General features: G+C 33.5%; 3 pseudogenes; all 3 read left to right on the top strand.

Annotated features, from left to right (window-relative positions):
- Window positions 1-23518: 23518 nt before the first annotated feature.
- LOC149558134 (G-type lectin S-receptor-like serine/threonine-protein kinase At2g19130 pseudogene) lies at window positions 23519-26166 on the top strand (annotated as a pseudogene).
- Window positions 26167-41092: 14926 nt separating this feature from the next.
- On the top strand, window positions 41093-43143 carry LOC149558133 (G-type lectin S-receptor-like serine/threonine-protein kinase At2g19130 pseudogene; annotated as a pseudogene).
- Window positions 43144-59998: 16855 nt separating this feature from the next.
- Window positions 59999-67359, top strand: LOC149558132 (G-type lectin S-receptor-like serine/threonine-protein kinase At2g19130 pseudogene; annotated as a pseudogene).
- The last annotated feature ends 4730 nt before the right edge of the window (window positions 67360-72089 follow it).

The raw sequence follows: 72089 nt of genomic DNA, 5'->3' as shown, positions 1-72089 counted from the left end.
CGAGAAGTCTGAAAAAACCTCCTCCTCTACTCGTATATGATACATTTGACACGTTAAAAATAAAAACATAGTCAAGGCGAGAGTGAGAACACTCACGATATTAATAGTTTATAACCTTGATTCGTCGTAATCATGTACATCCAATAGAAAAGAGTGCAGAAGAGTAAAATGGCTGCAATAAAAGACACGGAAATAGCTAGGACCACCCATGTCAACCAATTCCTTTTCTTCTGTCCAGAAAAACATACGCTTTATGGAATAATTTGATGAGTCTCGGTTGAGCTAATAAAAATAGCTGTGAAGCCAATGGGGACATCACGAGTCAAAAATGCCCACAAATCTATATCATATGACAAAAGAGGATTGTCGTCCTCTGGTTTTAGGCCATTTGAGATATTTGATAGAAAATCGAGCAGCTTATTTTGGTCGATATCATTATCTATCGAGGCATACCAGATTTGCCAGTTATTCATCATTGGATTACCTGCCACACTCTTGGCAGGAATAATGGCGTGGACATCAATTCCCACATGGGTATCTCAAATTGTATCCCAATGATTCTAATTTTATTTTAATTCACAATTCCAATTCTATTCCAATTCTAATTCTACTTATCAATTCTATTCTATTTCTTGAGGTGGAATTAACAAATTTTCATTTTAGATTAAAATGGAAATTCAAAGCTTCTATTTCAATTATAGTTTGATGCATGCAAACTGAGGATTAAAATTTTTAGAATTTGTTCCTACCAATTTCTGTTCAATTCTAACAAACAAACAGACACTTAAATTTCTTGTGTTGGTCAAAGCAATTTCATTTCTAGAAATAAAGTCATCCTCCTATAAATATAATAGATTTGGAGAGGACTAATTGAGTTCATTGAAGTCAATGAAAAAGATATCTACAACATGACCTAAAACATATAATGTCAAAAAATATATCACTCACAACAAATATATTGTCTTATTATGGATAAAGAATATGGTATGCAAAGAATGCAAGTAGCATAAGGTCCATTTCGATTAGTGGTGATTTGAAAGGGTTTGAGAGGGAAAACATCTCATGTCATTCCACGATCTTGGGCTTGATGAGCATGCTTGAGATGTCTTAAATGATAGCCCATGATAGTTCATAATGTGGATGAATTGTTCAGAATATTCTTTATGAAATTCCTCACGCACACATTATGATAAAATATATATAGGAGATGTAATTAGCACCTTATTTCCATTTCAATAATGATGATTTAAGAGGTACTAGGAGGCTAAATGGCGGGTATCATTCAATTTGCCTCTGCTTGATGGAGTAACATAAGCTTGAGGGGTCTTATAATATTTTTCCAAAGAACTCCATCAATAAAACTAGGTATATCATATGATTGAGCATGTCCCTAACCCTCATAGTAAAGAACTATTTATGGATTATGTTTTAATGATTAACTCACATAATTGGAGGCTCTCAAGTAGGATTTGTCATATTCCACAATTAGTGAATTATATTGTTAGCTTTATTCCATTTCCTTCTTTACTTGGAATTGTAAGTTTAATGGGAAAAACAAGGACATTGAAAAAATGGGACAATACACTCAATGTATATAAGACTTCTATAAATTATTCAAAAACTATAAGTCAACCCCAATATCATAATGCTATATTCTAATGTATTTATGTCACTAAGTATAGATTGGTGGTATTGGATAAAGGAATTATAAATATTTAAGGTTCTCAAAGTTTTCATGAGTTTAAATAATCAAATTATTGGATATTTTGGTATTTATGCGAACCTACCAAGAGATCTGCAATCAAGGAATAAGTTGAGATGGGAAATGTGGTTGAGGACATTAAGTTTATAAAATTCAAAGGAATAGGTGGATGAAATGATAGGATGAACCTATAGTTCTATGTTTATTAATTCTAACAATTTATATATAGGAATAAAATCATGTCTCTTGCTTTATTTGTAGAGAACAATAGTTATAGATTGGTCTTTGAGAACCATAATAATAGCAATTAAGGTTCTCCTCATTAAATGAAATGATAAGGTACATAAGGAGGAGGGGAAATTCAATTACTAAGAATCAGAAATGTATTTTCTGAAATGTAGGAAGAAGAACAAACATCTATGTTCATGGATTTTTATACTAGTGCACATAAAAATAGAATTAGTAGGATGCTTAAATATCTTCTATTTCTCTATATTATGTATAGAATAAAGATATATTAATGCAAATTAACTATTTTATTTTAACAAACAAGAAAACAATTTTCTATTACTCACGCTATCAACATGGATCATATTATTACCAATTAAGTTTACTATGTTATGATTAAATGATTATTCATTATCACATTTTGATACTAGTGCAAGTTATATTTGTACTAGAGTAGTTGTAACTACTTTTTGTGAACATTATTCTAAGTATAAGTGTCTATATAGCAAAAAGAAAATGCACCTTATTTGAACATATTTTAATTTATTAATAAATTAAAAAACCAGTTAACAATTTTTCTATCATTTCAAAATTAATAAATAAATATTAAAGTATTCCAATCAAATGCATATTTCTGGTTATTTAGCCAAGGGTAACTAGGTTAATACATTTTTGGTTTTCCCTATTTGGTTTCAAATATCCTTACTAATTGAATCCCATGTTCCCTTTTTAGTTCTTCGACTTCTTTATTCAAGCATTTGTTCTTATCTAGTAGATCTCCAAATGTTGTGTCATTTGAATTTACTATTTCAAATAGTCCTTCTATTTCAATATCTTCATAAGAAAACTATTTTTCTTGAATAGCCAATTCCTTTCTCCTTTTTAGAGATTTCTTCAATTCTTGTCTTGTTGTCTCAAGTTTTTGCAGTATGAGCTAGATCTCAATCAAATACTTGTCAATAACTTTGTTCAATTTAAAAGCCTCCATCTTCAAGATCTAAAATCCAAGTTGTTAAACTTCTCCAACAAAACTTAGCTATGATACCAATTGTTGGAAGTCTAAATTGGAAACCAAGATATTGAGGGGGTTGAGGTGAATTAGGATCTATAACACTTTATCTTTTTTAAAAATTCTATTACACATTCACTGTTAGAGTAATAGAGTTTTTTCGTATTAATTAAATCATATTGATTTAATTATTAAGTCAATTATTATCTCTAGTTTACTTAAACTAAACTTTGGGCATATAATAATTAATTCTTTTATTAATTATTAACATGCAACCTAGGTTAGTTACCTTTTAGGGTTTTGATCTCCTTTATAAGGATGATCTCTCTTTGTCATCTCTTCATTCACTTTTGATTATAGCAATTTCTCTTTTGCTCATCAAGAATATCTCATCTATGGGTCTAGGAATTCCAACCTCCATAGCTTTTGCTTCTCTCTTTCTATGATAGGTGTTTGCATGGAAGTGATTTCTGGGAGTTGTGGGGTTGATCTTTCATCAACTTCAACATGGTATCAGAGCTCTAGATCTTCATGCCCTTATTTTGTTTATGAGAGATTTTGTTTGGTTTTCAAATCTATATTTTTTTATTTTAGAGGGTTTCAAATTTTAGACATGTTTTGTATTGGATCTATGAGAATCATTTTTTTGGGTGCATTTTGAGCCCATATGGACCTCACTATTGAATTTATAGCACCCAAAAATCCCTATTTCCATTTAAAGTTTGTCCAATTTGGACAGAAATGGAATCTCTTGAGGTAGCAAATTAATTTTTTATCAAAAAATAAATCACAAAAAAAAAAGAAAAAAAAATCCTTTTTTGAAGTGTTTGGATTTATTTATGTTTTTCAAAAAGTTTTAAAGGCCCATGCAAAAAAATTAAAAAGACATGCAAAATAAAACTTAAAAAGAGAAACCTTTTTGGAAAAAGATGATAACCTCAACATAGTAGTGACAAGTCTGATGCATGTTAGTGCTGCCATCATCAAATCTTAGGAAAAATTTGATGGTCTTTCCACTATTGTTATGATTTGTTTTGTCCTTAAAACCTATTGATGGTTTTTTGCTCGTATCTTTGGGATACTAAAGTATTTTTTATCAAATCTTATATCATCAAAAAGGTCTTTCTGAGCCCATCATGATGGTCTAGGTTATTTGGACTTTTGATGCTATTTGGTTTCTCATTTATGTAGTCAAAACTAGAAGTTTTATTTTGTGCTCTGGGAGACATATCTGAGCATCTGATCTCTGATTTGGAAATTCTTTATATAGTTGGAAAGGTCTTTATGTAATGTTTCTATTGATGTTGGTTTTGTTTTTCTAGATTCTACTCCAAGCACATTCTATTCAATTTTTTACTTTTTTACATTCTGGTGGATATCTTGGTTGTTTTAGATCTGAGGATTGATTTCATTTCTTCAAATGATTTTTCATCTTTGTTGACATCCTTTTGTAGTATTTTGCAAACACATTGAGATAAAGTTCCACTTTATTGCATTTTAGAATCTTGCACATCTTTGTGTTTTTTTGTACTTGCACTCATTATAAAGTGCTTTAGAGGGCTTCATGTTGGCCATATTTTCCATCTTCCTTTGTCAAGTGAGTGATCTTTCCATGAAATTAGCCTCATGATGTGTCAATGACACATGCCATTATAGGTATTTGTACTTCATTTGCACTCTCGATGTTCTTAGTTCTTCTTTTTGTAGAAGATATTGCATTGAGTTTTAGTGTTCATGTCTTACCTCTTAGCATTATAGGGGGGTTAAGTTAATTTTATTTCTTTCTTGGTTTGATGGAGTGATTCATGTATTCAATATTTGGTCCTATGTACTAGGCAATTATAGTGGCTAAATACCTATACATTTCGGTGAGATGGATCATTGACCATATAGACATTCTTTCATTCCTATTTTTTGGACACCATGAAGATACCTTCCATCTTCAATTGATGGGCTCTTTAGACTTTGTCTTCCTTGCCTAGTCATGTTCTATATAGTAGAGGTTCTTCATATCAGTAATTTGGTAGTCTTTGTAGCTTCATGCTTTAATGGTGTTCTTCATGTTATCATCTTTTGTTCCTATCTTTTGGAACATTCCCTAGTTTGGAGGCTTCTTTAGTCCTTCACTAACTAGTTCTCTCACCATTATTTCTATCTTTTTTTGGAGTAGGATTTTTCCCATGTGGTTTTCTTTTCTCTTATGTTTTAAAATTTGGTTGTGCTTGGGTACCTCATCGAGCTTTGTTGTTAGGATCCAAATTTATTTTATGTAGTAGTTTCTAGGTTTTCAGCTACTCCCTAAGTTTATCTTAAGGGGGGTGTTAGAGTAATAAAGTTTTTCATATTAATTAAATCATATTGATTCAATTATTAAGTCACTTATTATCTCTAGTTTACTTAAGCTAACTTTGGGCATATAATAATTAATTCTTTTATTATTGATTATCATGCCACCTAGGTTAGTTACATGTTAGAGTTTTGATCTCCTTTATAAGGACAATCTCTCTTTTTAATTTATTCATTCACTTTTGATTATAGCAATTTCTATTTTTTCTCATAAAGGAATGTCTTATATATGGATTTGGGAATTCCAACTTCCATAGCTTTTGCTTCTCTCTTTTTGTGATAGGTGTTTGCATGCAGATGATTCTTGGCAACTGTGGGGCTGATCTTTCATCAAATTCAACCTTCACCACATTTACCATCTCACACCCAACTACTTGTGCATGGATAACTATAAGAATTTTTCTTAAGAAAAATTCACCCAAGATCAAGGAACTCAAGCACAAGCACAACAATAGACCAAAAGAGTATGATCAGAATGATGATATTATTCATTCAATATGGATTGAAAGTATACTAGGAGTGCCTGTATATAAAGGCCTCTAGAAAGCTTCTAGAATGCATAGAAGTCAACATGTCCACCAAATATGGGTTATCCTCCATTAAGCATGAGAGTAAGTGCGATGATGAGAGGATAAGCCTACAAAGGTGTAGCATGAAAAATTATGTTGTAGACAACATGGGCTAAAATGGTAGTGCAAATAACTATGTTGTCTACATGACAACTCAATTAATTATGCAAACTCCAGTGCTGTAGACACCATGTGCATAATTAGAGTTGCCTACTCTAGTGTTGTCAATATGACAACTCATAAGAGCATGCAAACTCCTAAGTGTCTCAGCAAATAAATAATAAAATAATGCATTAACGTAAGTAAACTTAAGTAAAGTGTAAATAGTAAATACTTATTTACACCAACACACCCCTTTAAGTGCAACTTAGGGGAATGCACTTAAGCTTATGAAAGGTAAGAATGAAATACATAATGGGTCTCGGCTACAAGCCATGTTAAGTACCCATGTACATAATGAAATGTAATCTCTCATAAAGTGAAGAAAGAGAGAAAACCTCATGGGAAAAACCCTTGCCCAAAAAGAGAGATGAAAAAATTAGATGCATGGATGGATGGAGTAATCAAGATCCCCCCTTTATGACATACATCAAGTATATACAATAGAAAAATGTGAGAAGAAAAAAATCTCAAAAGAGGAAAAGGTCCCCCCGTCAACAAAGAAGAAGAAGAGAGACAAGATAGTCTCCCCCCCAAATGAAGATTGACAATCAGTGATAGCTGCTCTGATGTAGAAGTTGATCTAGGAATGCTGAATACAGTTCCTCCCCTTTGGAAGAAACAATGGCAAAGGTACCAATGAGATGCTTCCAATGTGTGTAGAAAGAATCTCAATGATCAATGATGCCTCTAAAACCTACTCAACTATCCCTATCAAAGATGAATGTAGAACCTGTCCCAAAGAACATATTGTCTCCTCAAAAAATAAAGAGACCTCTTGCAACTGTTGTACATAAGGATCCATAATCATATCAACTTGTGAAGATTGATCATGTAGAGACTGGACTTGAGGGTCAGAGTGAGCCCTTGTAACAACTAAAGAAGGATCTTCTCCATCAAAGAGAAGATGTATATCATCAATGATGTCTCCCAAATCTGCTATGTATGACTCCACAAAAAAACATAAAATATCTGCTATGTAGTCATCCTTTGATGTTGGAGCTGGAAGACTAGGTGTACCCTACTATGTTGGACCTATCACTATGGCTATATATGCATGTGGAGTATTTTGATTCTGTGACATCTTACTACAACCATCAATAGAACCCTACATATATGAATCTATTGAAGTACTATCACTGGTGTCACTATCAATTTCCACAATGTATGAAGTGCAGAGAGGATCATAAGTTGGGTGAACTTTCCTCAAAGTGTACATCCTTCTCCACAAAGATCTCATGTGTCTTAGGATCCATAAGTTTGTATGCCTTAACACTATCTTCATATCTGATGAAAGTACAAGGCCTAGGTGGCTTGCATCCTCTAGAAGATACGTTTGCCCATGCAAGACAACTAAAGACTCTGAAGTGTATCACAACTAGTTTTCTACCACACCATGCTTCAAAAGGAGTCTTGCAATCTAAGGCATTATGAGGAGACCTATTAAGTATGTGATTGGCACTGGTAATTTCTTCAACTTCAAGTGTTGGATCTAGAGACTTGGCTTGTATCATGAAACTTGCCATCTAAGAGTTCGTATCCTCAATGCTGCAACATCTGTCTTATGTAGACTAAATACTAGTGGATTCTAAAGATCAATACCCTTAAGTTTGCAAAAGTATTTAAGTCTTTTGTTCACATATCTACTTTTATTGTCCATGCTTAGAACTTCTATGGCTTTCCTTGATTTCTGTTCAACATGAGCCTTGAAGGCTAGAAACTTATCCAACACTTCATTCTTGTGATGAAGAAAGTAGACCCAAGTATACCATGAAAAGTCATCAATGAAAGTAAGTATGTAGCAACCCTGGCTGACTAATGTCACTGGAAAAGGACCTACTAGTACTATGTGAGCCAATTAAAGAACAATTGGTGCTCTTGAAGACTTCCCTTTATATAACTTCTCCTCTAGATGCATATCCACTGAACCTATTGAACAGTCACCTTGGGAAAAGTTGATTGTAGGTAGACCTTTGACCATTTCGTTTGAGCAAAGTTGCTGAAGATATCAGAAGGCTAGGTGACCATACCGCTCATGCGATAATTTGATTTGAGAATTGGATTGATTCAACAAAGCTTGTGAAGGAGACTTGGGCACAAAGTGGGAGAAAGAATACAACCTTTTGTTATGATTAACTTTTCCCACTGCAAACAATGAATCATCTTTTAGACTGTGCACCTTTATTGGGTCAGGAAGGAACTCAACTTTATGACCATCTCCAAGGTGAGTGATTTGGTAAATTGAGAGGAGATTAGAACTTAGGTGAGGAACATAGAGAACAGATTTGAACTCTCCATTTTCCATTTCCATGTTTCCTTTCCCTTCAACTTCCAATTTTGTATCATCTCCTACAAAGATGTGTAGTACCTTTGACAACTTCAATGAAGAAAAATCTCCTTCTGAAGAACCCATATGATATGAGGCACATGAGTCAAGAATCCATTCCATTGAAGAACTTGAATTTGCCATGAGTGCTTGCACATTGCCCTTTGAATCAAAAGAAGACTCTTTCTCCTTATAAGCATTAGGAAGTGGAACATTGTGTTTCTTCATGATAGTCATAAACTCATCAATCTTTTTATGATAACACTCTTGTTCTTCATGATCCAACTTCATGCAATAGGCACACTTTTTATTGTCCTTATTATTTTCCCCCTTCTTATTTAAATTTGAGGAAGACTTGCCTTGTTGATTTGATGATGGTGTTGTCCTTTCTACATCCTTTGATTTGTTATTCTTCCACTTTTTATTCTTGCCTTTTCCTTTATTTGAAGATTGACCAGCTAAATTTTAAGAACCCTCATTATTGGCCACTAATGCCTTTGACTTGGGTCTATTGGGAATCCCATTGATTTCAACTTATTCTCTTCTTTGTCCAATAGTTCAACATAATGATCAAAAGAGACTTTCTGATAGCCAGACCCTAATGTAGTCTTTCAGGTGTTATAAGTAGAAATAAATGTGGAGTAGTTAGATGGCAAATTATTGTGTATGAGATAGATTAACCTGTCATCTTTAATAGGACTACCATAATCATCTAGTTTCATTCTTGATTCATTCACCTTTATGATAAAATCCTATATGGAATCAAATGCCTTAGGATCTAAGCAGACAAACTCATCTTCATTTTTGAAAACATCTTCCTCAGACACTTTACCATATAGGTTTTGGAGGGTATCCCAAGCTTCCTTAGATGTACAAGACTTATGAATTTGATAGACGATCTTGTCTTACACCCCCAAACAAATATCACCTAGGGCTTTCCTATGTGCTTGTACCCAAGCAGAGGTTTCACTACTAGATACTTGATTACTTGCTGGTTTAGGAAGGGTACCATCTACATATTGAGAAACTCCATTAAATATTAAATGAAACCACATTTTAATGGACCATGTAGCATAGTTATGTTATGTGGAGTTAATTTTGGAAACTTAAAATTTCCCATGATGTAGGAAATGAAAGAAAAACTACAGAAAAAGAGGAACACAACACCAAGAAAACCTGCCCTTTTCACTATATCAAGCAACCCCCCTACCCCCCACCCCGTGGACAAAAAAGAAAGAAAGAAGCTTTTGGAACTTTATATGTAGTGCATTTACAATGGCCACTTGCAAATTTTGGCCGTAGTGGACTTCTAATTTTTCCTTTTACAACCTCCTAATGGATTTTAAAACTAAAACATTACAATGTATCTTAGATATACAATAATTCTGAAGATATATCAAAGTATTACAATGCAAAAAAGGCCCTAATGCTGAAAGTAATAGTTTTTTCCACACAACCCTATAATATAATTGCAAATCTAGAAAGTAGACAAAAATAATGCACTTTAAAAAAAAATGGAACCTGTTTTTGTGTCCAGATGAGCCGAGTTGGAGCATTTGAAGTTGTAAAATGTAGGATTGGATAGATACATTCACCAAAAGACATAATTTTTGACAAATCCATGCACCAAAACTAGAAAAGAGCTACACCACTAAATTTTTTAGAGAATTTTAGCAAAAATAAAAAAAATTGGACCTAATTTGGAGTTCGGATGATTGAGATATGGCCTCCCAAAGTCAGACTGTCAAATCAAAAATCAATTTGGGGAGGGGTTGGATTAGCAAAAGACATGGTTAAGTTTAACGATCATACAACTGTTGAAGCAATTCAATTTTACCCCTAAATAATGGTTAAATGACTGTCAAATTTAGGGTCATCAACTAATGACATCAGCATGATGTCAGCACCATATAGAATTGTACCAAAAAAATTGACATGTGAGGGTATGACTATTAATTGGATGTCCATGTATGCGTTTATGTAAGGTGGTGACATCAACATCTATAGAGGTGGCAGTGTACTCGGCTTCTTGCATGTTAGTCGAGGTGGACCTCTAAAATTGCACCGCATGGCATAGAGCTGGCACACAGGGTGACTATTCAAATATCCACGTGGAAGGGGTGAGTGTGCAAGTTTTAGCCATGTGATAGCTTGCGGATTGTGCTATGTGTCATCTTGTTTTCTAGATCTTGTAACTCATGTGGTGAGTAGGAAGCCTATCTCCATTGGAAGTCAAAAGATAGTCACTGAGAATTGTGTTTCATGGTGCTGAAAAGTCTTTGGTTTAACCCCATATTTGTGGGTAGGTTGTAGCCTATGCATTTTAATAGCACCAAACCATAGTTTGATAACCAAACAACCACTGGTGGAGTTGGATGACCGGTTAGGAAGCCATGCTCGCCGAATTTGTAGAATATGCTACTAGTTGGATTATGCGCTGAAAAAATGGTGAATCGTCGGATGTGGATTGTGTGGTCTAGAATTTGTACAATCCAATGCCAGATTTAGATGATTGAAGCCCATCGATTAATGAATAAGGAATATTTTGTAGAGGTAAATACAAATATTTGTCCTTGCAGGGCCGGGGTGTGACTGCCCAATTTTGCAAAAAAAAAATTCTCTACAAGCTTGACTGGGCTAATTTTGTTTGAAAATACCCACAAATCAAAAAAATGAAGAGAATAAATTAAATTTAGATCTAAAAATAGATTTAATAGATCGATTAAATGACCATACCGAGTTGTAAATTAGTGCCTTCAAGTGCCAGTTTGTAAATATTTTTGCCTCACGATTGACTTTGGTCCAACATAGCCAAATTTAGAGCTGATTTTTACTGAATCGATATTTTGGATGCAATTGCAAGGTCTGATTTGGCTCTAGACACTCCTAACTTCTATAGATTCGTTGGATTCAGGTCGAGGTGCTAAAGTATTAACGGTCTCAAATAGCTATGTGTTAAGAATTTGTCTTAGGAAAAGTTCACCCAAGATCAAGGAACTCAAGCACAAGCACAATAGTAGACCAAAAGAGTATGATCAAAATGATGATATTATTCATTCAATATGGATTAAAAGTACACTAGGAGTGCTTGTATATAAAGGCCTCTTGAAATTTTCTAGAATGCATAGAAGTTGGCAACATGACAAGTCATACAACTAGGCACATGTCCACCAGATATGGGTTATCCTTCATTAAGCATGGGAGTAAATGCGATGATGAGAGGATAAGCCTGCAAAGGTGTAGCATGTAAAATTATGTTGCAGATGACATGTGCTAAAATGGGAGTGTGAATAACTATGTTGTCTACATGACAACTCAGTTAATTGTGCAAACGGCAGTGTTATAGACACCATGTGTTGAATTAGAGTTGCTTACTCCAGTGTTGTCAACATGAAAACTCATAAGAGTACTCAAACTCCTAAGTGTCTCACCAAATAAATAATTAAATAATGTAATATAATAAAATAATGCATTAACCTAAGTAAACTTAAGTAAAGTGTAAATAGTAAATACTTATTTACAGAAACAATAACTTATAAAATCAAACTATAATAGTATATAGGTCTAATATATCAATCACATGCATGAAAAGTAATCACATAACACAAAGATTTTAGTTACCTGGAAAAAATTTAAAGTGAAGGTAAAATTGGGGTGGGGATGACACCCACAAATCTTCACGATTGCAATAATAAAGTTAAACTATTAGGGTTACAATGTTTGACCATATCCAATGATCTACCTTGTGAGGGGTTTGCCTTGTTAACATCTTTTGAGACTGTTATATCTCAACCTGTTAGAGGATTTCACACTTAAAACAAAGTAAGGAATTTGTTAGGATATTTACAAAGATCTACTAAGACCACTTTGTTAAGAGATTTACCCTATCTCAATCTATTAAAACTATTTTAGTACCTGATCCTTGGTCTACTCTAATAAGCTAATTTTGGATCTCCTCTTCCCAATCTTGTCTGATCTCTGGTCTAATATAGCCCTTCTTCCCTTCACTACTTTGACTAGGTCGCTTCCTCTATTCTATAATAACAAAGATCTTAGGCTCTTCTACAATATTCACACATTCACACATAAATTGCATGAATAGATTGTTCACTCCTTTATATCATCATATATTTTTCCATACCATACAAAAGTATGTCAATTTCTACCCTATTTAAAGATTCCATAGAGATTTCTAGACGCTTCCTTATTTTGCCTCTCCATCTGATTAATTCATCACATAACATAGGGATCTGTGATCAATGTCATAAAATGTATAAAAATCTCTATAAAAAAATCTACAAGTATTAAATATCATGTTTGTGTCATCCTAAAATGGTTTACCTCAAATTTTGTATTATTTTTGACTTGAATGTAAATTCTACATTGCTTGACACTTACTATTTCTGGCACTCAACACTCATTGTATATGCTATTGACACTCAATCTTTACTATGCTTGGTACGTTCTATGTAACTTGCCTTCATTGTGCTTGAACTACTCAGTAAACATTAGAATCAAGTTATATTGAAATATATGGTGACCATATACTTGCTCAACTCCTATAGAGCTCAGTATATACAACTTTGTAAATAAGTTTATCTCATGACTCGGCCTATATAGAGTAGCTATGTCGCACTGATGACTATTTGACTCTACCCAGTATATGACTAAATGTTTGACACTAATAAACAACAAAAATTAGAGATATCAACACTACCTTAGTCCTCTGAACTCTAGTTTTTTTTATAGGACCCTTGTTTAATTAGATAATTTGAGATTTCTTGGCATCTCCACTCCCAAGGCAGTGTGGGAGAAGGTAAACCTAGAGAATATTAGGATTCCTAAATCTAATTGTGAAACTCCATTATTGGGCCCTATGATCTTTGTGTCTTCTAGATATTTTCCAAAGATCTCTCATGGAAAGGAAGGTTTAGAGATCTATCTACTAGATTATGTGGTAGCGATTATCTCCATTGGTCTGTCCTAATTATGCTTGGTATATCACTTTATATCTTTGAAACCTACTCTAGAGATGGTTAGGAAATGGTGTGCCACAAAATGCAAGCTCAAAGGTTTGGTTGGTTTCTCACTGATGTCAAGGGCTCTTTCTCTATTTAAAATTATGATAGATGAAGATATGAGCTCTATATTGGTAAGTTCTTGGAGTTATGGTAAACACTTCTTGGCCCTTGCTAAGTAGAAATTTAGATTTTACCCTATAGTAGGTTTTAATCATATGGCTCTAGTCTAGATAAGACTCTATGATCTTTCATTGGAATTTTGGGATGCAAAGATTTTTAGGTGGATAGGGGATTCTTTTGGCCACTATATCATATCTAAAAACATAACATTGAACAAATCTAGATTGGTTTTTGCTAGATTCTATATCAATGTTTCCATCAATAAGGCCCACCTTAATGTGGACGTCTTTGAATCTAAGTGGGGATCATGGACATTGTCCATTAAGTATGAGAAAACTTTTCTATAATGCTAGAAGTGTTCCCAATATAGATATTTTATTACTAATTGCACTCCTACAATTTAGAAGAAAGAAAAGGATAAAGAAAAAGTGTCCTTGGCTAGAGTAGGTGATCCAAGATGCTCATCTCAAGATAGTTTAAAAGATTCCCCTCCCAAAGGAACTTTCCATTCTCCTTAGGAGAATTTGGGGTTGGAAGGTTATCCTTTTGTGGAAAGTATTGTTGACCTCGTTTCATCACCTAAAAAATTGGAAGGTGGAAAGGTTAGCTTGTAAGAAGGGGAGATCCCCTCAAATGAAGAAGTGGGAAGGGATGAATTGATCTCTCCACATAAATCAAAAGAGTTAAACTAGAGTAGTCCCTTGGGGGTCTTCTTAGAGGATCAAAAGGTAGATTATTCTAAGTAATAGAGTCACATTATTATACAATTTCTATTGGAGATAATGGAGAGGGAAGGACATAATGTTATCACTACTATAGGGGTTGTATTAGAGATTAATGAAGGACCATATATGTAGGGAGTTAGAATATGTGACCCTCATCCTACAAGGAAAGAGTGTAATTCACTACACTGTGTTGACTATGTGTCTCCCATTGGATATTTTATGGTGCCTCTTTTGATCATTTTTGATGCACACTCATTTATTTCATCTCAAAAGTCTCAAATAGCAAAATTTTTGGTTGTGGCTTCACTTGTTCTTATGGAAGGTTGGCAAGTTGCCAAGAGTAAATCTCAGGGTGAGATGAAGGTTGATGTTGGGTTAAAATCTAAAGTTAGTAGATCTCCTATGAGAACAATGAGGACTAAAGAGACATCACATCAAATTTCTCAAAGGAGGAAACTCACCTTGGAAGATACTCAAAGATAGAGGAGATGAAATTTATTTCATAGAATGTGATGGAATTCAATAGCCCTAGCAAACATTTTTCCTTGAAGAAAAATATTTTGAAAAATAAGGTGGATATTACTCTCATTTAGGAGGTCACCAAGATGACTAGACTAAATTTTGAGAAAGTTGTGGACTATAATAGTCAGGGGTTCTTTCTCTTATAGTGATTCTACATGTGCCTCTAGGGGAATTGTAACTTTTTGGGATCCTAGTAAAGTTATTGGTAAGGAAATAATTTTAAACCCTAATTTCTTGATTGAAGTTTACTGATAATGATTGTAGTTGGATTTTTTTTAATTTTTATGCTCTCAACACTCGAGAAAGAAGGCTTCATCTATGGGAGGAAGATTCTAAGGTTATAAGGAATTCTTATTTGATATCCTTGCCATATTTGTATTTGGGGAAATGACTATTCTCTTGATTAAAGAGGAAGTTAGTACTCTACAATTTTCTATGTTAATGAATGGAAATCCTTGGAATTTTCTTATTACTAGTAGGGGATTATGGTAGGGAGACCCCCTAACCCCCTACCAGAGAAGTATCAAGAGGATCAAGCTAGCCTCTAGTCTCCCCCATTGATTTCTACAAAAAATTATTGATGACACCTTCCTTTATGGATTATCATCAATAAGAGAGGCTAGGACTTGGAAAGAGCTCCTAAACCAATATGTTGATGTCTCTAGTTAAGACATATATTACCACAAGAGAAAGTTATATTTTTTTAACAGAGAGACAAAATTTTAAAGAAAGATAACTAAGGAGTTTAATTACTAGGTGACATCCCTACCTGACACATATATTAGCCTTTTTATTACCATTAAGGAGGTTTTCCCTCAATGCTGTAACACTATTGTCGACCACATGTAGAGAAAAGTTGAAGGTTGGAAAGGAAAAGTTCTAAGCAATGTGGATAATTTATAGATTCTCTGAGTTTCTCTCCAAGGTACTCCTATTTATTTCCTTTCTTTGTTCAAAATATCCAGTAGATTTAGGGATGTCATAGAAAAAATTCAGTGAAACTTCTTGTGGACCTGTATCAAGGAGAAGTCATAGATGAGCCTAGTCAGTTGGGAAAAAGTCTGCAAACCCAAATCTAGGGGGTATTAAATTTAAGGAGAATTGGTGACCTCAATAGTTCTCTCATCACTAAAGTGGGATGAAGGATAATTCAAAATCCTTCTGGATGGTGCAAAATCATGATCTAGCCAAATACTTAATATAATTACTTCTCTCATGAGTTCTACAATAATGACCTTCCTGTCAAATCAAGGACTTAGATTAATGTGTCCAGAAGTCAAAAAAATTCTCAAGAAAGCAGTGAGATGGATTATAGGTGATGGAAACACTGTCATATTTTGGGAAGGCAATTCACTAGGAGATTACCCTCTTACTCAAATTCGCTTCTACCCAATAAAAAATATTTGTACTGCTCTATATATTTGGAGGCTTGAAAATTATTTGGATAATAATGGAAAATAGTGTAAGTTATCCATTAATGTCTAGGATTAGAATATCAATTTTTTTTTGGAGAAGCAATAAGGTATTATTGAGGGAATTTGTATCCCTTCCTTCCCTAGAGAGGACAATACCATTTGGGGTTTGAATTATTTCGATGAGTTCAAATTTAAATTGTCTATCCCACTTTTATTGGGCTATAGGTCAATCATGATGTTTGAGGACAATACCATTTGGGGTTTGAATTCTTTTAGTGAGTTTAAAGTTCAATTGGCCTATCTCACTTTTATTGGGCTATAGGTCAATGATGATGTTTGAAGAAATATATGGAATCCATGTACTCTTCCAAAAATTTATTTATTTTAGTGTTCAACTCTTCATGTTAATATACTTGCTATTAACAATCTTAAATGGAGAGGCTTCCAATTTTTCAATCAGTGGGTTCTATGGAATAACAAGAAGGAAACCATTTACCAACTCCTCATTCACTATTTTTATGAATAAAAAATCTAGTCAGGAATCTTACAAAGACTTGGGCTTTCTTGGGTTTTAAATTATGACCTCCAACAATTTATTTTGAACTGGAATTGTCAATTTGATCATCCTCTCCTAAGTTCCCTATGGAAAATTATTCCTTTGTATGTTTGATGGCACCTTTGGAAGGAAAGGAACAACCACATTTTTAGAGAAAAAGACTCCTCCCCTATGGTAACACTACAAATTTTGGTGTGTCTCATAAAGGAATGTTGTCAGGTATTTGGAAATGTTAAAATCCTCTTGTTCCACTCTCCATAGGTGATCATGGTATGGTTGATAATTAGGACCTTCTCTCTTTAGTCTCTAGGTTTGATAATTCTAAAACTATTGCTAGAAATAATGTTAAATGGAAACCCCTTGCAACCTCTTAGTTCAAACTAAACTTTGATGGTTCAGCCAGGGAAGGAGTTGAAGATTTTGGGGGAATCATAAGAGATGATAAGGGTAATCTTTTGATGGTGTGTACATGGAGATATGGAGTGAACTCTACTAATATTTTTGAAGTGCCCATGGTCCTTTTCTAGGGAATTGAGAGTGTTATTTCAATGGGCTTATTTTAGCTAGTGGTGGCAGGTGATTCACAACTTCTTATTCAAGTGGTCAAGGGTTGAAGGAAAATTCATTGGAGGGTGGCTATAATTATTAGTGTCATTTAAACTTTAATTATCAAATTACAAGATGTTGTCATTCAACATATTTATCATGAAGGGAACTAGGTGATAGACACTCTTGTTGCATACGTACATGACACCTTGGATTTACGGCTTTGCAGAAACAAAGAGGGATTTCTTACATCTATTCAAACCCTTATAGGGAGTGATTAAATTTAATTCAATGGGATCAATACACCTCATTTGCATGTGGTAGCATTGTAGTGGCCTCTTTTAGATGGTCATGTTTTGAGTGGGCAAAAAGTACATTTTAAATTTGAATAAAGTTGATAATGTGTGAGAATACTTGCTCTATAAGCATGCCCAAAAATATGGTACATTATTTCAAACAAAAAATCATATATTGCTTAGGTATAATTTTATTAGAGAAAAGGTGTTTGATGGAAACGTGAAGCTTGAACATGTGCTCAGAAAGGAGAAAATAGAGGTCATATTCATAAAACCTTTGTGCAATGATAATTTAGAGTATTTGAGGGAGATGGTAGCCATACCCCTTCATAGTGTTCACTAAATGTACTAGTGTGTGCATTAGTCTAGTTATTTACATGCTTATTATTTTCTAGATTAGTTCTTAAAAATTTTCTCCCAAGGAGAGTAGAGTGATCCTGTAAGTGATATTTTTTAGTCATTGTCCATTGTTTTCAAATTGGGATAAAGTTGAGAGTAGTAAATCCTTATGAAAATAATTTTTTGACTTTTAAAATTTATTGTTAATGAATATAATCATTCATTACAAAGAGGTAGATTGTTGTAATGTGAAATTGAAGTTATTCTTTCTTTTTTCGTTAATGGTTATCATCAATGTTAATATATCCTATGCATATTCATAATTTGGATGCATCATGTGTACCAATAGTGTTGGTAGATGTGATCACCAAAACATGTGCTTCAAATGTTTATTCTTATTAGTGTTTAGTGATAGTTCTATTTTTTTTTGTGAAATATAGGTTAGATCTTTGAATTAGGTTTGATCTTATTTGAAGTGTAAATTTTTGTGTGATTCACTTGTAATATCTATTAGGTAACATGTTCAACTTATCCACTATAAATGATTGAATTAGATAACCTTCATCACATGTTGGCATGCATGAGGTTTGTAGAATTAATTGAGGTGGTCCACATCTCATTTCTTGCTATTGTAAGAATGTATGTGAGTGACCTATTTTAAATTGTTATTGATGATTATAAGCTTACCAATAGAGTAAATTCTTTACAAAGTGTGTTAGAATAACTAACTCAACCCCTTTTGGCTATTCAACTTATTCAAGAAATAATTGAGATTCACCTCTTCCTTAGTCAATACCCTACACTCCGATTAATTACACTTGTGAATTCATATAATAATTTCTTTTATTTGTTTTTTTAACTCATTGTATTACAATGTATGGAATAAAAAGGCATATAGATTACTAAATACATGTAGAATGCAAATGTAGTAGAAGCAAGTGAAATTACTTTAAATCCTAGCTTAATTCCATCTACATTTAAAATTATAATATATTATCTTCAACTATTAATTTCCATATTAATTAGATAAAAAATAGGATTACCCTACTTTTGAAATAACTATTTTATTTTTCAACATGCATTGATCATAGGGACATAGTTCTATTGACATCTTTCATCCATATTTTTATAAAAAAAATTGTACCATGTAAAAATTTGTAGTTCTTCAAAAGGCTAAGTATAAAATACAACCCATCGCTCAAGACATATAAAATAGTTAAGATTTGAAGTGTACCAAGAAAAGACATTTAAAAACTGATTAACAAATAAGGGGAAATAGAAAAGTACTTTGACAAGTTCTTGCAATCAAAGAGAAGTGTTTATCATGAAAATGAAGGAAATGACATGATTAGTAAAGATTTATTTTGAAAAGCTAATATATATACATATTTATTATTGAATTATATATCTATCTTGAATATCAAATATACAGTATTATAAGATTGGCTCTATGTTATATAACATTGTTCATGATTTACAAAATTATATATTTTAATGATATTGTATTATAAAACTATATATTTGAATAACATATATGTATATGTATATATACATACTTATATTATATATGTGTGTGTGTGTGTGTGTGTGTGTGTGTGTGTGTGCGTGTATACATATACATACACACACACACATATATATATATACATCTACATATATGTATATATATACATCTACATATATGTATATATATACATATACATCTATATACATGTATATACATATACATATACATACATGTACATATATGTATGTATATATTTGCGCGCACACACACACACACACACATATGTACATGTATACAAATATATATGTATGTATGTATATATATATATATTTATGTATAGATGTACATACGTATGTCTGTATGTATGTATGTACACACACAAACACACACACACACACACACACACATATATATATATGTATGTATTGATATATGTATATGTTCATATATGTATGTATATATATACATATATGTACATATAGATACACACACACACACACACACACACACACACACACACACACACACACACACACACACACAAAGTATTTTCTATGAGAGGACATGATGTTTTATCAATATTAACCACCAATATTAATTTCAAGTGATGTATGATCATAAATATATCCTTATGGCCCACACATGTTATACAATTAAAGATGTAGGCATGTAAAAGAAATGAAACAGTTCATTTGGGATCAAACCACGGGAATAATTACAACAAAAAAAAATGTACATCCATTTAAAGTATCACAATATGTAACACAAAATATAATTTTGCAATGTAATGTTTATTATCTTTTTGGCTTAAGGTGAATGTTATATGTGAGTAGAAATATAGAGGATTGCATTGCTAACCTTGGTATAAATTCACACTCTAAGCATTTTACACTTTGTAGCTTAAATATAGTTAAATTGTTTTGATCTAGCAATTTAATGGGTGAAATATATTCATGCTTTTCCATAAAGATTCTACACAGTCTTTCTCTACAAAACATTCCTCAAAATTGGAACATCATCCACCATGAGCTGCAATGAAGTCACCTTGATTATTTCTCCTCTATAAATATGTCACCAAATTTAACATATTAGATATTGAAATATAACGCTTAATTTGCCCCAAATAAGGGCAGCTTGGTTCCTTTTCTATAAGTAGTAATTCTTCAAACTTATTAGATTTTTTCTTTAAATTCAATTTATTACTCTTGATTAGTTTTTTTTTATCTTTTCTTTTTTCCTATTTTCCCTTCAGTTTGATGCTTGGCTTTAAATTATTTTTTACTCTTTTACACAACTTAGTTATAAGAGTGTCAACTCTTTTGATTCGGCCTTGGAATCTATATATGTGGAATTTTTGAAGTAAATTTAAATATAAGTTGAGAAAGAAACTTAGCTATGAGTAATTATGGACCAGTCTATCTATAATGAGGGAATTAGATATATTTATGGAAGTTGAAGAACACATTATTTATGTAGGTGTACAAAAAATCATATATTTTCATAGACTTCAATATGAGAAATGAGAATCCTTATTAGAGTTACTAATAAATTAAAAATATATATATAAATTAAAATATTTTGAGGATAGTTAGATGGATGGACTTTTTTGACTTAATGACTCTAGATTCATGGTAAGATTCCACCCAAAACTAATAGGTTGCAAGAAGAAACTTTCATGGTTCTTTTTCTAATTTTTTAAATTGTGGGAGCTATAACTCAAAATCCATCACAAAATTGTTGTCAGCAAACAAAAGCTTCACACATGTTCATGCATCATCAACCAAAAATACTATTTTTGCACTTATATTACTCTCTTCTAGCATATATTTGTTAGAGTAAGTTATACGAGATAGCTGCAATTAATGGATCTTAGAGACTCCTTTAAGAGTCTTGCCTAAAGAGAACCAATATAGAGTAATGGTGATCCCCTTAAAAATATTACAAAGCATCTCCTTCCCATTTTAAAGAAAATGAAATCTTGATTCCTTATATAAATGTAATAATCTAAAAAGTGGCTATATTACTATTTGAAAAAATATGTAAGAATGTTGAAAATGATATTACCAAGATGCACAACCAACTAGGCACTCTTCATACATCATGTTACATGCTTCATATCCTCTTTAAATAAATATGCCTAAATGAAACATTAATTTTAGGCCAAGAGAAACATGAATGCATAGAGTTATTAGAAATATACATGCATGAAGTGATGTATAAGAGCTAATAGTACCTTAGTATTTTATCATTAATCGATCAACAAATATGATATATAAGGGATAATAGTACCTTAGACTTTTATCATAAATCAGTCAACAAATATAGTGGAAACAATTAACATTCATGAATTTGTTGAATTATGATTAAAATATTATGGTTGTCCACATTCTAGCTTGTAGGAGAAGATCAACATGGAAAAAGGCCTATTGGAATCTTGATGGGGAAAAAAGTGGTCATTTGGACACAACAATTACTTCTTGACTTTGTATTCATCTCTTTGGAGAGGAAGGGGTAAAATGCTCTCCTAGGAAAAGGTTGTCTCACTAGGGAAAACAATAATCACAATTGGAATAAGAATACCCTCTCCATTGAAAGTGGATGAAATAAATACACAATTGATCTTTGAAGTCAAGCAATAAGTTAGGAGTTAATATTAGATTCCAAGTCTCAAGGAGAAGACACAAACAGAGGAGTGGAACTCGATGATGAAGGCATCCTAAGGTTAGGGTTTTGTTTCAAGGATGAGACTAGTTCCTTAAATGGGTTGTTCCACTGGCAAGTAGAATATTATAATGTTTTTGACCCACATTGCAACATGTTGGCAATCAAAGAAAGGGGCAAATTCCCTCCATACTACGGTGAGTACAAGGAAAGTGTAGATGGTAGGGACAAACTAGAAAAGTTAAGGGGAAACCAAACATTTTTGCATGAAAGAAGTTGAGAAAACCACCTGAGGGAGAAAGGAAAATTAATGGACGTAGCTAATAGAAAGACTTGCTGCACTAGAAAGATGAGAAAGTTGTAGGCCGCACATTGTATGGTCAAGATATTCTTGGCATTTGTACATTGTATGGTCAAAATCACCTAAGGGAGAGAGGAAAATTCATGGAAGTAGTTGAAAGGAAGACTTGTTGCACTATAAAGAAGAGCAAGTTGTAGGCCGCACACCATATGATCAAGATATTCCCACCTTTTGTACATTGTAATGGTCAAACAATGAGGAGAAGAAACCACTATTGTAGTACATCGTATGAGACTCCAAGACAGGGACTGTGTAGACAAAAACCATATTGAAGGCAATTGTATAGAAGGTACTAGACATGAGGACATACATATGAGAAAAAACATCCTGTATGGAAGGCAATAAGTGTAGGTCATACACACTAAAGATGTAAGGAGTCTCAAATGCAGGTCGTATAGATGAACATTGGAGAATAGATAGTAGAGTGTATGCCACATACTATACAAATAAAACCAAGAACAAGAGGCACACACTATACAAACATTGCACAATAGGAGGCATGTACTATACAAACAACACCAAAAGGACCTTGCACAGTTGGAAAATCATGTACAATAGTAGTCCACCCAATAAGCACAATTTGTACGACACGAGGAGAGACTTGTACATCTGAAACTTGTATACTAAGGTGGTCATTAAAATGGTCACATCCCATTTTTAAGCACTCTAGACTATATTATATTTTCACTCTTCCTTTTAACCATCAAGTGAAAACATGATTTTCTTATTTGAAGAATAATACATTTTTAATATATTTATATACAACTAAATATTTTTCATAAAAAAAAATCACAAGCAATGCATAAGTTTTTTTGTTTTTTAAATGTTTTTTCTTATCATTGGCATCCCCTTTCTTTGTCGCTCCGCGAAAGATTCGCACAGCTAAATACGTGTCTGATAAGAAATATGCTTAAATTAATGTGTTTACCAGCAAGCGCACTCATTAGCGCACTCATATGCAATGATTATTATTCGCAAAGTTTACCAGCACATTAAGCGCACTCATAAGCGCACTCATTAGCGCACTCATATGCAATGATGATAATCTGATAGCTAATTCGGCTATACAATCTGATCAACTCATCACATATGTAAATCAACAATATGGAAATGCGTCTTCCAGCATATATTATGTTCTCTCTCACTGCATTAGTTATAATTATCAACTGTGATGGCTTATCTACTGGTACTGCAAGGGGAGATTATCTTTCCTTGGGCGATTCCCTTAATGGAAATCAAACGTTAGTATCAAAGAATGGAACGTTTGAATTGGGATTTTTCAGCCCAAATGGAAGCAATAACTGGTATGTTGGCATCTGGTACGCCAACATATCAGATCAAATCATGGTTTGGGTGGCCAATAGGGAGAGCCCTGCGAAAAACAAGCCTGGCGTTTTGAAGCTCTCAAAAGAAGGTAATCTCAGACTGTATGACGCTGAGGGTGCGTCTCTTTGGTCTGTCAATATTTCCCACAAGTGCTCGCCGGCTGTGCTGTTAGACTCTGGTAACTTTATATTGTTGAGCAACACAAATAATTCTGAGATTGTTTGGCAGAGTTTCGACTATCCTGTAGATACCGGTTTGGCGGGAATGTGGTTCGGTGGACAGGAAAAGTTAATCGGTTGGAAAAATTCAATGGATCCCGCTCTTGGTCTTTACTCCATTCAGCTGGATCCATCTGGAGCCCTACAGTTCGTGCTAACATGGAACAATTCTGTCCAATATTGGGAGAGTGGAACTTGGAACGGTCATTTTTTGAGTGGAGTTCCATAACTGGTAAACGGGGACTACTTCAATGCGACTTTCCGAAATACAAGCTCTGGTTTGTATCTCAGTTCTAGATTGCTGAAAGGGATCACCCGTCTTCTCCAAATCAAGTCCGGAGGAATACAAGAATATGCTTTGTTTGATGGCATTAAACGGACCTTGGTGGCTACTCATCCTAGAGATCAATGCGACGTATTTGGTCTTTGTGGAGCCTATGGAAGCTGCAACTCTAACAATGTTCAGTTCTGCACCTGTTTGGAAGGCTTCGCCCCGGCAGACAAGCGCGCCTGGGAGTCTCAGGACTGGTGGTCTAGCGGCTGTGTTCGCGAACGGCCATTAAACTGTGATACGCAAAATGGCAGCAGTGACCAATTTATCGAGTCTGGCGTAACGTTGCCTGATGATTCAGCTTCTTCATACCCTGAACACACGAAGGAAGCTTGCCAGAAAGCCTGCCTACATAATTGCTCGTGCACTGCGTTTGCTTTCAATTCCTGGGCACTGCAAAATCCGGCGATATTTTAAACATGAAAAACTCTCCATCAAATAGAAGAGGGAATGTTTCCATTTGAGTAGCTGGACCCGCAGTTCCTAATTATCATAAATCGTCTTCCTCCATACTAAAACCCATTATTATTGCGAGTGCTCTCGCCCTTGCTTTAAGTATGTTCTCATTTTTTATGTGGCAAAGGTATCGGCTGCGACCACCATTGAAGACGTCCTCGGACTCCTCGGATTCTTTTCTTAGAATGTTTAGCTACATGGAGTTGAAGATTGCAACAAGGAATTTTAGAACCAAATTGGGAAGCGGAGGATTCGGGTCAGTGTTCAAGGGATCTCTAACAGACGGTACACTTGTGGCCGTAAAGAGACTGGAAGGTTCAAGACAACACGAGAAACAGTTCCAGGCCGAAATAAGCTGTCTGGGAAACATACAACATGTGAATTTGATCAGATTGAGAGGGTTTTGTGCAGAAGAATCGAGACGGGTACTAGTTTATGATTACATGCCCAACGGCTCTCTGAATTCCCTATTGTTCACTGCTGATTCCAAAAGGAAAGCAAATGTACTGAACTGGAAGGCCAGATTCCAGATAGCTCTAGGCACTGCTCGAGGTTTAGTTTATCTCCACGAGGAGTGCAGAGATCACATCATTCATGGCGATATTAAACCCGAGAACATTCTTCTGGATTCTAATTTTGCACCCAAGTTAGCAGATTTTGGGTTGTCGAAACTTGTGGGTAGAGATTTCAGCAAAGTACTGACGACAACGAGAGGAACAAGAGGGTATTTGACTCCAGAGTGGATCTCGGGTCTTCCCATGATCCATCACACCCAAAGTTGATGTGTATAGTTTTGGTATAACGCTCTTGGAAATCATGTCTGGCCGAAGGAGTCTGGATTTGAATGTCCAAGATTCCAGTCAGTATTACTTTCCTGCGTGGGCTGCAACTCAAATTTGCCAGGGGAAGATTATTAATATCGTAGATGAAGCTATTTCAGCTGAGGCGGATTTTGAAGAAGTGAGAAGAATGGGCATCGTAGGGTTGTTATGCATTGAAAGGGAAGAGGAGAATAGGCCAAGCATGGGACAAGTGGCACGTTTGCTGGAGGGGAAGATGGAGCCTCCAATCCTGCACATGCCGAGCTCAGAACTAGTGAATAAACAACAATCAGACGGAAGCACCACAAGCTAAGTTTAGATAGAGCTCAAACTCTAGATATGCTTAATGTTTGGATGATTTTAAGCAGGTATGATTCTTAGGTAAAACTTGTTAAATAAGTTGAAATTGGTTTAGGTTTTTTCAAGTTTTTTTTTTCTTTAGTGGGTGATGTTTAATAATGGTCTTAATGTCTACACTCATAGACAAAAAGGAAGCCTATTGAAGTCACACAATTCTGTTAGGGCCTGTTTGACTGTGGGAATACAAATATGGGAATAAAAATTGTTATTCTGGAATAGAAAATAAGGATACATATTCTTATTCTCTCTTTGGTTCAGCTAGAATTCGATGGGAAATTCATAGACACAATTTTTTTTGTTTTCTAAAATAAATAAAAATGGAATAGGAATATGCATTTGAATTCCACGGTGGAATTGCAAGTGCTCATTTTTTGGGCCAAAATTGGAATACATCTTCCTATTATATTCCTATTTGCAATTCTGATTTGGTGCACCCAAATAGAGAATCCAGAATTTTAATAATTTACATATGACTATTCTACTTGTATTCCCATTGTCATAGAGGCCGTTAGGTATTAGAATATGGTAAATATGGAGTGCAATTTAGAAAGAAGAGAGAACTTGCACACATGTTGGTTGCGTGTGTTTGTATCTGTGTCTATATGTGAGTAAGTAAGTAAGTAAGTGGGTTTTATAGTCCACGACACTATGCCATAGTTTTTGGGTTTACATATGGTGACAGTGATATGGGACTACCTCGTACTCTTTTTCGAGAGGCGCTTGGCGCTACAAACGAGGTGTACATACCCTACCCCCCAGTGGGATTTGAACTTGTGTGTCTATATGTATGTCTCAATTTGTGTTTCTATAGATTTTCAAATTTAATGTAGATATTTGTGTTAAAAGAATTATATTATTTTAATAATTTATAAGTATTGCATGTTTATTTGATAAGTTAATGTTTGATTTACGTACAATTTTAGGATTTACATCTTTTAATAGTTACTATGTAAATCACTTTAGCATTTTTCATATTTAATTTTCTATTAATGAATATGTTAACCTTATATAGGACTCTTAATTTAATTTCTATAATGACTATCATACACAATAAAATTCATGACACTAGAGTGATGAACCTTTCTTCTAATAGTTTATTGCATAATAGTGACTTCAAATCTTCTTAAGAAGTAGATATTAGTTTAGTCATGAATGTATATGATTGTATTTGTCAAATTTATAAGAGTTATAGTCTTATGCTTGATTTGCATATGCACAGCCTAAGGATGGAGAGTCATTATTTAATTTAAAATAGAGCATTTGAAGTAGCATGCACCCTACCTCGACTTGATATGATCATGATAATGAGATGACGATTGTTCATTGAACGCCTAGCATAACTTTCTTTCAATGATCTTTAGTCTAATGCATATGTTGCTTTTTAATTCCCAATATTTTGAGTACTAGGATGGATGAAAAGGATTAAAAGACACAATGAATGGTTAGGGATCTAATGAGACAATATTAAGGTATATGGCTATGTGAAAGGTTTATAGAATCAATTGGATGACTTTTTTTGTTTTTCAATACTATGTAACTTTGAATTATGATGATAATCATCCTAAGAACTCCTTGAAAATAAATGAAAACCTTATTATGCAAATACACAGTATTCAACTTGTAACTAAGATGTAAAATATTGCATGTTTACAAGCATGATGTTCAATTGGATTTTTTATTCATGAGTAAAATAATTAAGTTATTTTATGAATGAATGGCCACAAAAGTACTATCATGGAAAAATACCAACTATACAACTCCATTGATATCTAAAGTATAATCAAGAATTTAGTCAACAGAATCTTCATTACTGTCTATAAAAAATTATTGTATCAATTGCATACTAGAACTTATGAGTACCCAATATTTTTCATGATGTGAAAAAAGTATATGTAATTATATGGATTTTGTACATTATATATATTTAATTTATAAAAGAGGAAGGTGATGAACCAAAAATAAAGAACATGAATATGAAGGAGAGGAAAATAAGTACATTCTAAAGCAAGTGGATAATTTCTAATAAATCTATTTTTTCTCATCATTTTTCTTTTTGAGGAAAAAGACACAGAGTCTTATTATATATTAAAATAGAAAGTTGAGTGCATAATGAATATACTTCAATGTTTATTGGATATTGTAAAATAACATGAGCTAGATAGAAGAAATACAAACAAAATTGAGTATATTGGGTCTCAAGCAAAGCCTAGAGACTCTAAGAACATATAGTGTAGCACCATGGATACCATAAAATACTAGTAGTTCACAAAAAAAGGAATTTAAAAAGGTATGATACAAATAACAATACAAGAATCCAAAAAGGATAAAAACTTTAAATCTAGGACTATATTACTTAGAGATATAGTCCATTTCTCTAATCCACTCTAAAATGATATTTATTTTTCTTTAATAGAATGCATAATAAAAGGGTGTGCTACATTAAGAACTATTGAAGTTGATGAAAGATCAACCCCACAACTCCTAAGAATCACCTCCATGAAAACACCTATCATAGAAAGAAATGAGGAAAAACCATGGAGGAGAAAATGGATAAATTTCTATTATCAAAAGAGAATGAATATAATTACAAAGAGAGAAATCCTTATAAAAGGAGATAAAAACCCTAAAAGGTAAAAACTAGATTCCATGATAATAATTAATAAAAGAATTAATTATTAGATACCTAAAGTTTAGCTTAACTAAAATATAGCTAATTAGAAAATATCTAATTACTCTAACACCCCCCCTTAAGATAATCATAGGAAGTATTTAAAAACCTAGAAACTACTACTAAAAGTGTAGTTGGGTCCCCACAACAAAGGCCTTATGAGGCACCCAAGCACAACCAAATCTCTGTAAATAGGAGAAATAGAGAAAACCACATGAGAAAAGTCCTACTCTAAGAAGAGATGGAAACATATGTTGAAATACTAGTGAAGGATTGAAGAAGCCTCCAAACTAGGGAATGTCCTAGAAGATAGGAATAAAAGGATGATCATGAAGAACACCACTAAAGTATGTAGAAGTTGCAAACTCTATCAAAGGTAATTGCTGATCTAAAGAACTTGCACTAAAATAGAACCTAACCAAGTAGAGAAGAGTGTAATCTAGATGAGTACTCTTAGAAGATACTGCTCGAATTAAGAGGCACATAAAGGGAAACAACTAAAATTGAAGATACAAATGACATAAAAAACCAAAGCCTAAAGAGTTGATCAATCAAATATGGAAGGCTACAACCAAAGTAGGAATGAAATGAAGAGTGTCTATATATGTTAAATGATCCATCTCACCAAAATGCATAGGTACCCAACCACTACATCTGCCTAGTACATAGGAACAAATATTGAATACATGACTCACTCCATCGAACCAAGGAAGCATAAGAACCAATAAAAGTACCCCCTTAATATTGACAAGGGTGAGGTGATAGGCAACTGGAAAAGTGGGCCAAAAGAACTGCATTTCAAGGAATGGCGATCAAGATGCACAAAAGAATACATATATGTGTACAAAGGTGATCAATCTCAGACACGTCATGAGGCTAATGTCATTGAAGGAAAACTCACTAACAAAGGAAGATGGAAAATAACGAAAAAACATCAACCCCCCATGGAATTTTAATTAGAGTAGTGCATGTATAATAAGGCACAAGATATGGTGAATCCCATGAATACACTAATCTGCATGAGTATCCTTAGATGACACTACTCAAATTAGAAGGAAAAATAACTAAAACAAAAATATAGATGCAATATGACACTTTATCTTAGTGTGTTTATAAGAATGCATGCAATAGATGTCTATAAAGACTAGAAGGGATATAAGGATGATACAATAGATAGTACAAACTATTGGAAATAATCAAGTCTAGCTAGGTTACTGAGAGGGGAGGGGTGAATTAGTAACCTCAAAAACATTAAATCAATTCAGTACTTAATCCATTCATCTAATCTATTGTATGCATGAGAAAGATAAACATTTATAACACATGAACATAGAATTTTGGTGACCCAGAAACCTTCCAAATAGAAAGTAAAATTGGGGTAGGGATGATACCCACAAAACTTCACTACTGTAGTATTAAGAGTAGTTTGGACTGCTAGATCCACCTTGTTAGAGGATTTACAAACATACAATGAAGTATACACTCTGTTAGGAGATTTATACAAGGGCTATTAAGTCTACCCTATTAAAGGATTTACAAAATTGATTCACCTATTAGGATGAAATAGTGGATCTACTTACAACTTGATTGCTGATTAGATCCTTGAAGTATAGATCACCTCTTGTGATTGATGAATCTTTACTACTCCTTGTAGACTTTGCTAAATACTTTTCTCTACTGTTGATTCACATTTACTCTTCTTTAAAGTATTACATATCCATTCCTTGATATACACACATTGCAAATGATATAATAAATTACATATATACCATTTTAATAATTACAATTTCAAGGTCGGCCAAAACACAAGCAAACAAAATATTACTGAGTCAACCAAATAGTAGAAAACCTGGGTTCTTCAAGCTGACTTGGTGACCTTCTGATACTCGGCATCCACTGCATTACTCAGCATTGTCATGCACTCAGTAGAAGTAGAAGCTCGGTCCATACTAATCACACAACATAGCTTGGAACTTGGTAACCATTAGAGACTCGATAGATATAGTGTCACTCGGTAAAAATTGAATCCTTTGTTTACCTTGATTTCGCTTGGTAAACACTACACATCCATCACTTGGTAAACACTAGCTTCCATTACAAAAACTGATGACTCGGTAGACACTATGAAGCTCGATGAACATTGTAGGCTCGGTAGACACTAGTGGACTACACACTCACTCGGTAGCTTCAAGAATGCTCGGTGTGAACTGCTTAAGTGATGAACCTATAAGGTAACCACTGAATGCTCAATAAAAACTATAGACTGAGTGATGAGCTTGGTAATCATTCAGAATCGAATAAGTGTTTCCACTAATGATAGATACAATGTAATACCAACAATCTCCCCCTTTGGCATTAGTGGCAAAAACACTTATTAGCCATAACTTATGTACACCGACATGCTAAAATTGATGTTTCAAAATTGATCTTTGTAAACTTGCTGTATATACATTTATTACATGTCTTTACATATCTCCCTCATACATATGGCATGTTATATACATAGCTTATCACTATACCTATATCAATCTATAATATTCTCCCTTATTTTCTCCATTGTCTCTTACTCCCCTTGAGTTTTACTATCTCTTACTCCCCCTTTTCTGAAAATAATGCCAAAGGTAATCATACTTATAAAAATACAACAAAATGTGAGAGAAACTCAGAATGAACCTTAAGAATAAGAGCTAATGTCTTATTCCAGTTCTCTTACAAAATTATGTAGATATGAAGTGCAACTTGGAATTCTCCTGATAGTTCAATCATATGATCTACAACTGAAAAATTGTTATCATGGATCAATGTTTTTGAATAAGCAATGTGCTTCTACATTGAGTCCATGATAGGAAGGATCATGTTCTGGATGTCTATTAGTGTAGAATGGATCCTTTCTTCCTCTCTTAATAGTTCTGCCTGCATGTTTGACAAGAATCTAATCTTTATGTGATGTGTGAAGCTTGAACTAGAGTCAAGCTGCAACTTTTGAGCATTGGCCTTCAGATCCTCATCAATTTTATTCAATTTTACCTTCATTTCTTTTGTGTACTTGGTAACATCACATAGCTTGGCAAAAAGGGATGTTACATTTGTAAAAGAATTTTCAAGATTAGCCAAAATTGTAGAAAGTTATGTTTACTTAATGGCTATTTGTTGAGCAATATGCTCAAGAACTTTATTGTCAAACTTTTTCTCTACCTTTTTTATAAGCTTCTCTTGGCCAGAAGTGTCCTCATTGAACTTATGTATGGCCTCTTCTACTTGTAAAAAAATGTGTTGAGAAGAATCCACATCAAAACCTATTGCCTCAGTAATTATATTTTTAGCACTTTAAATTATAGTGGATTCTCTATCTCTCTCATCTCTAATTTGTTTCTGCCTTGCTCTTAGCTCTAAAAGCTGACTGACTAGTCTCATTTCATCAACTGTGGCAGTATCCAGATCTATCTTAAGTATAACAATTTCCTTGTCCAAGTTTATATCCTCATCAATTGCCTTGCTAGTAAGCAGAAGTTTTAGTGGAGTCTTTGGTTTTACTTTAGTGCTTACTTCTTTGGATTTAGAAATAGAAAATATAGTTGATGAAGTTGGACTAGTAGAAAAAACTTGAATTGGTCCAACTAGAGGAAAACTGAGAGAAGTGCTAACTATATCCAAAATTGATGTGCCTCCCAAAAATGATGTACCAATTGGTAATGTACAAGTTGGAATACTTACAATTGAAGAACTATTTGGAAAAAAAATTGGTGCAACTAGAGCTACAGAAGAAAAGATTGTAGAACATATTGATGATGTAGGAGTAGAGGGAGCTAACTTGGTAGCTGCAGAGGTAATAGATAGCTTGGTAGATGAAGTGCTTGACACTTCCATTGTAGATACCTAGAGCTAGGAGGAGACTGGTGAAGATTGAGCAATTGATGTTGCTATTGTGCTCACAATCTCACTAGTAGAAGTGGTCTCCACATATGTGATAGTATTTGGTGGAGTTTGAGGAAGAGATGCAATTGCTTCTACTTCTATCCTGACCAGATCATCTTCATCCTTTTCTTCCTCCACTACTTCTTCCTCCTTCTCCTCTTCTTCCTTCTCCTTCATTAGTTACTATGACTAAGGGAGTATTATCATCTTCCTCATCGTCTTGGTCACTTTCATCATCCTTGATTTCTAAAGGATCATCATTGGGCTTATGTAGATGATAGTTTCCCTTCCACATGTTTGTTGCATCATTAAAAACATGCTCAATATCTTTGATTAAAATCAAACATGTATGGAATCTAATCATCATTCATCCTTCATTGATCTTCATTTCTGACTTTACTTCTACATCTATAAGATTTGGCAATAACTTGTTCAAAGTATATTCATAAATATCTTTAGTTGTTTGTACAGCTGATTCCCATCTTGGCTGCAATAGTTCTTTTGAAATCCAAGGGACTATCTGGTCTGGAGAATACTTCCATTTTCCCATTTTATTGAGTACCAGTTTCTCAATCTGCATCTTCTCGGCATCAGTTCTAGTTTCATACTTGAAATCCTTGAAGTTTGAGATGCCTACACCTTCTTCCATTTGTTTCAATCTTTCTTGGAAGGTGAGAGGGGGCTTACTGAATACAACTTCACTTCCTCCTTTCTTCTTTGATCTTCTGGTAAACATAGTTGTGGAGGCTTTAGGTGGCTTGGTAATGATTACCTTTCCCTTCTTCTTGATTGTCTCTACCTCTTTCTTAGATTCATCTTCATTTTTTTATTCTTCTTCATCTTCTCCTTTACCTTGGGTAAGCATGAGAGGGCTAGTTGCAGTTTTCAATTTGGCTATCTTCCTCTTGCTATTTTTGATAGCTTGGGGTAGCTTGATTTCAAGCTCAATTCTAGCCTTTACCTCATCATAAGTTCCAAAAGTGGATTGCTTTGGATCTATTGGCTCATTCACCAGTACTTTGATAATATCCCTAGTTTCATCAATATTGACCTCATAGGGAAGAGGTTTCACCCATGCAACTTGAGGCCCAACTGCCTGAATGTATACTCTATCACAATCAACCATAAAGTATACATCATCTTTGTAGTCTTCAACCAATTTTGGTGGAATTTGGAACTTTTTATTCATCCTTTCCTTGAAATCTTGAAAATAATTGTCCATGATGCTATCAAAGTTTACACCCATTTTTGCTACAAACTCATTTATCTGATACAAAATAGGAATATCTTTTCTCCACACAACAGATCTTTTGGATGGAAAGAATTTTTGTAGATAGAAGAAAAGACATGTCAATAAAGAACCAAATTTGCAAGGGTTGTTCTTTGATATCCTAATGCTGTCCATATTCTAGTTTAGTTGTTTTAACAATAACTCTGACAGATCAAATTCTAGATTTTTCTTTACAATCTTGAATGCCAAATCCATGACCTCACAAGGCACACAGTTCAAATGAATAGAGCTATAAATCTTGTGAGCAATGACGTGAATGCCAAACCTTAATTCAATGTCAGAAATGGTGCTAACCTTCAAACCTCTACCATCCCATTGAGCTAGGGTTTTCTTTTGAAGTTCATCTCGACCTAGGGTTTTGGTAGTTTTTGCTTTACTTAGCATGTGGAGACCAGTAATCTTATGAATCATCTTCTTGGTGATTAATACTGGTTGCTCTTACCATAGTTGACCATTGTGCACATGATTGCGGATGTATCTAATCCACTTAATTTGGAAATTCCTTGGCATATGCTAGATATGGGTTAATCCTTTGGTCTCTAGATGCTTATGCTCGGGTTTCAGTGAACCATCAACACACATTTCTCCTAGGGCATTGTCCATCTCTAGGTTTCCAATCTCTTAAATAGAAAATTTGAAATGTGTAAAAATATTGTTGATAAAGAGTACCTTTGGTGGAATTTCCGATTGAGCTCCATTAGGGTTGAGTGACTCTGCAATTGCTGGAACTAGCTTGAAATTTGGCGCGTTCCACTCCACACCCTTAACCAACATTTTTGAACCTCTTTTTGCCTTGCTACTACTACTACTCCCAGATGCCATTGATGCTCGGTAAAAGATAAAAATCTTTCGAACAAATCCTTCACTCTAAAATTGCTTGAAATAGCCTAGATGCACCTGAAATTGCTTAGCTCTGAGAATTGTGAAAACACGGTGAGAAATGAAATCAAATTCTACCTTTTTGATGAAAATTCTACCATTAATGCTCAGTAAAAAAGTAGCTATGATGACATAGTGCTTGACAAGCTATCATTCACACACTTGCTTTGTAGAAACTTGGGACTTGGTGATCAAACAAAACTTTTGTTACTCTCGATCTAGCTTAGTTTAGTCTATGACTGACCTTGCTCGGTATGACTTGATTTCTTGTGACCCTTTGTATCTAAAATATTGATTGGATCTTTTTCTTTCTTTCATTTAGAACTACTCTATGTATAGCTTGATGATATAGTTCTAGATCCTCCTTTACGAATCTAATTGGAAATGGTGGAGTCACCCACTTCTTGAGTGATGTGGCCATCATTTGAATTATTCTGCTCAGTAGATTTAGGAATCCACTGTTGTCTCATTTGTTTCCAAATGTTATCAGCTTTAGCTTTCTTTTCATCTTCAATTCTTCCTATATTCATGTAATTCTTAGCTATATGACCAAGTTCAGTGCATGTATAACATCTTACTATTGTATCTCTTTTTCTCAAGTGATACCTTGAGCAGTCTTTGCCAATGTGTCCATATTCTCCATAATAATGACATCTATACTATGTATTGTAATCCCATCCAAATATTTCCTTAACAAGTTGTTCAGCTGGATTGAATGATTTGGATCTACATTGGAATGCCGTGTGACCATGCTTCTTGCATTTGTGACATTTACCTTCAAATTTTGATTTTTCCTTACATTCAATAGCTTTGTGACCATGCTGATTTTAGTTGTAGCATTTTCCATTGAATTTTGCTTTTTCATTGCTCCAAAATTTGTTTGATGTATGACCTAACTTACCACAGTGATTGCAAGTAGGTATTTCATTCCTTTGGGCAACTTGTTTGGAAGATTCACCTTCTTCATTATATCCAAGTCCTACTTTACCTTTTTATCTATGAAGATTCTGCTCATTTTGTTGATTTAATTGATTAATATCTTTTTGAGACTTCATCATTCTCTCATTGATTTTCTTTTAAGCTTTTAGGTCATTTTCCAAACTTTCACTGGTTTGTCTTTCAGTGATTAAACCAATCCTCAGGCTTTCATTTTCAAATCTCAGATTCATGATTTCTTCATTTGCATTGGATAGTTGATTGATAAGACTTTGATTTGCATTGATCCTTTCATTTGTCTCATTTTCCAATTTGTTTCTTTGTTCCAAGGTTTCACATAATGTTGCTGACTGAATTTCTTGTTCTCTTCTTAGCATTCTTATTTCTATTTGCAGAGATCCATTCTTTTCTAGGAGTTCTTTGATTGCATTGTTTGCTTCATCTGAGCTACTTGAGGGGAAAAAGTCTTCAATCTTTTCTTCAACTTACTTGAGATCATTCATCTGATTTGCAAGTTCCTTTCTTTTTTTTAGGGATTGTGAAAGGTGTTCCTTTGCTTCCTTGAGTTGAACTATGGCCATCTCTAGATCTAGCTTTTCATTTTCAATTGCTTTGTCAAGTCTGAATATCTCCATTTGTCCTTTAGATCTTTTCTCAAGTTGTCAAACTTTATGTTGAGAACCACAATGCTCTGATACCAATTGTTAGAAATAATCAAGACTAGCTAAGTTATTGAGAGGGGAGGGGTGAATCAATAACCTAAAAAACTTTAAATCAATTCAGTACTTAATCCATTCATTATTCATTCATCTAATCTATTGTATGCATGAGAAAGATAAACATTTATAACACATGAACACAGAATTTTGGTGACCTAGAAATCTTCCAAATAGAAAGTAAAACTGGGGTTGGGATGATACCCACAAAACTTCACTACTACAGTATAAAGTTGGCCTGTTAGGGCTTACATTGATCACTTCTAATGATCTTCCCTATGAAGAGCAATTTGGACTGCTAGATCCACCTTGTTAGAGGATTTACAAACATACAATGATGTATGCACTCTGTTAGGAGATTTATATAGAGATTGTTAAGTCTACCCTGTTAAAGGATTTACAAAATTGATTCACCTGTTAGGATGAAATAGTGGATCTACTTACAACTTGATTGCTGATTAGATCCTTGAAGTACAAATCACGTCTTATGACTGATGAATCTTTACTGCTGCTTGTAGACTTTGCTGAATACTCTGCTCTATTCCTGACTCACATTTACTCTTCTTTAAAGCATTACATATCCATTCCTTGATATACATGCATTGCAAATGATATAATACATTACATATATACCATTTGAATAATTACAATTGCAAGGTCAGCCAAAACACTAGTGAACAAAATATTATTAAGTAGGCTAAATAGTAGAAAACTCGGGTTCTTCAAGCTGACTTGGTGGCCTTCTAATATTTTGCATCCATTGCATTACTCGACATCGTCATGTACTTGGTGAAGTAGAAGCTTGGTCCATACTAAACACACAACGTAGCTTGGAACTTGGTAACCATTGGAGACTTGGTAGATATAGTGTCACTCGATAAAAATTGAATCCTTTGTTTACCTTGCTTTCACTCGGTAAACACTACACATCCATCACTTGGTAAACACTGGCTTCCATTGCACAAACGGATGACTCAGTAGACATTGTGAAGCTCGGTGAACACTGTAGGCTCGGTAGACACTGTTGGACTGCACACTCACTTGGTAGCTTCATGAATGCTCAGTGTGAACTACTTAAGTGATGAACCTACAAGGTAACCACTGAATGCTTGGTAAACACTGTAGACTAAATGATGAGCTCAATAATCATTCAGAATTGAATAAGTGTTGTCACTAATGAAAAATACAATATAATTCCAACAACAAACTATAACGAATCATCTAAAGAAACAATATTGATCCCCAGACCTGAAACAACCAAGATATCCACTAGAAAGCAAAAATACAGAAAACTAAAAAGAATGTGCCTACAACAGAATCTAGAAAAACAACTGGGTAAAAGCACAAACCTGTGTCACCCTTTTGTATAGGAAAAGGCTAACAAAAGTATAACTATTCACCTTCAATGACATAAAATTGGTATTATTATTTTGAATTTGAAAATGAAGTAAACTAATCAAATGTGTAGAAATGGATGATGTTTAAGATTATAAATTTTTATAATTATTTGGAATAAGAATTTATATATATTTTAAATTTTTATAGATAAATTTTTTGCTGCTAAAAAATGCTAAAAATTAGGGGTCTAGTTCCCACCACAAAACTAGATGGAAATAAACTTATTTCCCTTTGATCTTAGACTCTGTTATAAATAAAATATAAATCTAGAACAATAAAAAATAAAAATCAGCTCTAGACCTATATTTTCTCTTTTATAATGATTCAAATTTCAACTCACTTGAAATCGATAGTTTTCATCTCCCACCACATTTTTTGAAACAAATCTATTTTAACTAGGAGAAAAATTATACATTCTAAAAGAGGACTCTCTCCTCTAGAATATCATATAAATTTTAATATTTTTCATATGATTTAATATTTTTTTCTTTCTCAAAATTAACATCTTTTCAAGTGTTAAAATATGTGCTTGTATAATTTTTTAACTACAATATACTATTTCTAATTAAAACTCTATAAACTCTATATTAGAATATTCTTGACTCTGAGTTTTATTAAATGGTGTTTATATGTTATTAAAAAAATATATTATAAAAAATAGTAAGAGTTATTGAAATGCCACTTTTATGAAATAATTATATTTCTTTAGTAATTGGATACAAACTAGTATAAAACATGCATTTAATAGACATTTCCAATTAGAAATGTGTGGGACCATATATAACTTAGCTTGAATGAATTTATCTAGATCACATGTTTGGACAAAATTTATTTTTATATAGAAATACTCAAATTTAGTCATTATGATAAGTCAACTTGAAAGGTGACACAACTTTGTACTTTTACCCAACTAGCATCACTAGAAAGAGCTCAAAAAGACATTTCCAATGATATAAAGAATTTCCAAATTGGAGATTAGATGCCTAGGATATGCCTCCCAGAGTGTGAAATATAATTCTTGAGTTGGAGAACAGAAAAAGCTATAAAAAGCATCAAAATTGAAAATTACCTGTACCACTGGGATGGGCTTGGAACCAGAGTTTTTTCAATATCTCATTTATGGAAAATGGAGTCTATGCCCGAGATATGAACAAAAATATAAAGGTAGGTCCAAACAAAGCCTAAAAAATGACACCTACTAGGAAAAAAATCTAGTCACCTAGAAAAACTAGTTCGCTAGAATAAAAAGGGGCCAATGCCAAAAAAAAAACTCCGGTGGCCAATAAAAGTACCATGTGTGACAAATAAAGTCAAAATCACGATTAGTGCATGACCCGATGGGTAGAAAGGATATGTGGACCCAATAATAAAGGCCTCATAAATAAAATACGTGCCTATGATGACATGGACCTACACATAAATTGCTCCTTGAATCAAGTGCAAAGACCTTCATTTGGGGTACACAAGTGCTCACACCAAAAAGTATAGGGACCAATAGTAAATGTCACCCTTGACTAATGGTGGATCATTATTGCATGCACATGCCCATAAAATCTGGCAATCATGAGCCTTGTACACGGAACGATGCTAGAAAATGTCACCAAAAATCCATTGACTATTAAAAAAATGACAAAAAGGATCACATGTCCCAAAAATTATGTGCATAGCCCAAAATTTTAACACAAAGAAAAATGTTGGGTCCAATAAGGAATTATGTAGATGTGAGCACATGCTAAGAAAAAGGTCCCTTATGAGTTAATATGGCAAGGCCCAAGGTGCAAATGCAGGAGGACCATCTAATTAAAAGACACCCTCTTATAAAGTGTTTCTCATGAGCGTGGGCCCAAAGCTTGTGTATTTGTGTGTGTGTGTACACACACACACACACACACACACACATATACACATACATATATGTGTGTGTGTGTGGGGTTAATTTTTTATAATTTTTTTTTCTTTTTCTTTGAAATATGAAAGGTGATTAAATAATATATTTATATATATTTTTGACCTAGTCTTCTTTTCAATTAAGCTTTTCTGCTTAGACTAATATAGATGATGATAATTTCTTAGAAATTTCTATATCAAAGATTTAGTTGTTGGACTATATCTTGCACTTTCAACTAAATTTTTATTATTTCATTCTCCTCGACTCTTAAGATATACAATTTGAATAAATAATGCATTTTTTAGTTGTTTTCTTCTAGTTCTTATTATCAATCAAGCTTTCCATCTTACATCATTCAGGATCATGACAATTTCTAAGAAATTTCTGAATTGCACATTAATGAATTAAAAAGGTTAATATTAAAATAATTTACACTGTTAATTTATTCTAATATAAATAAATAAATAAATAAATAAATATTCATACTTATCTTCTTGATATTTTATTAATTATGTCATATGTATTGCAGTTTCAACTCATTTTCAATAATTTCTTGCTCTTTCCTTGAAATCCATTTCTAATAAATAATACATTTAGATATTATTTTTACATAATATTTCTTTTGACTCAAACTTTCCATATTATTATACCATTCAAGATCACGATAATTTCTAGGAAATTTTTAATTTATCAACTCAGAACAAGAATAATGAGTTAATAGAAAGAACAAGAACCAAAAATATATATAAATTAAAATCTATCTGATTGACCATTACATAATACTATTAAGAAGTATAAATATTCTTATTTTCTTTTTATAATTATGTCGTTTAAGTCTTGCACGGCTCTTTCCTAATACGCGGAAACTTCTAAATAAAAACAAATTTACCGGTTTGGCCATTGAACCATTTTGACGTAGTTTCTACTTCAAAGACTTTAAGAACAGACTTTGAGCTCAGCAGTGAGAAATTAAGAGCAGAAGAGGGACGCGTGAAGAGCTAAGCATTCGGAAATGGGCAAGAATGGTCTGCTAGCTTATATGATATTCGCTCTTACAATTTGCTACTGTGATGGGTTATCTGCTGGTACTGAAAGGGGAGACGCCCTTCCCTTGGGCGACTCGCTTATTGGAAATCGGACAATAATATCACAGAATGGCACCTTCGAATTGGGATTCTTCAGCCCAAATGGAAGCAATAACTGGTATATCGGCATCTGATATGCCAAATTATCAGAGAAGGCCATAATTTGGGTGGCTAACAGGGAGAGCCCGGCGGAGAACAAGCCTGGCGTTTTGAAGCTGTCTAAAGAAGGCAATCTGGGACTGTTTGATGCAGAGGGCGCCTCTCTTTGGTCAGTGAAGGTATCGAACAAACCCTCGCGGGCTGTGCTGTTGGATTCTGGCAATTTTATTATGCCGAGCCACTACAATGAATCTGAGACTCTTTGGCAGAGTTTCGACTATCCTGTAGATACGTTGTTGCCTGGAATGCGGTTCGGAGGACAACAAAAGCTAATCGGTTGGAAAAACTCAATGGATCCCGCTCCCGGGCTTTTCTCCATTCACTTGGATGCATCTGGAGCTCCACAATTCGTGCTGACATGGAACAATTCTGTGCAGTATTGGAAGAGCAGAACTTGGGACGGAGAAATGTTCAGTGGGGTTCCTGAACTGATAAACGGAGAGTTGTACGATCTGAGCCTTGAGAATACTAGCTCTGGTTTGTATTTAAGTTACACAGTGCTGGACGTGGTCACATGTTTTATCCAGATAAAGTCAGGAGCAATACAACCATTCTCTTTGTTTGATGACACTAGAGCAACCATGATTGGGAGTCGCCCGAGAGATCAGTGTGACGTGTATGGTCTTTGTGGCGCCTACGGAAGATGCAACTCCAACAACCGTGGCTTCTGCAGCTGCGTGGATGGCTTCACCCCGGCAGACAAGCGCACTTGGGACTCACAGGACTGGTGGTCAAGTGGCTGTGTTCGGCAGACCCCACTTAACTGCAGCACTGACCAATTTATCGACTCTGGTGCGACGTTGCCTGAGGATTCAGCTTGGTCATACCCTGCAGTTACACCAACTAAGGAAGATTGCCAGAAAGTCTGCCTCCGCAACTGCTCGTGCACTGCCTTTGTTTTCGCTTCTCCTTGTGGACCCTGCCAAATGTGGTCCGTGGATTTGCTAAACATGCAAAGCTCTCCATCAGACAGTGGACCTACTCATGTCTTCATTCGTGTAGCTGGCTCTACGCTTCCGAAGTTTCGTAAACCACCGTCCTCCAAACTGAAAATCATAATTATTGTGAGTGCTCTCTTTCTCGCTCTTGCTTTGAGTACTGTCTTTTCAATTTTAATGTGGCGAAGGTATCGACCGCCAATGGAGGTATCTGTCGAGGATTCCATGGACACTCCTCTCAGAATGTTTAGTTACAAAGAGTTGAAAGCTGCAACAAAGAATTTTAGGTCTAAATTGGGAAGCGGTGGGTTCGGTTCCGTGTATAAAGGATCTCTAACAGACGGCGCGCTTGTGGCCGTCAAGAAATTGGAAGGATCAAAGCAACAAGATAAGCAATTCAGAGCGGAAATCAGTTCGCTTGGTAGCATACAACATGGGAATTTGATTAGGCTTCGAGGTTTTTGTGCACAAGGGTCCAAACGGTTACTGGTTTATGATTACATGCCAAATGGTTCTCTAAATTCCCTATTATTCCCTAGCAATTCCAAAAGTAAACGAAAGGTACTGGACTGGACGACTCGGTTCCAAATCGCCTTAGGCACCGCACGAGGTTTAGTTTATCTCCATGCGGAGTGCAGAAACCGCATCATTCATGGCGATATAAAGCCTGAGAACATTCTTCTGGATGCTAATTTATTACCCAAGTTAGCAGATTTTGGGTTGTCAAAGCTTGTGGGCAGAGATTTCAGCAAAGTACTGACCACAACGAGAGGAACGATAGGGTATTTAGCTCCAGAGTGGATCTCCGGTGTTCCCATCACTCCAAAAGTTGATGTTTACAGTTTTGGTATCACTCTCTTAGAAATTATTTCTGGCCGATGGAGTCTGGATTTGAACGTGCAAGATTCAAGTGAGTACTACTTTCCTGCGTGGGCTGCAACTCAAATTTGTCAGGGGAAGATTATTGATATCGTAGACAAATCTATTGCAACAGAGGCAGATGTAGAAGAGTTGAGAAGAGCGAGCGTTGTAGGGTTGCTATGCATAGAAAGGGAGGAGGAGAAGAGGCCAAGCATGGAACAAGTGGTGCGACTGTTGGAAGGGAAGATGGAACCTCAAACCCCACAAATGTTGACTTCTGTTGACAAGGAAAATCAAGAGGAGCGAACTGACATTGATAGCGATAGTAATTGACTATGTTGTAGAATAATGTAAGGGGATTGCATTTTAAAATGTAGAAGCTGGACAAGGGTTGGGTTTATTTTTAATAGTATGTGGCCATACATGATTTTCTTCTATGGGAGCTACGGTGTTTGAATCTTAATTAATATTACATTATTTTTAATTTAGTTTTTAATTTCTGTGAAAAAGCAAGATATTATTGTATCCATTCAATTCAATTTGTTCATATCACATAATTTAAAAGATTAAATGAAGTCTCTAATATTTATATTTATTTTTCTATGATTATATAATTCTTATTTTTCTTCCATTTGATTAGATTATACAAATTTTAATAGTGTAAAATCAATTTCCTATAAGAAAAAATACAGATTTTTGGGCTGTCAATGTCATTTGTACAATATGTACATACATATAATAATATCAATATTTGTGACCATTAATTATTAGCTCACATGTGAAAAAATAATTTGTTGGCAAAATAAAGTGATTGTTTGGAGGAAACATTGGACTATTAATTTAATATACACTCTGAATAGTCATTTTATTAACTTATGTATTGTGGCACTAAACATATTAATAAAAGATCCTTGCAAATGGACTAGACATATCAACGATTTCTATGGCTCCATTTATTTTAAAGAAGATTAAAATACTAGCACTTGCACCAAGAACATGTGCAAGGGTGTAGCCGATACCAGCTAGCCATTTGGAAATTTCAAAAATTGATGTTGTAGGACACATCTTCAATAATTCTTCTCTATAATCTATGTGTACTGACCACAATTGCATTGTTGTTACTATCTCCTACATTTGTCATAATTATTGTTCGTTGTGCCCTCCTTGCCCACACTTATATTTCCCACAAATTGGTAGGACCAATCTAGGGTTCTGCTCAGACAGTCAAATTCTCCAATTAGCCTCATACCCAAGTCATATATCACAAAATGATTGAGGTGTTTCATTGCTTGCTAGTGCAACAATAGCCCACCCATTGGCTCTTATCCGTGTAGGGGACAAGGTATACTTGAGTTGGGCATTTGTGGAGAGTTCATGGATGATAATACCCTCTTTCAAAGGTCCCATTTTTTCATAGATAGGCACGATGTTGTAAAGGTTGTAGAGCACAAAAAAGACAAGCATAATAGTGATTGTCTAAAATTGCTCACACATTAAGATATTCAATTAACTCTTTACATCTTAAGTATTCACTTTCTTAAATGGGTGTACAACCTTCCGAGTGCTCACATTGATCCTTGCCATGTAAATGTTTATGTTACAAAATGTTCCTATGGCTGGTTTTGCATAATAACATGTCATCATATAAGTTAATGCCTAGTAATTGCAATTACAAATCTAGATATGGCCTTCTAAAATGAAAAGGATTCAAAGTTTCTATGGAATGATATAGAGAGTTTTATTTTTTATAAGACTGATGAAACACTTAGGCCATAGTTGTTGTGCAAATCATTGTTTTAAACAACACTCTCAAATAGTGCTGCCACCTATTGAGTGGATTGACAACAGTAGAGTGATTATGTTCTATTAAGTTCTTGATGAAGATGTTATCATAGTGCATCTAAATATTTTTTAAGTGGACCTATTTTCTTTATACACTACAATCAATACTTCCTGAGATGATATATCTTCAAGACAATTTATCAAACATATGGCATGCCTTATCCTTGCATCAACCTTATACATACACACTTGCAAAGGCATTTTCAACAACAATAACCCCCTTCCAATAAGGCATCAACCTTATACATACATTTGCAAAGTCATTTTCAACAATAGTAACCCCCTTCCTTCATGCTTTGATGGATGTCTATACCTTGCTCCAAGCTCCCATTTGGCATAGACGGGAAGGTTTAACTGCTAAAGACTATTAAATACAATTTTGCAGATATCGATTTCATTTTCTTTAAATTTTATGATGCCTTGTCAACAAGACCATTGTGTTTATAGTTTGAAATTGGGGGAAACATGAATCTATAGTTTTCTGAGTCATTTTGTCAAATTATTTTTCATTCTTATATTTGCATCCACATTTTGCATACATGTTTAGAAATTTATACTTTGATGGGACATAATACCATATGCCTAAGCCCCCAGTTTGGCACTATGGCTAGTAAGCCCTTTGAGCCAATTAGTTAGGTAAATTGAAAATAGCCTTGCAAATAAAAAATCAATGAATGCTAAATTGTTAGCCATGGCATATGCAAAAGTTCACATCCAACACAACTTACAAACTTTGGGAAATTTCTAAGAGCATTGACTCGAGTTAGGGAGAAAGAGAAAAGAATAAACCTTAAACTTTAACAAAAATCTTTTAGGGGTATGATTGTCGATAGGTTTTCACTTGGGCAAAAGCCCACTGGCGATTCCTCATGCACCTTATTGCATAGGGCTATTGGAATTCCGTTGCCTCCATTGTTAGCAAGGGCATGCCCTGATTCTACTTTCCAATGACTGAGTAGCCTAAGAAGACAGTAAGCCAGGCAAGAGGCTATGATTCTATAATTGTATAAATGCTGGCTTACCCAAAATTACCTAGAGTGTATTGCCTCTCTAACTGCCACAAATCGAGAGCCAAAGTTTACTATAAATTTGACATCTATGGGTTTCCTTCTTCTTCAACTAGCCCCAATTATTCTCTTGCTTCCACCGTTTTGCTTAATTGGCCACCAAAATCTCTCCTTTTTGTATTTGGATTTGTAGATTTGTTATTCAACCCTCAAGCAGGAGTTTGTTAGTAGGAGACTGAGATTTGATTTATTTTCTTTAAGGGAATTATTGTTGTCGGGAGCTTCTTTTGGATTTTAGTGCTAGATTGTTTGAATGTTATCAATTATTGGACATTGTTGCTCTATAATCTTTATTATATGTTTGGAATAAAAATTCTTTTGATGAAAAAATGCCCACGTTTTAATGGTTTTGGATGAAGAATATAGAGAAATCTATTCATAAGCAGGACAAATAAATCATAAAGAATTAGTATTGTTTTTCAAATAGGAATTTGAACCTTTGTGACTTTGTTTGGTTTGTGAGAACGTGGACAAGAATTGAATTTTGCCAGCCATTTTTATTGGCATTTTCACTAGTTCTTTTTAAAAAATTAATTGTTTCTATGATGTGTTGAGATGAATTTGGTTGACCATTTTTATTAGCATTTCCCTTAGTTTGTTACATATTAAATCATGGATTATTGGAATTTAATTTGTATTTAATTTAGATTAGGTACCTGATTAGAAATATAAATGGGCACTCAAATTTTATTGTGAGGAATTATCAAATTATAAAGCTTGACCGTTTGGTCTATATCCATTTTTCACTTCTAGAAAATTTTTAGTCAAGGGAAGGATCCTTGGTTGTAGGGGAGGTAATTTTGCAAATAGGGCATGAAAGGAATTGGTTTAGATATATCTTATCGATTTGGGTATGTGTACTCTAGAGATTCCATACCCTCTTGCCAGATTTTCTCAAAGTTGGTCCAGAAAAGCAAAATACAAAAATGACATCCTTTTTTGGGTATGCTTCATATATGTATTCACATGTATACTTAATGTTCTATGTGTTGTGTGAATTCTTGTGTATGCTTCATGACTTAGGCAAATTAAAACTTAGTGTTCGATGGGTTTTTCAGAATGATTGAGTTTGGTGAATCCCTTCTTGAATTCATCCCACCTATAATTTCAAGTGGTCACAAATGGATGAAAAACTCATTGTAGACTTGGGTTATCTCATATCCTAGAATTATCCAATTCTATTTGAGGTACATAATGTATTGACATTTCTTTTAGACCATAGTAGCTTGCAATATGGCACATATCCACAATCCAACTAGAACTAATTTCGGTGTTGATGTCCCTCATGTTTATTGCAAAGGTTGTGTGTCAAGTTTTAGTGTATATTTTGTTGTGTTTCATTGAATTTGGGTGTGTATGCTATTGCACAAATGATAGTAATCACAAGGATCAATACATCTTTGGCATCTTTATTTTTACAACACGTTTGGCATCTCTATTTGTTGCAACTAATCAATATTTTTGACATCTTCGGACATTTATGGTTGTTTGTAATTATTTTTATGACCAAAAAACAAGTTATGCATATTTCATAATTGATGAGTTGGTTTTTGTTCTATTCATTGTCCATGCAGTGGGCAACTTAAATCTATGCAAGACATGTAAATTAGTTGAATCTAATGTAATTCTAAACGCTGGGCAACACATAAATTTGAATATAACATTAAGGCTCTGTCCATTGAGAGTTGCTACAAGAACCAAAAGCAAAACTCTTAATAGAATTATGCACATTATTAAATTCATTTTAAAGAACCCTTTTTTAGTCTAATGATTAATTTTTAGGAGGCTAAAGTACAGACCCATTATTATACCAAACATTGTCACAATTTGGTTTAAACCATTTTATTTTGTTATATTAAACTAACAATTATAGCTCATCTAGATATGATAAAGAAATGGCAACTCTTGCATAAATCAGAGTGATTGGTAGAATTTGCTACATACTACTCCCAACTATCATACTCATTATAGATTCTAGGCATTCTTCCCTTCTTGTTTCATTGAAGCCACTTTACAACCAGATTACTCACCTACTTAACAAATTTGACAGACACTAGATATGACAATGATTCCAATTGCTGGTATTCTCAACTTTTTGGTTGTGTGAGACAATTCTGGGGCTCGTGGTCCTAATGAAAAAGCCTATTGGATAATTAAATAGATTCAACTTTTTGTCTGAAGTCATACTTTTAAAATTTTATTATTTATTTTTTTAAAATAAAATGGAGATCCTATTTAAGAATATAAATTAGAGTGAAGAAAATTATTTTAATCTAAAGTTTTTCCTTAATAACATTTCTTTTTATTTTTTCATAAGATTAGAATTATTCATAATTAATAAAAAAGTAATATTCTTAGGTCAAAAACTTAAGAGTAACATGAAAAAATTTTACATGATAGTTTAAAATAATAATTTATATTTAAAAAAAAAAAAATCTGTTTAAAAATCTCTAATATATACTTTAAATTTTTAATTAAAATAATCAAATTATAATAATTAATCATCTTTGAACATACTTTTTTAAATAATTAAAAGAATCATATGATGATACAATTTTAACTATTATATCAATTGAATTTAAAAATAATCTAAATTTTAAATTACTCAATACTTATGATGTTAATCTTTCGGTACATTGTTAATATCTAATTTAAAATTATAGTTATATTTTTATTTTTTTATGTTTTATTGTTAACATTTGACTTTTAAAATAAGAGTTAAATGTTTTTCATCATCCATTATTTATAAAGCTAAAGTTTTCCTAGCATACTTGAATTCAAAACTTTTAAATTTGTTTCTTAAGAGTTTAACTCCATTATTTCAAATTCTAATACACTTTAATTATATTTGTCATATTTTGCTTCAAATGAGTTCAATTTTTAATTTAAATATAAATTGATTTATTCTAACAATTGAAATACCAAAACTTTCATTAATTTAGTTAGGAAACATGGATCGATTAATTTCTCTTAATCTTGACTTTAAATTCACTACACTTTTGTTAGGAACTTTGATGCTTTGTGCCACTTGTTTAAGAAATAAAATTATTTGATATATTTTAATAAATGAATAAATAAGGATAGTGGTGAAGCTGTAATCATTCCTAAAAGTGTTGGCTAATCTCCAGACAAAATGCACCAAAGACAGAAAAAAAGGCAAACATGATTCTTTTTCAGATTCACGAAAACATAGCTAAATTTTTTCAAATTTTTTGTTGTTTTCAATCACAAAATATATAGATCATGAAGATGAAGTACTAGAAATTTCAAAAAAATTCGTTGTGTTTTCATTTTTAAAAAAATTTAGTCAATGGTGCAATTTATTGAAAGGATAGCCATGTCCATTCCTAAATGGTGATGTATTCTTATTTGTCAATGTCTTGGATTATGGCTTAGACCTAAGGGGATTTTAATAGTAATTGATATCAACTATCAAAACCTAGAACATGATTAGATGTATGGCATCCAACATCTTTGGGCGAGCTCATCTTAGTAGGAAAAATAAAATAGTTTGAAAAAATATGGATACGAGTGTAAAAAAAAAATGAATACAATTATTTTAAATAAAACATAAAAAAATTATTTTTGATTTCTCAAACAATAGAAATCACAACAATAACAAACTAATCATAGTTGGGATTTATGAAAATATGCACCTCGAGAATGATTAGGCTCGATGTAATATATATATATATATATATATATATATATATATATATATATATATATATATATATATATATATATATATATATATATATATATATATATATATATATATATATATATATATATATATATATATATATAAACTAGTGGCAATCACAGTGCAACAAGAACAATATTTTTGTAATTTTTCTATTTTTGATAAGGCTAGTATTGATTGATTTATTTATTTATAAATATAGTTGTATAAAGTGACTATAAGTTTGCAGTTGTATAAACTTACTATAAAATTATTCTTCAACGTTTTATATTTTTATTCTATATATGTTGTTTAATTTGCATGACTGTAATTTGTTTTTATTTTAAGGATATTATTATGTAAAATGTTACATTTAGGAGTAGAGGGGTAAAAGTACAAAGCTGTGTCACCTTTCAGGCTAACTTATCAGAACAACTAAATTTGAGTATTTCTATCCAAAAATCATTTTTTCTCAAACATATGATCTAGATAGATTCATTCTAACTAAGTTATATATGGTCTCACACTTTTCCAATTGGAAATGTCTATTAAATGTATGTTTTATACTAGTTTGTATCTAATTACTAAAGAAATAAAATTATTTCAGAAAATTGGCGTTTCAATAACTCTTACTATTTTATATGATATTTTTTCAGTAAAATATAAACACCATTTTATAGAGCTCAAAGTCAAAAATATTTTCATATAGAGTTTATAGTGTTTTAATTGTTTGAAAAAAGAGGGGTAAAAATTTATTCAATCAAATCCAAATTATAGAGCAAAGGCCAAAGGTCCACAACAACACTACAAACTCCTGTCTTCTAATAACAACTGCTCAATGATCTCACAATACTTAGAAGGTAAATCATCCCTACAACTAATATCCCCCCTAACCACATTCTCTAAAGCTCATTTTGCCAAACAATCTGCCACTCTATTCCATTCGTGAGGGATATGATGAAAGGAGATAGAGTCCAAGGAACTACAAAGACTTAGAATTTGTCTAGCCAAAGCTATTATTTTGTTATGAAACATAAATTATTTCAAATAAGATGTATCTAACAACAATTATGCGAATAATATATACATTATTATAAAACATTTTTAAAAAGTTAATTTTGACTATTTGACACTCTTAGCCTAAGAATCGAGTCTTAATGTGTGATGTTTAATCCATACTTGTTAGAATGATAAATTAATTACACCTACCATACAACTGTCGGCACATAGATTATTTCCCATGTGTACTAGACTACAACTATCCAAGCACCCTCTAACACACCAGCCTCATTGTCTAGCATTAATTGTATAGCTAACTCTCTACAATAGTAAGACTAGCATTTAATATGTATTTCATTATAAATATAATGGATTGGGCCTATGATAGGCAGAACCCATTTTGGGTTTCTCAACTCTTTTGGTTTCTCTGTTGTGTTGTGTTATGATTTTCAACTTGGTATTAGAGAATTGCCTCTATTTTTTACTTGGTATCAAAGATAATGGTCAATGATCTAAGAGTATGAAGAGCTATGGCCAAAAGATTGTGATTGAGAAGTGTGGAGGATTGCTATTATCTCATGAAGAAGACAAATGTTCTGATAAGGCTTGCCATTACAAAGATGGAATGAAGATTGGTGAATGCTAATTTGTTAAGTGAGCTGAAATATCTGAAAAGTGTTAAGTGAATAACAATAATTTATGCAACATTACATCATATAATGTATTTTATTACTATTGTGTTCTTCATTCACCATGAGTTGTCAAGAAATCTAAGCAATGTGGGCTTAGAAATGTGCATTTTGAGTTGGGTGAAAAGAATAAAATGAGAGATTGAAGGTCTGCTATACAAATGAGAGAATTTGTGAAAATAAGGAAGTCAAAGTTGAAGGGTGTTTGAGTTAGAATTGTGTGAAGCTATCATTCATAGATTAGAAGCATGTGGAACATCTTTGTGCCAGCAGGAGTGCCAAAGAATATATACACATAGCATGGAAGACATTCATCATGGAAAGTGTTTATTATGTCTTTGTGTTTAAAGTATGTGTGTTTGGTTTATTATGATGTTATAGATTAGTTATGGAGGTTAGTTTTAATTGCATCAAGTGAAAATAGTTTGGATTTGTGGTGAGTTGGTTATCATGGTGCAATGAGGTTTGTGTGTGCTAATTTGTAATAAAGTGTTGGAATTAGCAGTGAGAATGTGTTTGTCTAATTGTGAAGACTATGATTTTGTCAAGATATGGTCATAGAAACTATTAGATTGATATCCCCCAACAAAGTTGTGAAGATTGATTTAATGAATTTTAGTTGATGGGCTATGTGAATTTATGGAGTTCATTATCGGTTGTGCTTGACACCCCAAAGGTTTTTTTTTTGTTTGACATATTGATGAACAATGTATTTGAAAAGGATTCCTATACAAATGGCAAGTACAATGACTAGGTACCCATGTATCTTGGTAGATGGATTTATTTTTATATGGACTCAATAATTAGTTTGTGGTAGATGTGGAAGGAGAAAAGCCCAAAGTAATGATAGTTTCCCCATTTCATTGGTCTATGAGCACTATGTGCTTGGCTTGTGGTAATCCAAAACCACTTGAGTGCAATATTTATGATGATTTTGAAAATATTTGTGGGCGAGATTTGTGTTCAGCCAAAACCACCTTAGTGTGAAGTTTGTGGTGATCTTGAAACCACTTGCATGATGAAGTTTTTGGTCAATTTGAAACTACAAAATTGCATTGGTTATGGGTAAGTCATGAAAATCCAAAAGTGATTGTGATATAGGAGAAATAATATGAATGATAATATTGATAAGTGATTGTAAATGGGTACCTAACAAGGCTTTATGGAAAGACCCATCCTTTCTAGATTATGGGAAAATTTCTAAAAGATTTTGATAATTAATTTATGGGATAGTCTTCACATTAATTGTAACACTAGTACATTTGGGTTCATTTTTCGACCTTTATTGGTCAAATTTTTGACCCAATTTTTGACCAAATTTGACCAACCCATTGGTCGCTATTCTTCTGGTCAAAATTTTGACCAATCAATTGGTCAAAAATCTTTTGAAGCCATTGTCTTAGTTCATTCAGGAATTGGTCAAAATTTTGACCAATGAAGGTCAAAATTTCGACCAACAAAGGTAGAAAAAAATTTAGGCATTGGTTGAAATTTCGACCAACAAAGGTAGAAAAAAATTAGACGTTGGTGGAAATTTTGACCAACAAAGGTAGGAAAAAATTTAGGTGTTGGTGGAAATTTTGACCAATGAAGGTGGAAATTTTGACCAACAAAGGTAGAAAAAAATTTAGATGTTGGTGGAAATTTTGACCAATGAAGGTGGAAATTTTGACATCTCAATAGAAAAAATGCATAGCTTTATAGCACTACCAACATGTAAAAAATGCATTCTAACTGACATTTTACTTGCATCAACATTTTTAAGTACATTTTTTTACATTTACAAAAATGAGAGAAACTTGTGAGCACTCGCCCAACAAAAAAAATTGAGAGTACTCATAAAGTTTGCAAACTATGCTCTCACCAACCCTTTCAAATCCTTGAACTAACTACTTTGGTGCTTTTGTTTTCCATTATGCTTGTACAGTAGGGAATTTATATAAAAGTCAACATACATATGACAAAATGTGAAAAAAACATTCTCTAAAAGCACAATGTTCTTAATTGTAGTCATTGTTATCTACCGCTGTCACTCAATCTCAAACGGTATAGACAACTGTCACTGCCATAGGAAGCTGCCATTGAATTTAGTCATTTTGGCACCAAATAGGAATGGAACATTGGTAACTAGTACCCCTCCCCTTCGCCCCTCGCAATGAGGCATGTCCACTTATTCACACAACCAGGAACACTGAAAAGAAAATCATATCATGTTGCATACTATTGTCTAGATCTTTTTGTCTAGTTATTGTTACACATGATCACCATTGCCAATGAACTCATTCATTGAACGATAATCTTCCAACAAAGTACAAGAGTTAGAGAATCATTAGAACTAGAGGACCTTTATAGTGATCTGCTCTTTAATACAACCACTTTTCCAACATTCACATACCATAGCAAAAAGAATAGAAAATGATCATTGGTGACTGATGAGAGGACATCGATTATCCTCTTTCCTCTGTTGCCTCTTGCCTACACTGATCTGCTACTCAGAAAAATTGACTTTTCAGCTCAGTAAAGCCCCCCTCAAGTTGGATTCCAAGTACACACAATAACACATCAAGTTGCAATTGAGGCAAAAAAAAAAAATTTGACAGTTTTACATTCATCCATACAACAATTAAAGTTCCTGAAAATAGAGTAGGACTTGCCTTGACAATATCCCAACTTTAAACTAACATTCATCCATACGACAATTAAAGTTCCTAAAAATAGAGTAGGACTTGCCTTGACAATATCCCAACTTTAAACTAATGCACAAAACAACTTTATAATAAGATATTTTAAGACACTATATGAACAATAATTAAAAAAAATACTAAAATAATAATAATAAAAATCATGCATTATAGAAATTCACCATTCAAAACAATAAATATCTAAAGGACTAAACATCCTCTATATGGTTTTCAATATTCACTCATTCTAGACTTAGTGGGTTGTTAAAATAGCTCATAACCATAGTATAACTTAGCACTGCAATATAATTCATAACCCATGTCAGTCTTCCAGGTGTCCAAGCAACACAAAGAACTATTTGCCATCTACAATAGGGATGTTTGAACTAAATCTAAATCTGAGTGTTAAGCTCCACTTACTAGCATATGCTCCTTATTTTCAACTTATAGGTTATTGCTCTCATTTTTTCTAACATGTTGTTTTATAATTTATTCATTCATTCTCATGGAAGAACAACTTTTTTAAAGTTATTGCACATTCAAGTCTCAACACTAAGGATAGGAAAAAACATTGTTATTTTTATATAAAATTTATTGATTGAAATTGTTTGATATGTGTGTGTATTGCAGCATAACAAGATCCAGTGTCAAACTCTACCCATTAGAATATGTCCTCATTTCAACCTATATGCTATTGCTCATGGGTTTGCTTCTGAAATATTGTTTTACTATTCATTCTAATGGAAGAATAAAAACTTTCAAGTTATTGCACTCTCAACATTAATGAAAGAAACAAAGTGTGTCCCACTTATGTGGACATGCACAATTTGCATGTGTGCAAGTGTGGGTGCAGTGTGTACATGTGCATGCATTTAGGGTGTGCAGGGGGATCACGATGTGGGTGTGGGTGTGAATGTGCACATGTGTCTAGTGTGTGTTCATGGACCAAAATTGAGGGGACACTATGAGAAGGATCTAAATATCCCCCTTTCAATCGAATTTATATTCAACCTGATTAAGATGAAAAAAATAAGATGACTGAACATAGGCTAGAAATTTTGGTGGCTTTCTTTTATGCACCAAGTTTAAGCTTCTATATTTCAAGATGTCAAGTTGAAACTATTTTTGAGTCTACTCCATTTATCTATAAAAAGATTAAAGCAACCTTTGTTGATAAACAAGATGTCAATTGAGAAATTTTTTTCCTTGTTCTCTTTTTGCTACTAGAGATCTGAATTCATCATTAATGATTTTGGAGTTGACAGAAAGAGCAGAATAGGGGACACAGAGCTTAAAGCTGCTAGGTTTCCTTTCATTCAATAAGAAGTAATGTTAAAAGTGGAGTAATGTTAAAATTTGTGATTTTTATGCTCTGATTGAAGTTCCACTAACATGTATGAAATGTCTTCTTGTATGGAAGAAGAAGATGCTCCTCTTAAAAATGAAGGGAATAAGCTGGATTTGATTGGTTTATACTTAGAAGTAAATTGAAAGCAAAGAAGTGTTATTTTTTAGAAGACTACTCAATTTAATTTTCAGCATGCTTTAATAGGCTCTAGGGATAATTGTATTGAATTGACTTTGGCATCATTTTTTAGTTCAGATCCCATAAACAGCTTAGTTTACTTTCTTTCTCAATCTAATGAGTGCGGAGGATGATAGGACTAGGTTAGTTTTGGCTTATTGCCAAGTTCTTTTTTTTTTTCTAGCTCATTCAGAATAAGTAGAAGCTTCGGGTTTCTTAGTTGGGGAAGCATATAAATTGCTTGGACCCAAGGAGTAGGATTCAAATACTACTTCACTGATGTAAGATTTAGGAGCCATTTATATTTGATTTAGGAGCCATTTATATTTCATCAAAGAGAGGGATATTTTCATCACTTAACTCTGTCTTCTTATGCCAGAGTTATGCATTACTTCCATAACTAAAGTCTAATAATTGATGAAAAAAACTCTTACGTTTTGTCACAAAATCCTTCCACTTTTCAGCATATTTCTTAATAATAGATGTAGTACTTTCTATAATAACAAAAGAAGCCAAATATGGCCATTTAACTTACCAAAGCCAAATGTATAGGTTGCAAATCAACTTGGCTTTGGAATAATGTTATAGATATTATTGTTGAACAACTCAGGGCAATAATATCCTTCTAGATGAAAATAAGCAAAATGGCTTCTATGGCCAACCTTTGTTTCTCCCAAATATCTTTGTAGTCATATGGTTGCCATCAGATACCTGGTTTGAATCTTCCCTCTCCTATACATCTACATAGCAAGGAATAATTTTGACTGGATGAGCTTCAGTGTTAAACACCCAATGGTCAAGGGATATGACAGTGGATGGTGAGCAAAGAAGATACAAGTACTTCAATGTTTCTGCTAGAAAAAAGCTTTGCATCATATCATCCAAAAACTTGCAAACTCAAGAGAGTGTATATTAGATTGTATAAGGGAAACCACCAGGGTAGAAAACCATGCCATTTCTAAAGTCATGGATGAGATTTTACTTAGCAAGATGCTTTAGAGATTTAATTCTTCTAAGGCAATCCCATTAAACATGCTTTAAATTTATCAACTACTCATGAATATGGTCAATAGTGTTTGTGTTGTGCACTCCAATTGTAGGGGGTCTAAAGCATTTCTTAGGGGACAATAATTTAAAAAAGGGGAAAATGTAAAATAGAGAGGATTTTAAAAATTTATAATACAAGAAATTCACCACATTTATTATATGACCATACATATCTATGTTCTAAGTTTTGGAAAAAGCCCCCAATATCATTTTTGGGTCCAATTCGAGGCCGGACAGTCTGGGTTTGATCAGGTTGTCTAGATTTTCCCTGTGTCCACTCCAAACCTGACCAAACCCAAGCAGAACCATAGACCGCCCTGTCAAAAAGTTGAAAGAACAACATTTTTTAAAGCATATTTTAAAAAAAAACTCTAAATTATCCCAATTATGCTTTAAAGTAGGGAAGTTTAACCTCTTTTGCCTCATTTCACAAATGCAAGTGAGTAAAACAACATTTTTGCTTCCAAGTTGACATTATTTTTTCAAGGTTGCTGCATTTTTCTTAAGGTCAAGGTAATCAGAGAGTGACATACTAAAAGGACACATTTATCCATCAAAGGTGAATGAATCCTGTCAAAAAAGAATTCAAGATTTTTCAAATTTTTGTAAAACCCTTTTATCGATACTACAAGAATTATGTCATTTTTTGTGTTTATTTTGAAGTTACAAGATTGTGAATTTGTCATGTCTTTTCATGTTGTGTTCATACAGGATGGTAGAAAGTTCTGGTTCAATTGCCCCATGTGTAGAGATCATATAAACTTAATGCAAAATCACCTGTTTGGCAACATACAACAATTATTGACTCATTTCAATGTGGCAGGGATTCTTGTTGGCAACTCTAGCTAATGTAGGAATGAATATAAGAGCTTGTACAGTCAAGTGAAAGATCACCTATGCACCATTACCAAATCAGGAATGAGGTTTTCTTCAGAGCCAAATAAAAAAAAATGTTCCAAAAGCAACAAGAGTTGGAAATATTAGAAAAAAAAAAAAGATGTTGACATGGTAAGTACTAGATTAAAATAAAAAGTGCAAGGATTCAAAAACATAATACTAGCTTTGAGCACAACTTGTTGGCCACATCCTTTCATGCTAGCAATCTCTAGTATAGGAAAAAGAAAATGGTGAGAACAGAGTTGCAATAGTGGGAAATAGTGTATGTTTCCCAACAATACTTCAGGTACAACAACGTTAAGAGTGAGAGACATCCTACAAGAATATGTAATCTACAATTGTCTACAATTACACAAGATGCTGAATAGTAGTCAAAGGGGTAGCTGTTAGTCTAGAGTTCTTATCTAGGTATCAATTTCAGATCATTCTAATGCTGTCAATAATAATAATAACTAAGTCCAATCATGATACTAGTAGTTTCTTAGTGGCCACTTTCATTGTAATGGTCATCATGATAATGAATTAAGCTTATCACATTGTGATTGTGATTACCCACTGGGAAGCTGTCTCAAACCATTTTCAATTAGAAGCAAACATCAATAAAAAGATAGAGAATCCCTAATCAAAATTGAAATCCATCATCATGAAAGATGATTTCCTACCTCTCACTTGTGATCATATAGATATTCCTTGACATTGGTTAAATAAACAATAAAAAATTACAATTGTTTGCATAGCTACAATGTTCACTGTGCTCTGTATGTCATAATGTTCTCTTAAACTTGGACATGTTAGATAAATGTCATTGGAACATTCTTTTAAGTCAAGTAAAATTGACTAAGCTCAAGCAAGGAAAATATTTCATGTGAACATTGAAAAAATCATGTATAGAGGTAATCTTCTAGTAAACTATGAATAGAAGTAAACAAGTACTTACATCTCTTAGTCCTACATATCCAGAATAAACATGACAGTTTGCCTCAAATGCTTTAAATATCTGCCACCCCCAATCTCAATAAGTTTTATTTCCAATTGTCTCCAAAGGTACATGCATTCAATCTTTCTTTGTTATCTATGTATACATTTCCCAATGAATTGGACTAGGTTGTAATTGAATAAGGTTTTCTACATACACATGCACTTATTCTATTTATTATTTATCTTATAACAATAATGAGTCATTTAAATTTTTAGTGGTTGCTTTGTGTACCATCATAAATTCTAACCTTGTACATTTTACACTATTTTATGAGCCCTTACCTTAGTATGTGGTATCTTGGCTCTTATCAAAGCCCATTTTTGACTAAACTATTGCAAATCCAATTTCATATCCTCACATGATGATCCAAACCATTATCCTCAACAAAGGATATTTGACCTCCCACTTGCTTCTCTTGTTTTGGAAGGTTAATGGTGCCCAGAGTGCTATTGACTGACAAATTTGGATCCATTTTCAAATATGTTAATGTCAGGTTATATTCAATAGTTTCTGGTCTCTGACCCCATTTATTAAAATGTTTATCCTAAATTATTGAGGTTATCCTATACTAAAATCCAAGAAAGTTTAAATGCTTTTACTTTGAAGGATATTAAAACTGATGTTATACCAACTCGCATATTAAAACATTTATTAAAACTGATATTTAAGCATTCCCCATATGGCCCCAGTCAGTTATTGTAGGATAAAAGTTTTAATATCCAGTTTGAAGTACCAACCCACATATTAAAACTGATAAATGTTTTAAATCCTACAACTGATGTACCAAACCGCATATCCTACAATAAAATCCAAAACAGTTGAATATTTCTATGATGGAATGAATATTGAAGTTGTGAAGCTCCCATCCCCCAACACAACTTTGGACTTGGTGAAGCTCCCATCCCTTATTGAAACCAATAAGACTACTGATTACGTAACATGTTCAAGTCCTATCTCAATGTAACATATAAACTCGCCGTAAGATTAACTACCTACGAATATTAAAAACCATTGAGATAAAATGGAGATCTCAATTCTTGAGAACGTATAGGTTTTATTTGTTACATGAATCCAGATTAGATAAAATAGTCATAGAATCAGACGAGCATCGAAAATATTAAAGACCTGCTCCATGTTGTTATATTTATTATTATTATTTATAATATTGCAAGTAACGACTTAAGCTAATGATGGATCATTGATTCAATTCTTGCGATAAGTGAAACATAAAATCCTCTTTCATACATCCTCACCATGCCTAGTAGAGTAAAAAACACACCCACCTCAAAGCTCTGGGAACTTCAAATTGCCAGAGTAAAAACCATGACCTAAATTTCAATTGATCGCTGGAAAAACCCTTACAGCTCCCGCGCGCGTGAAAGAAAACAATGAAAGAGGTAGAAATTGCCCTTTTCACATGTTAAGCTCGTGTTGGTGGACCATATTTTTGCTTTCCATATTCCGACCAATCTAAAATATTTTAATAGATGGTCAAATTTTTTAATCTAAAAATAGGATCAAATGTACTAGTGTAAGCCACTAAATATGGACAAACCCTTACAGCTCCCGCGCGCGTGAAAGAAAACAATGAAAGAGGTAGAAATTGCCCTTTTCACATGTTAAGCTCGTGTTGGTGGACCATATTTTTGCTTTCCATATTCCGACCAATCTAAAATATTTTAATAGATGGTCAAATTTTTTTATCTAAAAATAGGATCAAATGTACTAGTGTAAGCCACTGAATATGGACAAGACTTTGACCCGAGACTTCAAGAGCGAAAGATATAGGCCATGTTATAATTGTAAACCAATTTCTAGTGTTGACACTTTTACCCGGCAGACTCGTAATGGACAAGACTTTGACCCGGGACTTCAAGAGCGAAAGATATATTGAGACAAAGAGGGCTGGATTTGCAGCATAGGAAACCTGGTAATGGGGAAGAAAAGCATTCCAGCATATTTGATGTTCACTTTTGCTGTCGCTGTATTGATTATAATGTGCAACTGTGATGCCTCATCTAGTGGTACTGGTAGGGGACATTCTCTTTCGTTGGGCGCCTCGCTTGTTGGAAATCAAACCATAATTTCAAAGAATGGCAAGTTTAAATTGGGATTTTTCAGTCCAAATGGAAGTGATAACTGGTATATCGGCATCTGGTTTGCCAAAAGACGAGAGCAGATCATCGTCTGGGTGGCCAATAGGAAGAATCCTGCTAAGAGCAAGCCTGGGGTCTTGAAGCTCTCAAAAGAAGGTAGCCTTGGACTCTTTAATGTAGATGGCACGTCTCTTTGGTCGACCAACATATCAAATAAGGTCTCATAGGCAGTGCTATTGGACTCTGGTAATGTTATAATGCTGAGCGATGACAACAAATTTGAGACTGTTTGGCAGAGTTTCGACTATGCAGTAGATATCTTGTTGCCGGAGATGAGGTTCGGTGGACAGCAAAAGCTAGTCGGTTGGAAAAACTCAATGGATCCCTCTTCCGGCCTCTTCTCCCTTCATTTGGATCCATCTAATGAAAAACAATTCGTGCTGACATGGAACAATTCTGTCCAATATTGGGAGAGTGGACCATGGGACGGTAAAATTTTCAGTGCAATTCCAGAACTGGTAAACGGGGAGCTGTACAATCTCACCTTTGAAAGCACTATCTCTGGTTTGTACTTCTGGTACGAAGTGGTTGATCAGATCCCATGTTTTCTATAGATCAAATCAGGAGTAATACAACCCTGATGAATTAAAACAGCAGGACAAAGAACTGAAAACAGAGCATAAAAACAGAGCTTAAAAATAGAGCAGCAAAAAACAAGACTCAAATATATCAAAGAGCTATAAAGTTTCTACATGTTATTACAGCTGAGAGGAATGCTCTATTTATAGAGCTCATACATATTTCTAGAGGGTTCTTGAGAAGCTTCAAGAAAGGAAGCACTCTAGAGATTTTTACATAATTTTAAATTCACATTTTGCACAAAGAGAGAAGCTCCAAGAAGCAAGTAGAAAGTTCTGGACTGTGCATTAAATGCCCAGCTACTATAATAAACATTATTTTTAACACCCCCCCATAATGTTTATTTGGAGAGAGTAGAAACATCTTTGAGCTGCAATAGATCTCTAAATTTCGTAAATTTTACAATAGACAATGCTTTTGTAAATATATCAGCAAGTTGACCTTCTGCTCCACAAAATTGAAGCTCCACCTCTTGTCTTTCAATTAGATCTTGAACAAAATGATGATGCACTTCTATATGCTTGGACCTTGCATGATATACTGGATTTTTTGCTAGCTTGATAGTACTTTGATTATCACAAAATATTGTTGTTGGAGAGTCTTGTGGATGATGCAATTCTTCAAGTAACCTCCTAAGCCATAATGCTTCTTGAGATGCCTTTGATAAACCAATATATTCAGCTTCTATAGATGAGAGTGACACTGTTGATTGCTTCTTGCTACTCCACGAAATCGGTCCCGATCCAAGATGGAAGATATATCCTGAAGTTGACTTTCTATCATCAATGTCACCTGCATAATCAGAATCCGTATATCCAACTAAAGTAGGTTCTCCTCCATATTTGTATTCAATGCCAAGTTAGTAAGTACCCTTAATATATCTTAATATTCTTTTAGCCGCTTTCCAATGTTCAATGTGTGGATCTGCCATGTATCTCGATACAATACCAACTGCATATGCAATATCTGGTCTAGTTATAGTAAGATACAAAAGATTTCCAACAAGCTGCCTATATAATTTTCCATCCACTTTCTTTTGAGTAGAGTTAGCACCTAACTTTACTCCTATTTCACATGGTGTATTACATGGTTTACAATCACTCATATTGAATTTTTTAAGTACATCAAGAGCATATTTAGTTTGAGAGAGCATGATTCTTCCTTCTTCTTGCCATACTTGCATACCCAAAAAATAGTGCATTAGTCCTAAATCAGTTATTTCGAAAGCTTGTTTGAGTTGATTTTTAGTTATCTCAATATCATGTGTGTGATCTCCTGTAATAATCAAGTCATCCACATACAATACAATGATAACAACCTTATTATCACAATATTTTACATACACATCTGGATCAGCATTACTTCTTTTAAATCCAACTTCTAGGAAGTACTTATTAATTTTTGAGTACCGTTCCCTTGGTGCTTGTTTGAGACCATAGAGTGATTTTCTTAATCTACACACCAAATTCTCTTCTCCATACTTAATAAATCCTGGTGGTTGTTGCATATAAATTTCTTCTTTTAAGTCACCATGCAAAAATGCACTTTTTATATCCATTTGAAAAATTTTCCAACCAAACTTTGTAGCTAAAGAAACTATTGTACGAATGGAAGTCATCTTAGCTATTGGAGCAAAGGTTTCAGTAGAGTCTATACCTTCTTCTTGTGAGAAACCTTTAGCCACTAACCTTGCTTTGTATTTTTCAATAGCTCCATCTGATGTGAATTTGGTTCTATAGGTCCACTTGCAACCAACCACATTTTTGCCTTCTGGAAGTGTTGTTAGTTCCCATGTTCCATTCTTTATCAAAGAATTGTATTCTTCTTGCATAGCTGCTTCCCATTCTTCTTTTCCTTTTGCTTCTTCATATGTGTTTGGAGTGTCAACTTGCATCACCTTAGTCATAAGAGCATAGTTAGCAAATATATATCTATGACCTTCTTGATAAATTTCTTTGATGCTTCTAAATTTTTTTGGATTTTCATTATCACTTTCACTTGATTCTTCAACTTGAGTCTCATCCCATGTAGTGGTTTGCACACCTTGACTTTGACTATTGGTAGAAGTAGAATTTTCTTCATCAATCAAAATTGGAAAGAAAGATAATGTTGGAGAATTATCATTCTTAACATCTTCATCAAACCGTACATTTCTTTTAATATAGATTTCATTAGTTGTAAGATTGTATAACCTATATCCTTTCGATTCTTCACTATATCCAACCATTATGCACTTCTCGCTTTTCCTTTCAAGTTTGCTCCTCCTTTCATTAGGAATGTGAGCATATGCTTTACAACCAAAAATTCTAAAATGAGATACTGTAGGCTTTCTTCCACTCCATGCCTCTTCTGGTGTTATGTTCAAAACTTCCTTAGTAGGTGTTCTATTCAAGATATATATGGTAGTATGAACTGCTTCAGCCCAAAATTTAGCTTCTAGATTTCTAGAATGAAGCATACACCTAGCCATTTCTATTATAGTTCTACTTTTCCTTTCAGCAACACCATTTTATTGGGGTGAATAAGAGACAGTTGATTCCTTTTTAATGCCATGTTCTTTACAAAAATCTAAAAGAGCTTTAATCATGTATTCAGTCCCTCTATCAGTTCTTAGTATCTTTAAGTACTTTCCACTTTGTTTTTCAGTCAAAGCTTTAAACTCTTTAAACTTTTGAAACACTTCATCTTTCTTTTATAAAAAATACACCCAAATTCTTCTACTATAATCATCTATAAAAGTGAGGGCATACCTTGATCCTCCAATTGATGATGTTTTGAAAGGACCCATTACATCACTATGGACTAAATGTAGAGGAGTTTTTGCTCTCCATGATTTACCTTGAGGGAAACTTTCCACATGTTATTTTCCCATTCCACATCCTTCACACACCTTAGGGCTTAATGATATGTTTGGCAGCCCATGCACCATTTGTAATTTCTCCATAAGCTTGAGACTTTGAAAATTCATGTGCCCCAAATGCTCATGCCATAACCTGCTCATATCATCATATTGGGCAATAGCACACATATGTTTATCTCCACATTTAGAAGTAAATTCTTGAAATTTATATAATCCATTCTCCATTTTACCAATTGCAATGACTCTATAATTATCATTGACATCCTTGATTAAGCACTTATCATTGTAGAATTCTATTTTATGTCCTTGACTTGCAATTTGAGATACTAAAAGCAGATTTGTTTTTAATTCAGGGACTAATTTTACATTTTTGAACAAACCATTATCAACTTTGACATTACTAGTCCCTTTAACTTCTAAAGCACTATTATCCCCCAAATATATTTTCTCTATATTATTTTCACTTATTGATTCAAATTGATTCTCATTATGAGACATGTGTTGTGTAGCACCAAAATCAATAACCCAATCTTCTTTGAAAGTATTTTTTTTTTAAGTGCAACACAAAATGCATTTCTTTTAGAATCTCCTAATTTTGGATAATTATTTACTTTCTTTTCTACATCTCTTTTTTTTTTGAAACATTCATTTTCCTTATGACCCATTTTACCACAATAATGACATTTCCATTTACTTCTATTATGATCTATATATGAAATACTCTTATTTTCATTCTTCCAATTTCTTTCTTTAGATTCATTTTCTTATGACTTCTTATAATATTATTTTCTTTTCATTACAAATGCTTGAGATTCACCATCAAATGATTCTTTTTCTTTAATATGTCTTTTCTCTTCTTGAACCAACTTAGCACACAATTCTTCTAATTTAATACTTTTTAATTTATCTGCAGTATCTAAACCCCTTATAAATGATTGATAAGATCCTGGAAGACTTTGTAATATAATTTGCACAAAATTTTTATCATCTATATCTTTTTCAAGAGAAGCAAGCTCATTTTTCTTTTCCTTTAACTTACTTAAATGTGGGACTATCTCTTGTGAGCTTGATAATTTCAAATTGTGTAATTCAGTTGTGAGAGATAAGATCCATACATCACCTGAATTTTGATATAAATCTTTCAAAATCTCCCAAACTTTGACTCCACTTCTCTCATTACGAATTTATGAAAAAACTTCTTCTGAAAGTGTAAGCTTGATTAGTGCTGCTGCCCTCTTGTCCCTTTTATCCCAATTATCTTGATCATTTCCTGGATTTGTAGGCCTTTGTTCACTACCAGTCACAATATCATAACAATTTTGAAGGGTTAGAGTGATTTCAACATGAGATACCCAATCATAATAATTTTTTTCATTTAATTTAACTGTAGGAAAAGTCACACCAAGTGATTCCATTGTTAAATTCTCTCCTTTTTTTTTGGATGAGAATGAAAGATATTTAAAAACTTGAACACCCAAGCTTGAAACTAAAAAAATCTCACCAATTTGTTGAAGAAAAAACCTTTTCTTTTGCTGCAATATCCTTCCTTTGATGTAGTTTTTTTGTCCCAAACCAAACTGCTGTTCACTCCTTAGTTACAGCCTGCAAATGTAAAGATTCACACAAGAAAAACACATATATTCATTCCAAAAGCATCATATATTCACAGCCCAAAGAACTGAAATGCTCTGATACCATGATGAATTAAAACAGCAACACAAAGAACTGAAAATAGAGCATAAAAACAGAGCTTAAAAACAGAGCAGCAAAAAACAAGACTCAAATATATCAAAGAGCTATAAAGTTTCTTCATGTTATTACAACTGAGAGGAATGCTCTATTTATAGAGCTCATACATATTTCTAGAGGGTTCTTGAGAAGCTTCAAGAAAGGAAGCACTCTAGAAATTTCTACATAATGTTAAATTCACATTTTGCACAAAGAGAGAAGCTCCAAGATGCAAGTAGAAAGTTCTGGACTGTGTATTAAATGCCCAGCTACTATAATAAACATTATTTTTAACAAACCCATTTCTTTGCATGACGGCTCTGTACCGACCATGGTGGGGAGTCGCCCGAGAGATCAGTGCAACGTCTATGGTCTCTGCGGTGCTTATGGAAGATGCAACTCCAACAATCGTGGCTTCTCCAGCTGTGTGGATGGTTTCTACCGCGCAGATAAGCGCGCTTGGGACTCTCAAAACTGGTGGTCAAGTGGCTGTGTTCGACAGAGCCCACTTAACTACAGCACTGACCAATTTATCGACTCTGGTGCGACGTTGCCTGATGACACAACTTTGTCATAACCTGTAGTTGCACTCACAAAGGAAGATTGCAAGAAAGCCTGCCTCCTCAACTTCTCGTGCACTGCCTTTTCTTTCAATTCTCCTTCAGTCTCCTGCCAGATCTGGTCGGGAGATTTGCTAAATATGCAAACCCATTTATCAGACACCAGATCTACTATTTTCATTCGAGTAGCTGCCTCTGCACTTCCATATAATCATAAACCGCTGCCCTCCTCCAAACCTAAAACCCTAGTTATTGTGAGTGCTCTCGCCGTAGCCCTTGCTTTGATTATCTTCTCAATTTTACTGTGGCAAAAGTACCGGATACTACCACCAATGAAGAGGTCTGAGGATTCCTTGGTCTCTTCTCTTAGAATGTATAGTTACAAGGAGTTGAAGATTGCAACAAGGAATTTCGGGTCTAAATTGGGCAGCGGAGGATTCGGATCACTGTTCAAGGGATCTCTAACAGACGGCACACTTGTGGCAATAAAGAGACTGGAAGGTTCAAGACAACATGATAAGCAGTTCCGAGCTGAAATCAGTTCTCTTGGCAACATACCACATGGGAATCTGATCAGGCTTAGAGGGTTTTGTGCCGAAGCTTCCAAAAGGTTGCTTGTTTATGATTACATGCCCAATGGCTCTCTAAATTCCCTATTGTTCGCTAGTGATTCCAACAGTAAACCCAAGTTGCTTGACTGCAAGACCCAGTGCTGTTCACTGCTGCCTGGCAATTCCAAAAGTAAACGGAAGGTACTGGACTGGAGGACCCGGTTCCAGATCGCTTTAGGCACTGCACGAGGTCTAGTTTATCTCCACGAGGAGTGCAGAGATCGCATCATTCATGGCGATGTAAAGCCAGAGAATTTCTTCTGGATTGTAATTTTTCGCCCAAGTTAGCTGATTTTGGTTTGTCGAAGCTTGTGGGCAGAGATTTCAGCAAAGCACTAACCACAACGAGAGGAACGATAGGGTATTTGGCTCCAGAGTGGATCTCTGAGGTTCCCATCACGCCTAAAGTTGATGTTTATAGTTTCGGTATTGTGCTCTTGGAAATCATTTCTGGGCGAAGAAGTATAGATTTGAACGTGCAAGATTCAAGTCAGTATTACTTTCCTGCGTGGGCTGCAGCTCAAATTTTCCAGGGAAACACAATTAATATCGTAGATGAAGCTATTACAACGGAGGCAGATGTAGCAGAGTTGAGAAGAGCGGGCGTTGTAGGATTGCTATGCATAGAAAGAGAGGGGGAGAAGAGGCCAAGTATGGAACAAGTGGTGCGGATGTTGGAAGGGAAGATGGAACTTGGGACTCCGCAGACGCTGAGTTGTGCAGTTCAGGAAAACCAAGTTGATCGAACCGAGACCCATAGTGATAGCAGTGACAACTATACCAATTTTAGAATGACCTAAATCGGGAATGTATTTTAAAATGTTGGGACCTTTGTTAAAGCCAGCGGTCTTACCTTTCTTTAAAAGAGAGTCAGTGGTCCAGACATTTATTATGGATATCTTATTCTAATAAGTTAGTTTTTCAAAGTGCGTTATTAAATAAGATCTTGCATAAACATCACGATGCATTTTAAAATTAGTGGTCTTGTCCTTTTTAAGTGGGAGTTTGTGGCTTGTTAGTCCTTGCATTTTAAAAGGTAGAGACTATTGTTTTCATATTAATTATGACAATTAATTTGTGCTGTCAAACTTTGAAAACAATAATATATCCTATGTTTCGTACTAGTTCATGTTTCAAATTTTGAATTTTATTAAAATTTTTGAATTTTATTAAAATTTTTGAATTTTCCTATTGGTCAGCTGGTTTTTCCTAGTGATTTAATTAATTTTCTAAATTAATTAATAATATTAATAAACAACTTGAAGAATGTATACGTGTATTGCTTGTTTAATAGCTGCATCTTTTTATTAATGTTTGATAGGACACTTGCCGGCATTTGCTGTGTTGGCCTGCGCACGGACCATAGGAAAGTAGGCTGGGCTGGGCACGTGCACCTAGTAATTATCTGCTCTTGCCAACTCTTACACAAGTGCAATTAATTTGATCTTATCTTGCCCAGTTGTCGCATTTGCCATGCATCTTGAAATCTAATTTTTGGTGTAGAAAGAAACAACATTTGTCATTTCACAGATGTGGAAGTATTTTCAACAATTAAATTTTTGTATGCCCTCTTCATGTAAGCTTTCCTCTTTTCTTCATCTGGAATCTCTGATTGTTCTATTTTTTTTATAGGCCAACAGCCATATGAAAATATCTTTCAATCATTCATTTGTTAATAGTTGCTCTTGGCTATGTATTTATGTAGATGTAGCTCATTGGTGATATCCATGTGACCTTGATGATAGTTTTTGGTTTAAAATAGGCTTCCCTTAACCAGAAGCCATAACTTTCCTCTTGCATTTCATGTAGTTTTTGTCTTTTATGAATGCTATGGAAGACTGGAAACTGGACGCTGGAATCTTCTTGAGAAGACTAGAATAGAGGTTTAGATGATAGATAAAGCCTGTTAGAAGACTGACACAAAGCCTGCAAAGCTTCTTCTCTGCAACCTCAAATTGGCAATCTGCAAAAAGTAGCTCTTACAATACAATCTTTTCTCCTAAACTTTTTATTTTCTTTCAATTTATCAAACTCTAAAAATTTCATTTTTGGGGCTAAAGATTTCAATATCTTCTTTATAAATTTTTAACAATCCATTAATTGATTACGGATAAAGGTTTCAATTTGATTAAGCAGTAAAACCTTTGAAATTTTGGTTCTGTAGTTTCAGTTAATTTGATCAAACCCTAACCATTTTATTTAAATATTTTTTTGATGAACGTGTGTATTCTATTTCGGTAGACGAGGGAGGTGGAGAAATTGGGCAGCTATTCATATACAGTTCAGATAAAGATGAGCTACTCTCCTTTCGCAAGAACAGATGACAGAATTAGTATTTTTGGGTGCTTCATAGTCAAGTGTTATGAAGACTAAGCAATGCACGTACCTACAATTCTAATGGTATTTGGTTGCTATGTAAAAGAAAGCTGAAATGAATAGTGGCTACGTGAAGCCTACTACCTAGTTAGTGTGTAGCTCAAGACCAAATTTGAAAATTACCTAAAGGGGGACCACTTTGTCTTTCTTCTCCATGATTTCTTGGGTCAAGGCATTTTCAATGCTAATGGGGAGCTATGAAATATGTTGAGGAAGGCAAGAAGCTATGAGTTTAACCAAGTCCCTCAGAAGCTTCATGGTGGAGATGATGCAATGGGAGATTCAAAATTGCCTCTTGCCAGTCTTCACCAATGCAACAAAAATGAGTGAGTGTTTAGTCAATTTTCAAGATATTTTGTAGAGATTTGCATCTGATAATATATGTAGCCTAGCATTTGGGGTGGATCCTACCTGGCTTCTCCCATCAATGCCCATTTTTATCCATAATTACTATATTCCATGATAAATTTCTTGAATGAATTCCATCATCTGCTAAACTATTAATGATGTAATCCTACGATGCTTCCTCCTAATTTCAAAACTTTACTGGGTTTATAAAATTTCACAAAAAAAAAAAAAAAAACTACAGTTAGATGTCATACAAATTAGACAAAAAATGTTCTAAAAAAAAGCACCAACTGTACAAGGTAGAACCAAAAATATCTGTACTAGTCCAGCTTTTTCACAAGTATATACTAGCTTTACTGGTCTTGTAGATATCTTTAAAAAAGCCATTCACATGAAAATCAATCATTTTCATCCTAGCTATTTTTTCTATCAAATAAAAATATTGCATTTAAGCCTTGCTTCAATAGATTACAACATTATTCCTCCATGGAAATCTCCCTGAGAAAACCCTCATAGCGACAAACAGTTGAATGCTTTCAACATGGACACATAAGAATTTAATACCTTTTTATAATGAGTTAGCAAAGAATTCTAGGAGGTCATTGAATAATTGAAAGTGATATCAATGAAGACTCCACTGCCATAACTTAGATACAATCCATGAAGCTTCACCACTAATTAGTCTGAATTCTACACTACTTCTGGTTCTTAACATTCACAACCATGGGGATAACCCTACCTTGCTTCAATAATTATAGTGTTTTGACATATCATTTAGATGCCATAATTATCCACAATCTCACATCTCAATTTTGTGATTGATCACGGAGGAGGCACAACTTGCAAATTAGAATTATTAGGCTCAAAACGTGTCACAGTCACATGAAGTGTAACTACAGGCAACAGTAGTGACATCCACCTGTCCCCTATATCATGTGAAACTTCCTGCACTTGCAAAACACTGAAATATTGACCTTTCAAAATTAAATGTTGTGAAACAAAGATTGGACCTTTTAAACTACAAATTGACAATTCAATTCAAATTTGAAAGTTAAGTAATAAATTGATATATTATTTTTAAAATTATTTTTCAAAATAGATTAAAAATTTTGAAGTCAAATTTTCAATAATATTTATGTCTGATAAAATAATCAATTGAAAATCTAAAAATAAAATATATGAATTAATTTAATACGAAAAAGTTTAAATTTCCAATGCTTATAAAATCTAAATATATTTAACAATTATATAATAAATTTGAAGCTATTGAGCACTATATACTCAAACTAAAATAGAGTCTAACCTTATAGTTTCTTTTTTGTGGTTATTTCCTTTAGTATGTTTTTATGATGTAAAATATAATTATTAATTTAGTATTCAAATATATATTTAAGTTTTAAATATATTTAAACTAAATGATAAATTATTTAAATAAAAAATATTAATAATAATAAATGATATAATTTATAAATTGTAACACTCATCAATTATACATATTACAAATACTATTATAAAATATAATACAAAAATAATATTACTTAATTTATTTTTACAAAAGTAAAATAATAGTAGTGATTTAACTATTTTTATTAAAAAATTAAAGTTTAAAAAAAAATAGAAATTCAAATACAAAGATATAAGATATTGAAATTATATTGGTATTGAGAATTAATATTGATTACACATGTGAGGTGGAAGATACAATGATTGAAAAACAAAATCTTATCAACTTGTCACAAATGTGGAAAAGATAAAGTTGTAATTAATACATTCATTAATGCATGATAAGTTGTTAGAAAATATCTGTATTTTCATTGATTTCAAAATAGGGCCTAGTAGTAATATCTATTTTTAAAAGATTTTATTCATGTTTATTTTCAAATATGCTAATTTGTTTATAATAGACAGCAAAAAAAATGTGAGCATTAATTTTTTTTTTCAAACATTTTATAAATGTTTGTTTTTAGATATGTGAAGTGTATATTATAATGATGCCTTCTAGAACTTTGGCACAGTATGTAAACATAGCTACACATCTATGTAATGTTCATATCTTTTATAAAGAGTTTTGGAGTGTTAATTTGTTAATTTATATTATGTTTTAAAACATGAGGCGCTCTATGTAAATATAGCTACACATATATGTAATATCCATAATTTGTTAATTTATATTATGTTTAAAATATGAGGCACTCTTCTTAGTTTATGCACTTGATTTTCTTTTTCAAATTAACATTATGTGTTTGATATTATATACTATTTTGAATTATTTTAAACTCTTGGAATCAAGAACATTACTAACTAGCCATTTAAATCTGATTCCCAAAATTTTAATTCAAAGCATAACTAAAGAACTCGAAAAATTTCTAAAAGCTGATAGCTCCAATTTCCACTTTCAAATTTTACTAGTTTTGTTTCATGCATCATATTGAAGATATTAGCTATTTTTTAGTTCTCCATTCTCTACAAGGCAGGGACTCCAACTCTCACAAGAGCTCTTGTTATTCTAATAAAATGATATTTTTAAAAAGTGGGTATTTATAATTTTGAGAGCTAGTACTCTTCATGGTTCTTTATTCGAATAAAATGATAATGCAAATATTTTTATAAGATTACAATTCAAAGTTTAATTTTTAATAGATGTGTTTAATAATACAAATAATGGCAAGAAATATAATTATAGAATATCAATTTTAATATTTGTTATTAGAAATGTTATTAGGACTAAAATTCACATTACTAGAATAATAGATGATTTTATATACAATAAAATAGTTTGGTAAAGAATGTGGAGGAGTTTAGGAAA

This window comes from Cupressus sempervirens, chromosome 5 (genome assembly GCF_028749045.1).
Source record: "Cupressus sempervirens isolate cs-2001-9-10 chromosome 5, ASM2874904v1, whole genome shotgun sequence".
Taxonomy (NCBI): Eukaryota; Viridiplantae; Streptophyta; class Pinopsida; order Cupressales; family Cupressaceae; genus Cupressus; species Cupressus sempervirens.
Note: the sequence above shows the minus strand (reverse complement) of the source record. Positions and strands in the feature narration are given on the sequence as shown.